This window comes from Brienomyrus brachyistius, unplaced genomic scaffold, assembly GCF_023856365.1.
Source record: "Brienomyrus brachyistius isolate T26 unplaced genomic scaffold, BBRACH_0.4 scaffold43, whole genome shotgun sequence".
Classification (NCBI taxonomy): Eukaryota; Metazoa; Chordata; class Actinopteri; order Osteoglossiformes; family Mormyridae; genus Brienomyrus; species Brienomyrus brachyistius.
The window spans coordinates 1,644,870-1,716,958 of record NW_026042318.1 but is presented as its reverse complement, the minus strand read 5'-3'; positions in this window follow the sequence as shown (position 1 = coordinate 1,716,958).

Here is a 72,089-nt window from a genome sequence, read left to right as displayed (position 1 = left end):
GACTGAATTCTGGATACTGCACAAGCGGACTTCTGATTTGGCGGGGAAGGAGAAAAAACCACGACAGTATATCCGAACAAGGGGGAATTAGGGCCCTAAAATTGAATTACACAGGTTTTATTTTATAAAACTAGAAATCTTTATTAAATACATTTAAAAGAAGGTCAGACAGGTTAGTCATTCGGCAAATCAAAGGCATTAAACAAAACAAACATACAAGGGACTTGCCAAGCTACCAGGTCCAAGCCAGTTCAACCGCTAAGATGAAACAATACCGCGCGTGAACAAATGCAGGCGCTCAGACCGCTACACGCACAAAAATAAATAAAAAACCAAACCCAATGCACTGTGACCTCAAACGATAATGATCACACTAGTGAATATTAAAAAGAAACTGGCCTCAAGCTTCACCGCACATCAAAGTCACCATTCAGGGAATTTAGCGTTGAAGACACCCTGCGGTTAAACAGGCTTAGCACAACCGCAACTAGCTAAGTGAGAGGGAGGGGAGAGAGACAAACAAAAAGGAAAACCCCCCAACCCGTCGCTCACAACAACCCTAGTGCTTATAACATACAGCCCACAGGCTGGAGGGCCAAACAAATGCAACGATACTATAAAATTTCAAACCGCAAACATCACGCAGACATATACTATAGAGAGCAGCTAGCGCACGACACAAAACACTAAAGAAACACGGGAAAAAAAGAAAAGACAATGTAAAGTCCTCACCTTCCCCCCGTTAACAATGGGCACATACCTCTAAACATAACATCACTTGCTCACTAGTTTTTGGTTGCGTCAGTACGGAATAGTTTAACCTACATAGGTAAACATACCTGTTGCGATTTCTGTAGCCAGCGTTCGGTGGACGCCGCTTCAGTAATCTACGCCCCCTCTCCGTCAGCAAACACACTACACCGCGGAACGCTGGTCAAGAATAAGGGTCAATCAAAACAGCCTTCGCTACTTTCAAACGCGAGTGTAGTACATACACACACACACACATATATATATATATATATATATATATATATATATATATATATATATATATATATATATATACACACACACACATCCGTGAGAGAAGAACAGGGAAACAGACAAATGCCTAACTAATTAACCAGCAGGAGAATGGAAGTGACAAAATAAACACCAAAATATCCCCCTGCTACACTCATTTTGAAGTAATTGTGCAACAATTTTTTTCCCAGTCGCCATGCTTCGTCTTGCTTGTGCAGGTTATGCTTGCATTGAACTTACTTTGTAGACAATAAGATCCTGTCGGCATGAACTCTCTACTGTGTGGTAATTTAGAGAAATTACGCACGTTCCTTATCCCATCTGAATCGGTGACACTAACGCCGTCGGAATGTGATTTAGCGCAGAGTTTAGAATATTTACGGTTTCCGGCCCATGAAGGCAGTTTGAAATAAAACAAAACAAATACGTTACATTTTCTGGATGCGCACATTCTTGCTCTTGGCAAAATGACACAGAGTATTGAGATAAAGGAGTGTTACTCGATGAGATTTCGAATCCATCGCTCGTTGAACCTGGAGAACATGGATCCAGAAGGTAATTAATGATTAAATAATAAAGTTGTAGTTACCGGTATGTGACAAACGAAATGAACGTCTGCATTGGCCTAATGTTTGTTAGTTGATAAGTAGCTGATAAGTAAAACCTTTGATTTTCGATGTAAAATCACCGACCGGTTGAATAGTTCAACTTTTATCTACAGAAACGAATGTATTTTGTACTGCAAAGGTATACACTGGAGTTTTAAAATGAGAAAATGTAACGATGCGATAGGAAATACCCTTCGGTGTACTCCCCTTCTGTCTCGATTTCTTGCTCACCGTGTTTAATAAGAAAATAAAAAGGAAGATGACTATTAGTGACAAAAGTGTAGGAATAAATGTTTCATAATGCATAATACAGACACATTTAATATTAATTCACTTGGATATTTGTGAGAGTAAGCGTATTCATGGATGTTGTCTTTTTAGCTTCATGGGTAATTCTCACAATTTCATTTATCCGACAATCTGAAGCCCGTAGACTCATTTTAAACTTATTTTGTAGTACAGTGTTTATTCCGTTATTGTCAGAGCCCATGTTCTTATATATATCTCTCTGTGTTCCATTTTGTTGCAGTTCATGAGTTTGTGGAGGATAAGTTCATCTCCATGCTGGTCGTGAACTTTGAGAGCAGCTCACTGACCATGGAGAACTTGCAGTCTCTGGCCCTCAGTGTCCCATCATTTTATTGGCGACTCACTGGGGAGCAGTTGGATCCCAGTCTATTGCGCATAACACCTGCACGGCTGCAAGTATTACATCATGGTGCAGAGACTGGTGTCCAGCATAGGAATGGAGAATCACCAGCTGAGGAGAATGCCCATTACGGACAGGGGCTGCCGTCACCCAGCTCTGCAAGGGAGGCTTCCCCTGCAGCTCCAGCATCCACGACTGAGGATGCTGATGGACTCCTCGAGGCTCTCCCCTTGCTCTGGGGTGAAGATGAGCCCTCATCTGTGGCTTCTGACACTCAGCCTGGAAATGAGGTTGAGTCAGAGCATGGTGAACCCTCCAGCTCCACCTTCTGGATCCCTGCGGGCCCTAACACCATGTGGCAGCAGGTTGAGATTGAAGGCCAGACCTTCCTGCGCAAGCTGGATGAGCTCAGCATTCCCGAGGGACTTTGGAGCATCACGGACTACGCTGATGATCACACCATGGTCATGTCCGTGCATGTCTCCGTGCGTGTGCACAGTTCTCTGCGAACATGGGTTGTGAGGCAGGAGGAGAGCCCTCCTCACATGCCCGTTGGCACCAGTCAGAGGAAGCGCAAGGCCAAGCCCGACGACACCAGCGGCTCCAGCTCACCACCGCCACGCAAGAGGCCCATGCGCTTATGATTGCATTCCACGTTTTTACGCTGTGAGTTACATTTACAATTTAATCAGTTACTTGATAAATGACAAAAAGTAGTTACTGCGGTATATATTCCATACATTTGCTGAACTGGAGTTTTGTGCGTCCTTAAGTAATAACTGTAAGCATTCTTTAAGTATGAAAGAGTTTCGGACATTGTCACCTGAAGGCCCAGTGTCCCCATAATTATAACTTTATACTATATTTCTGCATGACTGAGTATTCAATGAGTACCTGGTACTCACATCTCATATTTACCATTTATATCAGTCTCCAAAGTGCTTAGAGAGTTAAGGCTGGTCTTGGTTAGTTCTTAGTGATTGAGCTTTTATTCTTCTGTAATACTCCCCAAGTCCCTCACTCTACTCAATCTCAGTACTCTTTGGTAGTGAATGAGTCATTGTCACTAACTGCAACAGTTTATGGATAATCAATGGCAAACATAATGCAGACATATGACATACAGTGTGGTGTTTGCAGTAAGTTGGGCTTAGTGGAAAAAGCCCAATTACTAACCCTGACTTCTACTTCGCAGGCGGCACCAAGTCAAGTCCCGGCGGGCACGCTGCCAGAAGTCAAGTCCCGGCGGGCAGGCGGCCCCAGGTCGCGTCGCGGCGGGCAGGCGGCCCCAGGTCGCGTCCCGGCGGGCAGGCGGCCCCAGGTCGCGTCCCGGCGGGCAGGCGGCCCCAGGTCGCGTCCCGGCGGGCAGGCGGCCCGAGGTCGCGTCCCGGCGGGCAGGCGGCCCCAAGTCAAGTCCCGGCGTGCAGGCGGCCCCAAGTCAAGTCCCGGCGGGCAGGCGGCCCCAAGTCAAGTCCCGGCTGGCAGGCGGCCCCAAGTCAAGTCCCGGCGGGCAGGCGGCCCCAAGTCAAGTCCCGGCGGGCACGCTGCCAGAAGTCAAGTCCCGGCGGGCAGGCGGCCCCAAGTCAAGTCCCGGCGGGCAGGCGGCCCCAAGTCAAGTCCCGGCGGGCAGGCGGCCCCAAGTCAAGTCCCGGCGGGCAAGCGGCTCCACCCGGCGGGCACGCTGCCAGAAGTCAAGTCCCGGCGGGCAGGCGGCCCCAAGTCAAGTCCCGGCGGGCAGGCGGCTCCACCCGGCGGGCACGCTGCCAGAAGTCAAGTCCCGGCGGGCAGGCGGCCCCAGGTCGCGTCCCGGCGGGCAGGCGGCCCCAGGTCGCGTCCCGGCGGGCAGGCGGCCCCAGGTCGCGTCCCGGCGGGCAGGCGGCCCCAGGTCGCGTCCCGGCGGGCAGGCGGCCCCAAGTCAAGTCCCGGCGGGCAGGCGGCCAGAAGTCAAGTCCCGGCGGGCAGGCGGCCAGAAGTCAAGTCCCGGCGGGCACGCTGCCAGAAGTCAAGTCCCGGCGGGCACGCTGCCAGAAGTCAAGTCCCGGCGGGCACGCTGCCAGAAGTCAAGTCCCGGCGGGCAGGCGGCCCCAAGTCAAGTCCCGGCGGGAAGGCGGCCCCAAGTCAAGTCCCGGCGGGCAGGCGGCCCCAAGTCAAGTCCCGGCGGGCAAGCGGCTCCACCCAGCGGGCACACTGCCAGAAGTCAAGTCCCGGCGTGCAGGAGGCCCCAAGTCAAGTCCCGGCGGGCACGCTGCCAGAAGTCAAGTCCCGGCGGGCAGGCGGCCCCAAGTCAAGTCCCGGCGGGCAGGCGGCTCCACCCGGCGGGCACGCTGCCAGAAGTCAAGTCCCGGCGGGCAGGCGGCCCCAGGTCGCGTCCCGGCGGGCAGGCGGCCCCAGGTCGCGTCCCGGCGGGCAGGCGGCCCCAGGTCGCGTCCCGGCGGGCAGGCGGCCCGAGGTCGCGTCCCGGCGGGCAGGCGGCCCGAGGTCGCGTCCCGGCGGGCAGGCGGCCCCAAGTCAAGTCCCGGCGTGCAGGAGGCCCCAAGTCAAGTCCCGGCGGGCAGGCGGCCCCAAGTCAAGTCCCGGCGGGCAGGCGGCCCCAAGTCAAGTCCCGGCGGGCAGGCGGCCCCAAGTCAAGTCCCGGCGGACACGCTGCCAGAAGTCAAGTCCCGGCGGGCACGCTGCCAGAAGTCAAGTCCCGGCGGGCAGGCGGCCCCAAGTCAAGTCCCGGCGGGCAGGCGGCCCCAAGTCAAGTCCCGGCGGGCACGCTGCCAGAAGTCAAGTCCCTGCGGGCAGGCGGCCCCAAGTGAAGTCCCGGCGGGCAAGCGGCTCCACCCGGCGGGCACGCTGCCAGAAGTCAAGTCCCGGCGGGCAGGCGGCCCCAAGTCAAGTCCCGGCGGGCAGGCGGCTCCACCCGGCGGGCAGGCTGCCAGAAGTCAAGTCCCGGCGGGCAAGCGGCTCCACCCAGCGGGCACACTGCCAGAAGTCAAGTCCCGGTGGGCACGCTGCCAGAAGTCAAGTCCCTGCGGGCAAGCGGCTCCACCCGGCGGGCACGCTGCCAGAAGTCAAGTCCCGGCGGGCAGGCGGCCCCAAGTCAAGTCCTGGCGGGCACGCTGCCAGAAGTCAAGTCCCTGCGGGCAAGCGGCTCCACCCGGCGGGCACGCTGCCAGAAGTCAAGTCCCGGCGGGCAGGCGGCCCCAAGTCAAGTCCTGGCGGGCAGGCGGCCCCAAGTCAAGTCCCGGCGGGCAGGCGGCCCCAAGTCAAGTCCCGGCGGGCAGGCGGCTCCACCCGGCGGGCACGCTGCCAGAAGTCAAGTCCCGGCGGGCACGCTGCCAGAAGTCAAGTCCCGGCGGGCACGCTGCCACAAGTCAAGTCCCGGCGGGCAGGCGGCCCCAAGTCAAGTCCCGGCGGGCAGGCGGCCCCAAGTCAAGTCCCGGCGGGCAGGCGGCCAGAAGTCAAGTCCCGGCGGGCAGGCGGCCAGAAGTCAAGTCCCGGCGGGCACGCTGCCAGAAGTCAAGTCCCGGCGGGCACGCTGCCAGAAGTCAAGTCCCGGCGGGCACGCTGCCAGAAGTCAAGTCCCGGCGGGCAGGCGGCCCCAAGTCAAGTCCCGGCGGGCAGGCGGCCCCAAGTCAAGTCCCGGCGGGCAGGCGGCCCCAAGTCAAGTCCCGGCGGGCAAGCGGCTCCACCGAGCGGGCACACTGCCAGAAGTCAAGTCCCGGCGTGCAGGAGGCCCCAAGTCAAGTCCCGGCGGGCACGCTGCCAGAAGTCAAGTCCCGGCGTGCAGGCGGCCCCAAGTCAAGTCTCGGCGGGCAGGCGGCCCCAAGTCATGTCCCGGCGGGCAGGCGGCCCCAAGTCAAGTCCCGGCGGGCACGCTGCCAGAAGTCAAGTCCCGGCGGGCACGCTGCCAGAAGTCAAGTCCCGGCGTGCAGGCGGCCCCAAGTCAAGTCCCGGCGTGCAGGCGGCCCCAAGTCATGTCCCGGCGGGCAGGCGGCCCCAAGTCAAGTCCCGGCGGGCACGCTGCCAGAAGTCAAGTCCCGGCGGGCACGCTGCCAGAAGTCAAGTCCCGGGCGGGCACGCTGCCAGAAGTCAAGTCCCGGGCGGGCACGCTGCCAGAAGTCAAGTCCCGGGCGGGCAGGCTGCCAGAAGTCAAGTCCCGGGCGGGCAGGCTGCCAGAAGTCAAGTCCCGGGCGGGCAGGCTGCCAGAAGTCAAGTCCCGGGCGGGCAGGCTGCCAGAAGTCAAGTCCCGGGCGGGCAGGCTGCCAGAAGTCAAGTCCCGGGCGGGCAGGCTGCCAGAAGTCAAGTCCCGGGCGGGCAGGCTGCCAGAAGTCAAGTCCCGGCGGGTAGGCGGCTCCACCCGGCAGGCACGCTGCCAGAAGTCAAGTCCCGGCGTGCAGGGGGCCCCAAGTCCAGTCCCGGCAGGCAGGCGGCCCCAAGTCAAATCCCGGCGGGCACGCTGCCAGAAGTCAAGTCCCGGCGGGCACGCTGCCAGAAGTCAAGTCCCGGCGGGCACGCTGCCTGAAGTCAAGTCCCGGCGTGCAGGCGGCCCCAAGTCAAGTCCCGGCGTGCAGGCGGCCCCAAGTCATGTCCCGGCGGGCAGGCGGCCCCAAGTCAAGTCCCGGCGGGCACGCTGCCAGAAGTCAAGTCCCGGCGGGCACGCTGCCAGAAGTCAAGTCCCGGGCGGGCACGCTGCCAGAAGTCAAGTCCCGGGCGGGCAGGCTGCCAGAAGTCAAGTCCCGGGCGGGCAGGCTGCCAGAAGTCAAGTCCCGGGCGGGCAGGCTGCCAGAAGTCAAGTCCCGGGCGGGCAGGCTGCCAGAAGTCAAGTCCCGGGCGGGCAGGCTGCCAGAAGTCAAGTCCCGGGCGGGCAGGCTGCCAGAAGTCAAGTCCCGGGCGGGCAGGCTGCCCCAAGTCAAGTCCCGGGCGGGCAGGCTGCCCCAAGTCAAGTCCCGGCGGGCAGACGGCCCCAAGTCAAGTCCCGGCGGGCACGCTGGCAGAAGTCAAGTCCCGGCGGGCAGGCGGCCCCAAGTCAAGTCCCGGCGGGCAGGCGGCCCCAAGTCAAATCCCGGCGGGCACGCTGGCAGAAGTCAAGTCCCGGCGGGCATGCTGCCAGAAGTCAAGTCCCGGCGGGCACGCTGGCAGAAGTCAAGTCCCGGCGGGCACGCTGGCAGAAGTCAAGTCCCGGCTGGCACGCTGGCAGAAGTCAAGTCCCGGCGGGCACGCTGCCAGAAGTCAAGTCCCGGCGGGCACGCTGGCAGAAGTCAAGTCCCGGCGGGCACGCTGGCAGAAGTCAAGTCCCGGCGGGCAGGCGGCCCCAAGTCAAGTCCCGGCGGGCACGCTGCCAGAAGTCAAGTCCCGGCGGGCACGCTGCCAGAAGTCAAGTCCCGGCGGGCACGCTGCCAGAAGTCAAGTCCCGGCGGGCACGCTGCCAGAAGTCAAGTCCCGGCGGGCACGCTGCCAGATGTCAAGTCCCTGCGGGCAGGCGGCCCCAAGTCAAGTCCCGGCGGGCAGGCGGCCCCAAGTCAAGTCCCGGCGGGCAGGCGGCCCCAAGTCAAGTCCCGGCTGGCAGGCGGCCCCAAGTCAAGTCCCGGCTGGCAGGCGGCCCCAAGTCAAGTCCCGGCTGGCAGGCGGCCCCAAGTCAAGTCCCGGCTGGCAGGCGGCCCCAAGTCAAGTCCCGGCGGGCACGCTGCCAGAAGCCAAGTCCCGGCGGGCACGCTGCCAGACGTCAAGTCCCGGCGGGCAGGCGGCCCCAAGTCAAGTCCCGGCGGGCACGCTGCCAGAAGTCAAGTCCCGGCGGGCACGCTGCCAGAAGTCAAGCCCCGGGCGGGCAGGCTGCCAGAAGTCAAGTCCCGGCGGGCAGGCGGCCCCAAGTCAAGTCCCGGGCGGGCAGGCTGCCAGAAGTCAAGTCCCGGGCGGGCAGGCTGCCAGAAGTCAAGTCCCGGCGGGCACGCTGCCAGAAGTCAAGTCCCGGCGGGCACGCTGCCAGAAGTCAAGTCCCGGCGGGCAGGCGGCCCCAAGTCAAGTCCCGGCGGGCAGGCGGCCCCAAGTCAAGTCCCGGCGGGCAGGCGGCCCCAAGTCAAGTCCCGGCGGGCACGCTGGCAGAAGTCAAGTCCCGGCGGGCACGCTGGCAGAAGTCAAGTCCCGGCGGGCACGCTGGCAGAAGTCAAGTCCCGGCGGGCACGCTGCCTGAAGTCAAGCCCCGGCGGGCACGCTGCCAGAAGTCAAGCCCCGGGCGGGCAGGCTGCCAGAAGTCAAGTCCCGGCGGGCACGCTGCCAGAAGCATTTCCAGATTTAGACGGGTTTCCTCCCCGGGTTTCATTTATATATTATTATCACTGGTGGTTTATGTTCATACTGTTGACATTAGAGCTGCAACTACCGACAATTTTTCTATGAATTAATCCATCGACTATTTAACCAATTGGTTGATTCACTTAACGCAGTAATTCACTTGTAACAGGCGGGAGCTGATATGCAGGTGAGGGGAGCCAGAGATATTAAACACGGTTTTTTAAATTCGCTTATGGGAGCACCACATGCAGCTGTTTTGGTAGATAATGGAAGCAGGAAGTACTTTTTGTAAACTAAAAATTTATTGTGGGTAAACTTGGTATAAAGATGGTGGAGTGACAGTACTTTTATGTTGATTTAATGCCTGACGAGTTTATTAGCTATAGTTTCAACTTTTAGTCCAGTTTTTTTTCATTAGTTTCCATCTTTCAGTTTTATTTAGCAGTAATATCACTGGTCCCAAACAATCCCAATGCATACACACACACATACTGGTACTGTCAATCAATGTATAATAAGTCCAGCTGTTTTAGGTGAACCCCATAATGTCCTGTAATAAAGCTTGTAATGAGATATCCCTCTTGTTTCTCCTTTGCAATGTGGTTATGTATAAAAACATTCAGGAAGGAATCTTATCTGTATTCTTCACCTGATGTGGGTGTCACTATTTCAGTGATGGGTCTTTATGGTAAATATTTAGGTGTTTGTCACAAATACAGATGGATAGATAATAATTACATTAATTATTTAGGTAATACACAGAAGAAATGTGATTGAAAGGAGATTAATGTGATGTAACATAGACCGCCAGGCGTAATGTTCTCGCTGTCTGTATGGGACCATGTTGTTCTTACAAGTGACCCCATAGAAGCACATCTCCAGGTTTTTAATGTTTACAGTCTTCATATCTAGATCAGCATCATTGCTTAATTTCAAAATTGCACGTAGGAGCTGCACAGTGGTTAGACCTGTTGCCTGACATATGTGGGAGGAAGGTTCAAGTCATGTCTGTGGATCTTGCATGTTCTCCAGGTGTCATGGGATTTCTTCCGGTTTCCCCCCACAGTCTAAAAATATTCCAAGGTTAACTGGAGTTGCCAAATTACCCATGTCTGAGTGGTGTGTGTGCCCTGTAACAGGTTGGCACCCCATCCTGGGTTATTCCGTGCTTTGTGCTCATAGCTTCCATGATAGGCTCCAGACCCCTTGTTACCTTACACAGGAAGTTCACCATTCCTGTCCAAAGCTTTGAGGAAGTTACAGGATCCCCGCGGATCTTTGAAAAGTATCAAAGTCTGTTTTTCTCCCCTTTTTTTTTTTTTCCCACGCACGTCACTGCCTATAGCACAGGGGGCAGTGTGTACCCGATAGGCCTATATGCACGCCATAGAAAATGAAGATATAGTGCTGCATGTGCATAGCTGGTGTGTAGCAGGTTTCCCTTAAAATGGTAGAAATGGTAAATGCAAATGATAAGTACTGTGGCTTGTTGAAAAAGACGACTAATGTCTAAAAAGCACAATACAACCTTTGTAAAAAAGTTATCAAACTGGCAGCAATGGGCTCTAAAGCCATCGATGCACATATCAAGGGAGAGAAGCACAAATATTTTGTCAATAGTCGGACAACTGTCCCCATTCAGTTTTTTACCAGTATTGGCATTGCAAGCACAACCTCTACAGATAGGCCTACACCCGTTTTGGCAGTGTCTCCGGATCCCACAACAAGTAATGCCTTCAGTACATTCTCCACAACCGACACTGAAAGCAGAAGTGCTATGGGCTTTGCCAAAACATTCACTTGTGGTAGGGATATAACCGCTTTTCTTGCATGATTCGGACTCGCTCCATATATTAAAAGGGAGCTTCGTTGTCATGTTTGACGTAAGTATGAACAGGACCATCAAAAGAAAACAACTGGATGTGCATGTCAGGTATTGGGTAAATTATGAGAATGGCTCTCGAGTGCAGTCCTGGTATCTGGGATCACAGTACATGAGCCACTCCACCGCTGAAGACTTACTGGAGAAGTTTAAGGTAAGCCATTCAATAACATTTAAACTCATTAACGAACCCACTCTGAGACGACGAGCGAAGGAGAAGAAAGAGCAGTTGGTGGTCTTAAATGCAGATACTGCATAGACAAACAGGCGCACACATACACAAGCATACGTTCCCACCCTCATGCACACATAAACAAATATTTACACATTCACCCAACATAGAGAGATGTACACATACTCTCACTCCCCATATATACTCTATGTGGACCCCTATTTTTTCCTCTGGCGAGGAGACCAGAAGACCACCCCGGACCCTGCAGCAGCCGAGAAGCCCACCAGCCCAGACCCCGACCGGACGGCCAGCTCTTCCTCTCAGCCCCCAGCTCCAAATGTCGAACAGAGAACGGGGGTGTGAAAAGACCCTATGCCCCCCCTTCGCCCACTCAGATGTGGTGTTGGTGCATGTTCTAAAGTGCTTTTAAAACGGGAAGGGCATGGCGCTAACTACCCCCTGCCAACCAACAGCTGGTGTTAGCTCAGCCCCCCCGGCCCAGCCGGAACCCCAGCCCGGAGGCAGAGCGCCCCCAGAACCCCAAGCCCGCCCCGGATTCACCAAGGAGCAGCGCTGCTGCCAGGCCGGTAACCTACGTCCGCCGGCACAGGCTCCCCCAGCAGCTCCGCCTGCAGCCACCAGAAGGACCCCACCCAAGAGCCACCAAAGCCCCACCCAGGCCAGGATCGCAGTCGCAGTGCCGAACCCCCCAGCAACCCACCCCCAGGGAACCCCCAGACGGCCCGAGACAATATGCCCCCCACGTACAACGACAATGACCAAAGCGGGACAGAACCGTGACCCCCCACCCCCACTAGGTGATGGAACTGATCAAAGGAGCACAGAGAGATTGATCTAGTGTGGCAGCAGAAGCTGTATCAAGACTAATATGGTTCAACAAACTGTCTCTATATTGGTCGATATTAAAATTATTTTTATTTTTCCAGTTCATAAGGACAGTCTTCTAGGCAGTGCATAAGGCGGTGAAAGCCATGTGGATTGTGTTAAAATCTGTACTGACGCCATCTAGGTCACCCAACAAGCAGACTGAAGGAGAGGCTGGAATGGTACATTTCAGACATTTTAAGTCTTCACAGATCCTGCGCCAGAACATCTGAGTAGGTGGACAGAACCAAAAAGCATGGATGTAACTGTCAGGTGTATCGCCTTGACAGTGTGAGCAGATGTTAGAAGACGTAAAACCCATCCTGAACATCCGATGCCCTGTATAGTGCACTCTATGCAGGATTTTGTATTGTATTAACTGTAAACTGGAATTTCTAATCAGTTTAAAGGTTTTTAAACATATCTTAGACCAGAAATTGTGGTCCCAGCTGACTGATAGATCTGCCTCCCATTTTGCAATGATTCATCCATTTTAGAAAGTGTCCTGTATATTTTAGACAGTAATTTGGGGGGTTTTAGATTAAGGAATTCTGCCACACTTTGTGGTATTTGTAATTTGATTTGATTAGACCTTAATTTTTTTTTACTATAGATTTAACTTGTTGATATTCTAAAAATCTATTCTTGCTAATCCCATATCGTTTAACTAATATGTCAAAGGGAATAAAGTCTATTCCTTCAAATATATGTTCCAAGTATTTAATACCTTTACAACTCCAATCTGGGAAGTTTATCAATTATTGTTTAGTAGTACGTCAGGGTTGTTCCAGATGGGAGTACGCTTGCATGGGATTAATGAAGACTGAGTCATTTTTAGAAACTCCCAGCACGCTGTCAGAAAAGAGCTGATACTGATGCTTTTGAAGCATTCCTGTCGTTTTGATGTTTGAGCTAATGAATGGTAGATCCGAAATCTCTATCTTATTGCATAGTGCCTGTTCTACGTCTGGCCAAGGCTCATCTAAGAGGGTATGTTTTAACCACCCTGAGATGTTTTGGAGCCTGTTGGCTAAGAAATAGTGGTGAAAATTAGGCCGATCTATTCCTCCTTTGTCCTTAGTCCTTTGCAGTGTTTCTAAGCTAATACGTGGGGGTTTATCTTTCCAGAGGAATTTAGAGATGGCGGAGTCCAGAGATCTAAACCAGTCAGGTGATGGTTTACTCGGGATCGTTGCAAATAAATTATTAGTTCTTGGCAAAGCCATCATTTTTATTGAGGTGACCCTTCCCATAAGTTATATGGGTACGGACTTCCACCTGACCAGATCATCCGCTACTTTATTTAAAAGTGGGAAATGGTTTAGTTTAGTTAAATCTGCCAGCCTAGGTGTAACATTAATACCTAAATATTTTATATCTCCAGATGGCAGTGGAGTGGGAGAATTATTCTGGAAGGAGCAATTAATTGGAAGAACTGTAGATTTTAACCAATTTATCGAATAATCTGAGACTCTTGAGAAAGAGTTTATTAATGCAATCACCTCAGAAAGAGTGGTTTGTGAATGCTGGAGAAAAAGTAACACGTCATCCACATAAAGACTTACCTTATGTTCTACATTCCTGCGTTTAATGCCTTTAATCACTGTAGCCTGTCTAATTGCTGCTGCTAGTGGTTCAATAAAAATCGCAGACACTGAGGGGGATAGAGGACATCCCTGCCTGGTGCCCCTCTTCAGACTGACCAAACATCCTCCAGTTTCTTTCGTCCTGACACATGCCGTTGGGGAACGATGTAATATTTTTAACCAGTTTATGAAAGAGTTTCCGAAACCAAATTTGCATAAAGCTGCAAATAAAAAATTCCAGTTACTGTAACTCTATCGAATGCTTTTTCTGCATCTAGAGACAATATTGTAATTTGAAGGTTTTTATTGCATGAATAGTCTATGTCTAGATTAAGTAATCTACGTGTATTTGTTGATGAGTGCCTCCTTTTATGAAACCAGTTTGGTCAGGATGAATTATGAGAGGGGTTAACTTCTCTATTCTTTTTGAGAGAGCTTTGCAGATTATTTTAAGGTCAACGTTTATAAGGGATATTGGACGATAGCTGGTAGATACTGTAGGATCTTTGCCTGGTTTTAGCAAGAGACTAATGTTGGCAGAATTCATATTTGGTGGTAGCCGACCATTTTCCCTGGTTTCTTGCAACATTCTGCAGAATGTTGATGCCAGAATTGTCCAGAATTCTTTATAGAATTCTGCTGGAAATCCATCTGGACCTGGAGCCGTTTTATTGGGCATACCGTTCAGGGCTTCCTGGAGTTCACCTGGTGTCAGCGGAGAATCCAGTGCCATCGCTTGATTGTCTGATAATTTCAGAAGGGTTATACTATCAAGAAACTGATCAATTTCATCTTTAGATGCGTTTATCTGTGGTGAATATAAAGATTTGTAAAAGTCCCTGAAAGTGCTGTTTTTTTCTGTCAGAGTCATATACTGTATCCCCATTTCAGTCTTTAACAGCACATATAGTTGTTTTTTCCATATTTATTTTTAACTGATTAGCTAAAAATGACCTGATTTGTTACCATGTTCATAATTTTGCCAGCGAAGTTTTTCTATTAATAATTTCATTTAAATCTAGTTTTGCTTTGCGTATTTTATTCAGCATTTCCTGTTCCTGGGATGATATGTAGGCTTCTTCTAAGGATTTGATGGTTTCTTCTAATTCCTGGATACACTTGTTTTCTCTTTTCTTTTTATGTGATGAGAATGAGATTATTTTACCTCTCATCACAGGTTTGCCTGCTTCCCAGACAACAGATGCTGATGTTCCAGGCAGGTCATTATAGTCTAAATATAAAGCCCACTCTTTTTTAAAATAGTTAATAAAATTTCCATCTTTAAGCAATGATGTATTAAATCTCCAGTTTCTGCTTGGTGGAATGGCCTTCTTATTTATTAGGGTTAAAGATACAGGAGCATGATCGCTGACAGCTATAGGGTGTATCTCTGTGTCTGAAATGTCACTCAGCAGAGAGCTACTGACTAGGAAATAATCCAGATGAGAGTAAGAGTGATGGACATGTGAGAAGAAAGTATATTCCCTACGGGTGGGGTGAAGAGAACGCCATGCATCGCAAAGTCCGTAGTCGCTCATGTGCTGATTAACTATATTTGTGGATTCCCAATTGCGCTGAGCAGCTGTACTGAGCCTGTCCATTTCTTTATTTAGTCCAAAGTTGAGGTCGCCCCCAAGAACAAGTGCGCAATCCAGGTGTTCAGAGAGTGTGGTAAAGAAAACGTGGAAGAATGAGGGGTTATCAACATTTGGACCATATATACTAACAATACATAACTTTTTGTTAAGTATAGATAATTTAATGATTATAAATCTACCCTGTGGATCTATAATTGTGTTGAGTACTGTGAAATTGACATTTTTATGTATTAGAATGGGGAGGCATGGTGGTGCAGTGGTTAGCACTGTTGCTTCGCACCTCTGGGACCCGGGTTCGAGTCTCCGCCTGGGTCACATGTGTGTGGAGTGAGCATGTTCTCCCCATGTCGTCGTGGGGTTTCCTCCAGGTACTCCGGTTTCCCTCCACAGTCCAAAAACATGCTGAGGCTATTTGGAGTTGCTAAATTGCCCTTAGGGTGAGAGTGAATAGTGTGTGAGTGTGCCCTGCGATGGGCTGGCCCCCCATCCTGGGTTGTTCTCTGCCTCGAGCCCATTGCTTCCGGGACCGGCTACGGACCCCCCACGACCCAGTAGGATAAGCGCTTTGGAAAATGGATGGATGGATGTATTAGAATTGCTACCCGTCTTTGCCTAAAGTTATAGCAGGCTGAGAACACATTAGGAAACTCAGGTGTTTTAAGTTCATCATTTGGCAGGTCTATGAGTCTTTTGTAATAAAACAACGTCTGCCTGTAGTTTTTTTATATTTTTAACCTCTTCTCTCTGGAGCCAGCTCCATGCCCATTCCTTGAGACAATCCTTAGTGTGTCCTTAGACATGTGTGTGTAGCTAATGTAGCACATGCAAATGAATGAGGTTTGAGCGAGCTTGTACGGGCTTGTGTGTGCCCTATGTGTCTGTGTGCGCTATGAGGTCGGAGTGGTTGTGTTGACGCTGACTGCATATGTACGTGGTTGTGCTGTGCAGATGCGTGATGATTGAGGGTTTTGTGTGTGACAGAGTAGAAAAGCAGGTGATCGGTGCAGTGAAAGAAGGGGGAAGTGAGAGAGACATACAAAGGGGCAAGTTGGTGAGGGTATACGTGAGGACAAGAGAGAAGCGGAAACATTGTTAGCACTGTAGCGCTGCGGAGACTGACGGTAATGTATTTGATATGACATCATGTTCAATTAGCAGATTAACATGTATAAGCTAGAGAGATGTTAATGGAAGACGATTAGAGGAAATAAGAAAAATATATAACGGGTTCTTATCTGGACTGGTGTTAATATAACCAGGGAGTGGTACTGGGGTCGCGGTACAGCTGCCCATCCACGTACAGCTGGTCTACGGCGATGACAACTCGGGAGCCCTTCTAAATAAAGTTGCGTCGGATTGGGAGCAGAACTTTGCGTCGCTCCAGGATTTCTGGGGAACTGGTCGTTTACGCCAAAGTCCGTTCCTTTCAGCTCCCTGCCGTGGCTCTTCACCTGCTCCTGCTTAAAATATCCAAATTTAGCCACAATAGGACGCGGTCTCAGTGCACCAGGCCTCTTGGCTCCCAGCCGATGGACTCTCTCAAAGCAGATGTTTTTCACAGTGTCCTCCGAAAGTTTCAGGTGGTTCTTGATAAAGGTTTTGACGGTAATTCTGGGATGCCTGAAAACACCAGGCCTGTAGATCGATGAGTCTCTTATTTTTTTATTTTCTTCATTTAGATGGGTCACATTTTCAGTTAGACACTTAACCGAGTCCCGTAGTGAGGCGTTTTCAGCAGCGAGTGTTTCCACCTGCTGCTGGTTGAATTCCAAAGATTCCCTCAGGGATTTGAATTCCTGATGTAGAATCTCGAGCAGAGCCAACCTCGCGTCGAAACTGGACAATCGTTTGTCGATTGAATCCAAGATGTCGGCAAAGTCTTTACCAGTCGGCGATGCTGTGCCAGGGGAGTCTGCCGGGCAACTTCTTTTGGAGGACGGCGTCTCGCTTTTGGCTGGAGAAGATGCGTTTGCGTTCTTCTTCATGACTATAATGTTGAAGTACCAGTCGATATATTCCACAAGAGATTCCAAATTCCCCTCGCTGTTCATTCAGATTTTCCACCAAGTCTCCGGCATCTGACGTCACCTACAGCATTTCCGCCTCTGACGTGCCCTCCAATGTACTCATACTTGTACTTGCAAGATCTCAATTCTGCATTACAGTAGCGTACATTGTCCTGGAGGATATGGGTGTGAGGCAAGGAACAACCCAGCATGGGCCACCAACATATCGCAGGGCACAGATACCAGTCACACCTACAGGCAATTTGGTAACTCCAATTAGCCTCAGTATGTTTTTGGACTCGGGGGGGAACCCCACAACAACACAGGAAAAACATGCAAACTTCACACGCATGGTGTTATGGCCGCAACTCAAACCCAGCTCCCAGAAGTGTGAGGCAATAATGCTAACCATTGCACCACCATGCTGGAAATAAGTGGAAATCCAACAAGTGAAACTGATTTATTAGGGTTAAGCTAACAGACACCCAGAAAAATTAAAATGTAAATCACTGCAGTGCCGTGCAAACCTGTGTGAACAGCCAATCAGATCAGCCTGCTCTGTAGCATGTACCTCCCTGTTTCCGGTCCCTTTGTCAGTTTCTCACTGGCTGATTCAAAACAAGTGGAACCACTATGATGTTCAAACCCTTTGCTCTTCTCATTTTCATTAGTAAGCTCCTGATCACCGTAACCAGTCTGCATTTGAGACATTTTTCCCACACCCCACTCTCACAATAAGCTGATAATAATACTAATAATACTACTGTAATAATAGTATTACAGTTGACTTACTCTTTAAAGCCAGATGGCAGTGCTCTCATACTGATGAATGGTTGCGTAGCCAAGTGCTAGAAAGCAAACAAACTGATTCACCACTTACTCTCATGTACATCAATTAAAACTGTTTGCTCCAAGATAAAAGATAAAAATACAAAAGTAATTTTTGCTGTCTAACCTCTGTTTACTGCATGACATTTCTGATTAACTGATAAGTAGAAGATACGTTTAATCTGTTGCTTGGTGGTAAGATGTTTCCAAAAGGAGAACCACAAAGAGCACAGTCATTTTCAAGGTTATTTCTCACTGGTCAGTGTGAAAGGCTGCATCATTAATATAACGCCGGGCTCAACACAGTGACTGTGTGGAATTAAAATTGGACATCGGTAGGCCCGGGAGGTTGGCATATTGGAACTGTGTGTGTCTTTAGGCCTTAGGCAAGAAGAGATTGTTTTGAATACTGTGTTACCTCGCTTCGAGATAGCTGCCTGCAGTAAGTTCCGCAGACCCTGAGGAAAGCTCGGGCCTTGGAGAGGCAGACAGCGGAACAAAGGGGGGGGAGAAACCACCTGCAGGGAGAGATTCAAAGCTACCCCAACTGGTGCACAGCGAGTTATAGCTTTATAGAATAGTTGTGGCAAACAATATATAGCAAGCTATGCGGTAGTGCAAATGTATAAGTAATTGTTAATCATACTAATCATATGTTAACCATGTATTGGCAGTGATTCAATGACAATACGTCAATACGTTAATCATTAATCAAAGGACAACTGAGTATTTACAGTGATTCAATGTCATGTAATCAATATCTATATTCATATCTCCAGTAGGAGCCTAGCAGTCGAGACATGTTCTGGTAGACTGAGTAGAATGGGTGGACTTTACCTTGCCACCAAGGTGAACCAATAGAATTCGAGAATTGTGTTTGTTATACGTTTAAGCTTGGTTCATTGGTGTGTTGTGACCAATCAGGATTTAGACACTTACTGTGAAGTGGGAGTTATGGTATATCAACTGGTTGCTCGGAGAGCTAAAACAGATCTTGGTACCGAATGCCACAGTGTGATGAGAGCGCTTTGCTGAGTTGCTGAAATAAAAGAGGTTTTCCTTTACCTCATCAAACTGAGAGGTCCGACTTTTATAATAAGTATATATAAGTGTTATATTCTAAATTTTTCTACCACAACTGCGCCTGCGCTGCACTGTAGATCGCAAGCCAGGCTGCAGACCATCAGCCCTGAAAGTTAAAACAGGACTCGTATGTGTGTCGTGTGTTGTTTACAGTTTTTCTCAATTGCTTTGGCACATTTTTCGAAACAGTCTTAACATTCTCTAAACTGTGAGTGCAAATGTCACAACTGTTTGCAGGAACTTCAAAACTTTATAGCATGTCTGCAAAATGTAGTTACTCACCCAAAACATTTAATTCATGCTTCAAAACCTAGTTTTTGTGTCAATAATTTGGCCAAGGCCACCAAAATCTAAAGTATTTTTGTCATTGTGTGAGCCACACTGGTCAAAATGTTTAGTTGTTTTTTCACCACAACAGTGAACCATGAAAATTAAGGGTTTAAACAAAAATCTCATATTTGTTGAGAAAAGTCAATAGTATGTAGAAAAGAAAAGAAAAAATCTATGAACATTTGTATTTGTACAGTGTTTATTTTTGTACTTCACGTGTATATACACAATACAAGTGTATTACTGTACATGTAAAGTAACTGACAAGAGTAACAAGATTTCACTTTACATTTCATATTTGTGTATTACCACAAATACACAAAAACAACAAATAACATTCTTGGGGAAAAAAAAAAATATATATATATTCTTGGTGGACATCTTGTCGCTCACGTTGGTCAGGCCAAAGATTTTCATCAACATCACATCTGATGTTTTCCATTGCCACACACCGTGGAAAAAATCTCCTTGAATGCCGCACCCATCCCCTGCAATGGTCAGCTGTGATGTCCTCACATGCAGCATTCATGGCATCCAACAAAGACATCTGATTTTGTGGTCTATGATCATACACTTTCCACCTCCATGCTGAAAAAAACTCTTCTATTGGATTTAGGAACGGAGAGTATGGTGGAAGGAATTCCACTGTTATCCTTTCATGTGCAGCAAACCAGTCACTAACACTGTTGGTTCAGTGGAAGCTGACATTATCCCAGACAACAACATAATTAGGCAAATGTGGTCTAACCAAACCTCTTTCTTGTTCTGGAATCAGGTCTCTGTAAAGTGCATTTAGGAAGGCCAGGAGAAGTTGGGTATTATAGGGCCCAATGTGTGGAATATGTGTGCACACACCGTTCTCTGAAATGGCAGCACACATTGTAATATTGGCCCCACGTTGGCCTGGTGTGTCAATTGTGGCTCGGTGTCCAATGAGATTGCGACCACGTCTCCGGCCTTTGGACAGATTAAACCCAGCCTCGTCCACAAAAACAAGAATGTGGGTCGTTTCATGTAGTTCTAACTCCATGATTCTCTATGAAGGAACACAGGAAAAAATGTAACAGTAAACGTATTTTCTTATGGGTTTCTGAAACTTACAGTAAAGTAATACAGGCATCTTAGAAATACAGGAAAACTCACTAAGTGCACACCAGTGGTTTACCTGGACATACTGGTACCGCGATGCCTTGACTCTTTCACTGTTCCTCTCAAATGGCACCTTATAGAGCTGTTTCATAGTCATCTGATGTCTTTCTAAAACTCTGTCTATGGTGGAAATGCTGACAGAATTAATATTTGCAAAGACCTCATTGTCATTTATGATTGCACTTTGGATCTCTCTTAGCCTGATGGAATTGTTGGCTATGACCATGTTGCAAATTTCTTGTTCTTGCAGTTGGTTAAATACTGCTGCTCTGCCACCAGCGCGAGGTTGTCGTGCAGTTCTATAGAATGAACAAATAGACTTGCATTTACCTTTACAATATTGTTGTTTATACTGTTAAAATACTTTACATACTGTAAAACAAAAAAATACATATGTACCTGTTTTCCCTACGAAAGGTTTGCACAATTGATGACACTGTGGACCTGTTTACATTAGGCTGTACTCTTCGACCAGCCTCTTCCATTGTAAAACCATGATTTATGACATGATCCACAAGTGTGGCTCTGATTTCATCAGAGACTCTGACTCTTCTATTTCCACCTCTTCCTCGATTATTTCTTCCTCTACCACCACCACGTATTCTTACACGCCTTCCAATTGCTCTTCCACGAGCATGTTGCTGCAGTTCAGCGTTGTGAACGTCCTCCATTCTCAAAACATTCTACAGCAGTGATTGTGCTGTGGGCAATCTACATATATATACTCCCAAAGTTGATTGGTTAAGTGGTTAAATGGTTGAGTCATATTAGAGGTACTTTGCAATTAGATTGCGATTGCAATTACAGGGCATGTGCCAATGTAGCAGACATTACAAACAATGTCAATGTTAGATATATTTTAGAATATACATTCATGTATACTAATTATGATAATTGAATAGATCGTTTTGAATGTGATGGCTTACACAATAAAAAATGTCTGAGAAGTTCTGAAGTGTTTGACAGTGTAAGTGAGAATCGAGTCATCAGTTTTGATCAACAAGCCATTTGCAATTATTTGTTGTCCAAACTGCAGACAGTTGTATGTACTCTTTGCACACATGTGCCAAAACATTTGCAATTTGCTCAAATCAATAAGAAATTCCAATCTGATGTGAAAAAGATGCGAATTGTTCAGAGATCTGAACTTAATGTTTTGGGAAATAAAAAAATCATTTGAGAACTGAGCCAAAGCAATTGAGAAAAACTGTAATAAAAATTTACAGGACAGAACATACAGTAGTGGATTCAGTTTCCTTTGCTCTTACACTCAGATAAGGTCAGTTGTCAAGTCAAGCTTTTTACAATTGAAGCAGTTGGCCAAAATAAAGCCAATTCTTTCTAGGCAGCACTTTGAGACAGTAATCCACTCTTTTGTCACTACTAGTCTGGACCACTGTAACGCCCTCTATGTTGGGGTTAGAGGCTCCACTATTGTTCACCTCCAGAAGGTTCAAAATGCTGCCGCACATGGAAATATGAGCATGTCTCCCCCATTTTAGCCTCACTCCACTGGCTGCCCGTACATTTTAGGATTCATTTTAAAATTCTGTTATTTGCTTTTAAAGCCCTCAGTGGTCTTGCTCCACCTGACCTCTGTGAGCTGCTTCACCCTTACACCCCCACCCGCTCTCTCAGGTCAGCTGATCAGCTGTTCCTGACAGTTCCTAAGACTCAGCATGAGCTTAGAGGGGATCGAGCTTTTGCAGTCGCAGCTCCTAAAATGTGGAATGACTTGCCTTTTCACATTAGGGAGGCCTCTTCTCTGTCCGTTTTTAAATCTCTTCTTAAAACTCATCCTTTCTCTTTGGCCTTTGGCATGTTGTGAGATGTTGACTTTAATAGTAAATTTTATTTTAATCTTAGCCTTTTCTTTATTAATTAATGTAATTTTTTGTTTTTATTTTATTAATGGCCTTTTACTCTCATTTAATTTGTGTTCTGGTTTTTATTAAATTTATTTTACTTCGTTTTTAAGTATGTGAATGTTTTTATTTATTCCTCTGTGCAGCACTTTGGTCCATATGATTGTTTAAAGTGCTTTTCAAATAAAGCTGGATTGCACTGGATTAGAAGATGGCTCAACAAATCTCTTTCACAGTATGTAAAATTCGACAGAGGGGCGCAAGGTGACCTTCTGTCAGGGGCCCAGAATTTTTAGCTACACCTCTGTGTTACTGTGTTGATTTTGTTCTGTTGGGTGTTGGGTTTTTTCCCCTAAATATACGCTGAAAACCAACCAATCTCTGAACACAGAACAACACAGACAGCTGTGATGACTTTTTACTTGCTGCAAGGGAAGTCCGGTCCTGACTTCGAGGTGTCAGCCTCTCAGTCGAACTCAGCCAACTTCGAAAGAGTAACTCCCCTCGCAGTATCTTTTATTGAGGTACACAAACAGGATATCTAAATAACATTTTGCATTGTTTATCACCATGTATGGGGTGGAAATATTCAAGCGACAGTTCTTAAGAAGGGTGATTGCTAAATTAAGATCAAGCTGCTGCAGGGTGTTATGTCTAAGAAATGGCATCTAGCAAAATGACAATAGTAAAAGTACATATTTCTCGAACAGTGGGTGTCAGCAAGAGCCGGCCCACTTATTCATTACATCATAGTGGGGGATCTCATTACAGTCAAGGTCCCACCCAGAACCCAGCAGGGGCCAGCCAAGGATCAGCCAAGGACCAGCCAAGGTCCCATCATGGAAACTGGGGAAAATTCAAGCGGCTACATCTGTATATATTTATAGAGATGACTAATTGGCTCTGTTGTAGAAATTTCCAGCCAGAGACTTGGTTCCTATATGACAAGGATATTTTATTTTTACTCGGACTGAGAGGCTACAGAAAATCATCTCTACATGTGATCTCCCCTTTACTGCTCGAGCAGAGCACATGTACATCAACAAGTGTCAAGGCAGTAAGTGCATACAAACAACTTCTCAGGACAGTTATAGGGCCTTCAGGAGGAACCAAACTGCTGCCTCATTCAGAGATACCATTGTCTAAGACTTGCACTAAAACATTCTGAGCACTTGGGCATATTTAAACAAAGTAGTATGGCACCTGTGTCAGAATCCATCCCTGCCTTGTCCTGTTCACATGTCACTGGCCATCCTATTCTCTCCTCTGTCTTGTACCCCTTAGCCCATAGTGTGTTTGCCTGCTCATAGGGCCACCATGTGGCTTAACGGGTCAAGTGGTTCCTGACTCCCCTTTTAGTTGTGGGTTTTGAGGATATCACAGGGTCTGTGTTTTCATGATTGTCCCCCAGGCCACCATGCAGCTCAGCCCAGGATTCTCCACCCATTCTACCTTTACTCCTTCAGCCGCATACACGAGTCAGGCCTAGGTTATTCAAATTTCTTCCTGCCAAATTTACTGGACAGGAAGTGGACACTGCAAATGAATCTGTGAATACTCCAATACCTACATCTTTACAAGTTACATTAAGGGGTTTGGTACAGTAAATGGTTGTGAGGTGGGATTTCTTCTTGATGTCTGTTTGTAGCCCGTCCACCAGCAGCTGCTGCTGTATTTATCACACCAAGCAGGGAACGTATATTGCTAAGTTTTTCTTAGTTCAATTACACTTGACTAAGCTAATTAAGCTGGCTATGTTATTTACATTCAGAAGGATGCCGCCATATTGGGTTATACACAGATGCCACAATAGCTCACACTCACATTCCCTCTTCATTATTTTTCTAAATACACTCTATCCTGCCTTGTCACCTGCAACAAGATCTCACTCCCTGTATCGAGTAAAGTCTTTCTAATGGTTGAGCAGATTTCTGCTTCTCTCCTAACCATGGACATCCAAAGTAAGATGAAGCAAAATGTTAGGGAATTTGACAACACATGGTTACTCTTTTGGTAACAGTGACTTTGGTTTTATTTTGATAGATGTAAACCACATAATATGGTCTTAACCTTGTTTTCTGTCCTAAAAGCAAACTTTTGTGTTACAGGAGAAAAGTGCACAGCTGCTCAGATCAACCCCAGCTAATCAGCGCATATGGGAATCTTTTCAAAATACCATGTGAGTCTAAATACCATCTAAAGTAATATAAGCTCTTTAGATGACGCTCAAATAATCAATTCCCATCAACTTGGTGTCAGAACACAAACTCGGTGGCAAAACAGTGAAGCACAACAGACTAAGTTGTGAAAATGAAATCTGCATGTGATGAAAGGGCATGTGACAGTATCTCGATGATTATAATATCAGATCAAACGGAGTTGGCGGTATGGCCACACTGCTGGTCCCATGTCAGTAGGGTATAGCACACCCCTGGGCCCGGATACCACTAGGATGTCACTGGTGTACCACTGTGCTGTCAGAGTGTGGTGTGTCACTCCACAGCGTTGGCAGGATTGCTCTTCTCCCTGCGGCGCCACCATACGCACACGACGGTCATCTGTGGTACTGCAGAACTGAGATGTATCGCTGAACATGGTAGGACGCCAGTCGTCATCAGTCCATGCCTCCCAGTGACTACACCACTCCAATCGCAACAGTTTCTGTGCTATTGTGAACGGCAGCCTATGCATGGGACGGTGAACCTATAGTCCAGCTGATGCCAGTCATCGCGACACGATGATATAGGGTGTTGTAGAGAGTCCAGTAGCTGTGTCCATATATCAGGCGCAGGTGTCATGGGGATCTGTGATGCTTGGAGCACAATCCGACGATCCTTCCTTGGCGTGGTCTGTCTTGGATGACCAGAAACTTCACGACGTGTGTGGATGCCTCACGTGCCCATTGGTTTCAATATCAGGCGACTGTGATATCCGCATGGCCCACATGCAGTTGCACCATATGACCACCTGGCTTCATGCAAACCCGCAATGCAACCCTATCAAACTCCGTCAAGTGCTGTTAACACTGTCTAATGTGACTACGAGGCATCCTGTGTCTGGTAATTAAACATGCCAACTCCTTGCAATTCTAATCATTTACATATCCATCACTGGTCTGCACGTGTACCAAATTACATCTAAATTGGATAGTTCTGGGTTTTCAACTTTTTTTTCCCTGAGTGTATATGCCCTTCACTGATGAGAAATTCATCAACATCTAAGTCCTACATTCATGTACAATGCATATTAAATGAATATTTTGTCACTATTAGTCTTGATGTATCATTCTTTGAATGCACTCAATTGAATCCTGGACAGTGGTTCCACATGGTAAAAAAATGAATATTCTGAAAAGGAAACATCCTTCTTCGGTTGATACATTCATTTTGTATTCTGAGAAGGTTTTTCCCTTGATTGCCTTGTACAGTATGTCTAGTGTGTTTTTTGGTATGAATGTGGCATTAATCATACAATGAAAAAAACACTGACTTGTAGTGAACATGTAAAACAACAACATGCAGTGTCATCTATCCATTTTTCAAACCGCTTATCCTATTGGGTCACGGGGGGTCCGGAGGCAGGGAACAACCCAGGATGGGGGGCCAGCCCATCGCAGGGCTCACTCACACATGCACACCTATGGTTAATTTAGCGACTCCAATTAGTCTCAGCATGTTTTTGGACTGTGGGGGGAAACCGGAGTACCTGGAGGAAACCCCACGACGACATGGGGAGAACATGCAAACTCCGCACACATGTGATCCAGGCGGAGACACGAACCCGGGTCCCAGAGGTGTGAGGCAACAGTGCTAACCACTGCACCACCACGCCGCCCCCATGCAGTGTCATATATAACTGAAATAAGAAATGCTGGATTGCCTGAGTTGCATGCGTGTGTGTTTTTTAATATGGGCAACATGGTTCCCTGAGATGCCTCAGTGTTGCTCACCTCCATCTCTAACACACAGCCTCAGAAATGATTTTAAAACTACTGAAAGAAATAATTGGCTACACTGCAGCTCCACTGTTTTGTTCGGCACCCCTGCATGTCCTGCATTGTGTGGGGAAAAAAGTTGAAGGCTGTGTTACATACTGTAACACAGCTAGAATGCAAAAACACTTTATACTTCACATAAGATGGTGGACCTTATTGACAAAGGCAAATTTGTGTTGACCCCAGCAAGGCAGCTAGCGTACTTTGCATTTCTCACTTACCCGGATGTGACAATAAAGCGCTCCACTACAGTAAACCCTGCAGACAGCATTCCCCTGGAGGATGAGGGGCAGCCACATGAGTGTGTGGCAGAGTCTTTGGTTTACACTAAACTGAGAGCAGACTTGTGAGAGCTCTCCCACTGAAAATAGCGAGATGGTTTTGTTTGTGGATGGCTCATGTTGGAGAGATGGGGATGCCTTGAAGGCTGGGTTTGCTGTAGTCCAGGCACAGGGTGATGATTTTCACACTCTCGTTTCAGAGCACAACCCTGTTCCGCTCAATTAGCGGAGATAAAGGCTTTGACTACAGCGTGCCGGCGAGGACAACATAAGACAGTTACTATCTACACAGACTCTGCATACGCACACGATGTATGCCATCTGTTTGGAGCAGTCTGGAAGCAAAGGGGCTTTCGCAAAAGTGACGGCTCCCCCATTCAGCATTATAATCAGATTTTGGAGTTGCTACACACAATGATGCGTCCCAAGCGTTTGGCTATTGTTAAGTGTCAGGCCCACCGCAAAGGTCGTGATTTTGTTATTCAAGGAAATGCAGCCTCTGATGCGGCAGCCAGGGCAGCTGCGCAGGTGAGTACTGCTGATCTTTTACCTATGGTGAGTACAGAGCAGGTTTCTGATCTGGTGGCCCTGCAGGAGCGGGCGGGCCCCTATGAGGCCTCAGTGTGGCTAAAAAGGGGGGCCTCTAAGGATGCTAATGGTCTGTATCGCAACCATGAGGGACTTTTGGCTGCACCTCTGTCTCTGGTGAACATTTTGATAACGGATGCGCATGGTCTTGACCATTGCGCAAGGGGGGAGGAGTTAAGGAAAATAACACAACAAGCTGCAAGCAATGATGGATGCAAGGTTGTCAGAATGTGAATATGAGGTGTGCATTAAGAACAATGTACGCAAAGCAATCACGACCCCAGTAGGGCACATTCCAGTGCCTGAGGGACCGTTCAGACACTTGTGGTGGACTATGTGGACATGGGAAAAACAGCATATGGAAAGCGATATATGCTTGTGATTGTGGACAGGTTCAGCAGATGGGTGGAGACAATACCGTCCAAGGACATGGGGGCGATGACAGTGGTGAAATTCCTGATCAGAGAGTCCGAGGTTTAGGATACCAACTGAAATAAGCTCTGATAATGGAGCTGCCTTTGTTGGGAAAGTTAAAAGTTAGTGGTTTAACAGCTGAGAATAAAACAAAAGTTGGCATGTGTGTGTGGAATTAAAATTGGACATCGGTAGGCCCGGGAGGTTGGCATATTGGGACTGTGTGTGTCTTTAGGCCTTAGGCAAGAAGAGATTGTTTTGAATACTGTGTGACCTCGCTTCGAGATAGCTGCCTGCAGTAAGTTCCGCAGACCCTGAGGAAAGCTCGGGCCTTGGAGAGGCAGACAGCGGAACAAAGGGGGGGGAGAAACCACCTGCAGGGAGAGATTCGAAGCTGCCCCAACTGGTGCACAGCGAGTTATAGCTTTATAGAATAGTTGTGGCAAACAATATATAGCAAGCTATGCGGTAGTGCAAATGTATAAGTAATTGTTAATCATACAAATCATATGTTAACCATGTATTGGCAGTGATTCAATGACAATACGTCAATACGTTAATCATTAATCAAAGGACAACTGAGTATTTACAGTGATTCAATGTCATGTAATCAATATCTATATTCATATCTCCAGTAGGAGCCTAGCAGTCGAGACATGTTCTGGTAGACTGAGTAGAATGGGTGGACTTTACCTTGCCACCAAGGTGAACCAATAGAATTCGAAAATTGTGTTTGTTATACGTTTAAGCTTGGTTCATTGGTGTGTTGTGACCAATCAGGATTTAGACACCCTTACTGTGAAGTGGGAGTTATGGTATATCAACTGGTTGCTCGGAGAGCTAAAAAAGATCTTGGTACCGAATGCCAGAGTGTGATGAGAGCGCTTTGCTGAGTTGCTGAAATAAAAGAGATTTTCCTTTACCTCATCAAACTGAGAGGTCCGACTTTTATTCTAAGTATTATATTCTAAATTTTTCTACCACATGTGTATCACCCTCAGTTGCAGGGTATGGTGGAGAGAGTGAATGGCACACTTAAGCAGAAGCTGAATAAGATTTGCGCCACCATGAAAATGAACTGGGTGGATGCCCTGTCAACAGCCTTGATGGCATATCGGATGGAAACGCACAGGTGATGCATTTGTCTCCGCATGAAATGCTGACTGGGAGACCTATGCCTGGATCGACTTGAGGGGGCGTATAAGGGACCCAGCCTAGATCAGCTGGGGGATGAATTAAAGTTGTACATGAGGACTTTAACCAAAATACACAAAACTATTTCCAAACAGGAAAAGGAGAAAGCACAGAAAGAAGACACAGACCAGGAGGAGCCAGTCATCTTTCACGGAGATAAAGTCTACCTGCGAGTGTTCTGGTGAAAGTGGCACGAGCCCCGACGAAAGGGACCCTTCAAGGTGACACGAGCCACAGCAACAGCGGTGCAGGTAGAAGGGAGTAATACGTGGTACCATTTGAACCACTGCACTAGAGTACCGCACGAAAGACAGAGTCACTGAAAACTACACAGAGGATGCAGTTGCCCTTGACTCAGATGGCCCTGATGGAGCTCCCAGAGGAGCTCCACAGCTTGGGGTGGAGTCAGTTTCAGGATCAGAGCAGAGTGAGGGCCAAGAGGGAGCATCGCAAGCAGACCAGCCACTCCAGACAGGACACGAAGCTGTGGGTTCTGGTACGGCTGACAGCAACGATGTTAGTGATGCTAATGATTTATCAGGCCCTTCAGGTCTGGGTGCACAGCAGGACCACAGGTCAGGTGAGCACAGGACAACTGACTTCACTGACTCAGCCTGGTCCTTTGATGCTGAATAACCTCTCAGATTACAGTGAGCGAAAGCGGAGAGAAATGGGGGGAGATATGGGAGTGAGGAGAGTGAGCAAATTTTAGAAGGATGCCCAGGATGAAGTAGACCTGTATGGGTTAGCAAAACGTACACTTGGAAATTGGTGGTATAAATGGGCTAAGTATACCGCCACTTCATTAGGGCAGGAGGGGTGTGTGTTGTGTGCAAGTCCTGACCCTTCAGTTAGGGTTGTCCCGTTCCCATACACTAATAAACAGTGTGAAGAATGGGAAATGGAGAGGAGTATGAGATTCTGGAAGAGTCTGTGTCAGGAGGGGCAGGCCCCTAAGAAAGTGCAGGCCCACATCTAACCAGACGGAGCGCATACCGTACTGCCCATATCAGCGTCTGATATATCAGGGAAATACTAAATATGCATAGAGGGTGGAAAAGCATTGTGGGCAGTTTAAGCCCTGGGAAGGAGGTCAGCAAGATATTATGGCGAACAAATTGAGTTTTTTTACAGCAAATTTTCCTCTCTTCATGTTGTCCCTACTGCGCAGATTAATCGTCCCATGTGCCTGCCAGCAAATATTGCTCCTTTACCTGCCGAATGCTGCCTAATTTTAATGCTGCAATTGAAAGGCTTCAAACATGATATGGGTGTGTGGGTTCTTACTAAAAAGTTATAATTCAAGTAGCCTCAATAACAGTCCATTTTGATGGCAGGTACCTGAAAGTACAACTCTGGAGGACCTTGAGAAGTGAAAGACACCTCTGCTTGACTTCATGGCCAATGCAGGTTGTCTGAGGCCTATCCGGTCAATAAGAGACGGGAATCTGCTGGAACATGACATTGTCACGTTTCAGGTCATCCACAGGGGTCAGGGTCCATTTCAGAGGTATTCTGTGTTCTGTTTACATGTACGTTAGTTAGGATCAGAATTTTATCCTTTGACCAACATGGATCAAGTTGCTATTATTTCTTTGAATATAAACTAATAAAGTAACCAGTAACACATTGATAATTAATAAGTGAGTTATAAACACTGTCTACATTCTGCGCCACCTGTTCTGCTTTGAGCCAATCACAATTACTGCTGACCAGATGGAAGATCTTTTCAGCATTCATCTGTCTCCAGAAGGTAGCAACAAGAGAGTTGCTGAGGAAATAGACTCTCCAGAAGGTAATGACCATCTCCAGGATGCAGAAGGTACTTTAATTGACCGTATAGTGTAGAAGTAAATGTTGTTTTTGTAAAACAAAATATACCTGTATAACAAAAAACACTGTAGCTAAAGTTAAATCCTCTTACTGGACAATCACCTATTTTAAATCGCTCTTCAGTTTTATCCGTTTTCCAAACCTCTTATCCTTCTGGGTCACGGGGGTCGGGAGCCCATCCCAGAAGCAATGGGCACGAGGCAGGGAACAACCCTGAATGGGGTCAAGCCCATTGCAGGGCACACTCACACACCATTCACTCACACATGCACACTTACGGGCAATTTAGCAACTCCAATTAGTCTCAGCATGTTTTTAGACTGTGGGGGAGAACCGGAAAACCCAGAGGAAACCGCACGACGACATGGGGAGAACATGCAAACTCCACACACATCTGACCCAGGCGGAGACTTGAACCCGGGTCGCAGAGGTGTGAGGCAACAGTGCTAACCACTGCACCAGCATGTCGCCCCATCCTATTAAGCTTATTGTTCAGAATTAAAAATGGGGTTATTAAGAAAGAGTAGCCTCCTATAAAATAGCCCAGCACTCCTCCCTCCAGGCCAAGAATATTTTCTTTATGGTCCAGTTCAAAATAATGTCATCTGCAGAAATACGGAGCACATGTAATTTATCTGTATTTTAGATGGTAGACGAGTGGCTGGGTGACGTCGTGGCTGGATGACTTGCAGTGTAGCTTGTTATCTGTGCGTTCTGGGCAGGCTGCTGACTTCTGATTACTTTTGGCATTTGGTTCAATGTTACGTCATTTCCAGGTGTGTCGGTGCCCAGTATGAAGCTAATCGCCGCATTATAGTTATGAAAAGAAGACAGAATAGCAAAGAAATTGAGGCAGAATTAATTCAACAAAGTATTAAAAATATTACTCAAGTAGATGAATCGCTTCTTGAGACTGAAGGCGACTGTATTTGCACGAACGAGCGTCGAAAAGAAATGCATTATTGTCGCGTTTAAATGAAATAGTAGTAAGTGTCACATTTGCGACGTATTACAGGAGGATGTTAATCTTAACTTTGACTGTAAAATATCATAATAAACAAGAAATGTGAGTTTTTAGTCTGCTTAAACAAGACTACCGATGTTACAGCGAGCGGACGCTGCTGCCGCGCAGGAGAAGCGAAGCGACATTGCCTTTAAAATGAGAGATTACATTCCGTGGCAGGGGGACAGTTTACAGCACGACACCGGCATTAGGCAGCAGGATGGGTGGGTTAGGTGATCTCCCAGACTGAAAGGGATTCTGGGGACTCAGGGGACAGTGTCGCCCTGAGGGACTGAGGGCCACGTCAGAGGGGGCCTGCTGTAGAGGGGCCCAGACAAGGGATGGCTGATGTAGAGGAGCCAGGTGTGGAGGTGCCACATATTGAGGAACCCTGGTGATCACACTACAGGGGGCCAAATGTTGGTGGGCCAAGAGGAAGTGGCTGGGGAGTAGAAAGCATAGATGTCTTGGAGGTGGGTAGACTACAGAGATTTATGCACCCCGGGATTCCCTCAAGTGCCTCTCAGATCTAGGATGGCCAATACTCGGTCCTCCCCAGGAGTGAGAGGATGCAGACTGGCTCCCCCCAGCTCTCCTCACCGGCTCCCTCCAAAGAGCTGTAGCCCTCCTTTTGGTGATGCCGACATCGTCCCTGCACTTCCCCCTCACACTCTCTGCCATGCGGCAGCAGACATGGCCCACAGAATGTATCAATTTTCTTTGATCTCTTGCTATATAGTTTCCTGACATATATTTGTCTTTTGCCAATGTGCATTATGATATAGGAAACGTACCCCAGAGCAGGACTTTAGACTAAACCATTTTCAGTAAGGATAGGTGTGCTTGGGGTGAAAACACTTTAAATGAACTGTTGAGATTGATTCATTTTATCTGTACTTTTTTGAATATGAAGAATTATTTTAGTGGATATCTCCCTATTTTAATGCTAGAGGGAGCCCCCCCCCCCAAATTTATGCCTGACCCACAAACCCACACACTGTCCACAGATGAGAACAGCGCAGACCCTGCACAGTCAGGTTTGGCAACTCCTTCCAATTTTATAGCCCAAACCAGGAGTAAAAGATGCAGAAAATCAGACCCTTCATAGAAAAATTTATGTTCAACGACACTCCATAATGCTGCTTAAAATGAAGCAATGCATGCACAAGTTAAAGCTCTTTTCGTTTTAATGAATGAGGAAAGAAATAGTTTTGGATAAAGAAATGAATTAGTCTTATTTTTTTCATGTGAGCATCCTCCTGCAGCATTGAAATCCGGTAAAGTGGCTGATGGATGGACTTGTATTAAATTTGGGAGGGTCTGAATGAAGCTCATTACCCCAAATTTTCTTAAATTGGCTTATATATTTACAACATGGTGACTGCAACAATAATACACTCACGACTGTGGTGTTCTACCTAGAGCACCACTAGAGGGAGCTCACACATTCTGTCGTACTTGCCACAGTAACAACAGTGATGTATAGGAACAGAGTTAGAAGCCGGTAATTTATATATAAAAAATGTCATTTCATTAATCTGACTGGGTAGGTCCAGCTGTCAATCCCACCCAGGCCTATCCACAGCTCCGCCTCTGCGTCAGTCCATCTCTTTGCAGTCCAAGTTGTACATCTACCAAACTTGGCAACAAATTGAGAACCGTTCTGTTTCGGTGGTTGTATTTAAGGAATGTCACATTAGTAAACATCTGGACATCTGAAATGGGCAGAGACAAAATCGGCAGTACAGGCAGTCCAATGTCTTTGAAACTCCTTTTTCCTTCAGCACCCTCTTACTGCAAAACCTCAATCCAAAGTTCTCCATGTTGTTCATCTCTGTGAAACTGCAACAGGAGAGCTCTCTCCACTGGTGTTCTAATTCACCAAGGGAACAGGAAAGGCCCTCTTTTGGTAGACTGCCTACTGCAGGCTCTCTTTCCCGGGGATGAATCATCTCCAGCTTACTCAAGTGACTCTGGAAGTCGCATTAGATACTGTGTCCGGAAGCAGTCCATGCTGCGCTTAGGAATGATGTCTCTTCTAGTGTAGAACTGACTGTGGAATTTACTGTAAATTCCTAGCAAAAAAAAAAGCTGCCAGAAAAGTATTGCAAAATTGCTGTTAATCACTGTAAAACCCCCAGCTCCATGGGTGTCCCTACAGGTGGCTGCCCTTTGCTGCCAGGTTTGCTGTTACCTTTGTCTGTGCCCGTGTGTCAAGTAGAGCAAGATGGGGTAGGTGAAAAGAGAATTTCCCCAAGGGGAGTAACAAAGCATCTTCATTTCATTTAGAAAATAATTACAAAATGTCTTTTACAGGTTTTGTCCTATGTAAATTACAGCAATTGTCTTTTTTAAACAGAAAAATAACAATTAACTGTAATCTAGTTTAAAATATTATATTGTATTCTATTCAAAATATAGAAGTTACCTAGCAACTGGAATTGGCAATAAATGCTATTAATACTCCACAATACTGAATGTTGTTGTAGAATGCTTTCCAAGTTAATTTTTGTATTTTACATTTGCAGCTATGCAATCTATGCATATTGTTAAGTGGTTTAAATGAGACTAAGACGAAAATGACAGCCTGAGACAGAGACCCACACAGAACAAACTCACATTAACTGGAATGACATTAACTTGAAAATTTCAGGATAATCTTCACACCCGTTAACCACTTGATGGAATTCAACTTAGTCAGAGTTGCAACAAAGTCAAGTATTTTTAAAACTGACCATATTCTAGGCTTAAAGGCCCAATTTGAAATCAGGACTGGACATAGAAATCTATTCAGAACAACATTACATTAATGTTAGAATAATGTTATATTTTTTGCTGGTCTGTGTTAATGTAATGCAACAACTCTGGTCTAATACCTCCCTGTCACTTTAATGCTGGATGTGTGTGCAATTTATAACAAGTTAGGCAAGCCACGGATTCAACCATTAAACTGCATTTTCATTCCACATTTTTTGACAGTTCTGTCCAAAATCATATTCCACCAAATCAGCCGTTACAAATTCCAATAACTTCAACCTTCAAATGTATTAAAGTTGATCTTTTTCAGTGTGTTCCTAAATCTTACGGTATAAGCAAAAGGTATAAATAAAAGATTAAGAACAATTTCCATTTGAATAGTGGAGAAGAGTCCTCATCTTTTGTACATGTCTCATGCTCAGAGTCCATCAATCGCCTGAGGAGAGAGGAGACGTGAGGATTGACTGAGTTGTTCTTCTCAGGCATCGTCCCACTTCTTTGGCTTGCAGTCTTCATGCTGCTGGTTGGATTGATTCCAATGAAACAGTTTAAACCGCAAAATCACATGAATAAAACTTACGCTGACCCTCACTGAAGCGGCCTGGTATCTGTTTCATACCTCACTTTACAACACACAGGACTTTTTTTTTAATTTAAAGGCACAAGTTATTTTACGTCATGGCCAACCCACGTTTGCTAGTTTAATGGCAGAAAAATAGTCAAAGCCAGGCGCCTGGTCCACAAGGGTTGTACTCAGTCACTGCTGTTTTTATGGTGTAAACATGCTATAAACTAATTTTTTCAAACATTTTCTTTAAGAGCTAGGGGCGCTAGGTGGATTGCTATTATAATGATGGATTTGCCAGGCAGAAGAAAAGAATGCTTCTCTGCAGAGATACAAAAAATCTGCTTGTGCACAATGTGAAAGCGTGCGAGCAGACCATCTACAACAGCAGCAGGATTACACCAAAGTAGAGGTCTGCATTCCTGTGGAACCCACGGCAATAAAGTGCAGTGCAGGACAAACTTTCATTTTTGAATGCAGGAGCAGGAGGGAAGTGACTGATATGTTCGCAGGGAAAAAGAATGAAACAAGTGTTTTTTGTTATCAAACAATTTTTTATTTGCGTGAGTAAATACAAAATTACACAACAAAGTATAGCACGTTATCACAACATTACATTGTCTGAAAGCACTTTACAGCATCCCCACCCAAAGCCCCCAGTGAGTAAGCCATAGGCGACAGTGGCAAGGAAAAACTCCCTAGAAGGAAGAAACCTTGGGAGGCACCAGACTCAAAGGGGAAGCCCAAACCTCCAGGGGCCGGCAGGGAGAGTCAAAAACACACACACCAGATAACTGCAACAGGTTCTTCTACATATCCTATACAGGGGCATGGTACAGTGATGCAGTGGTTAAAACTGTTAACTCACACCTCTGGGGACATTCATCCATTTTCTGAAACCGCTTCTCCTGTTCAGCGTTGCTCCAGCTGACAGCTTAAGCAATTCATCTGTATCTGAATGAGGAAAAACAACATACAGGCAATACAATGGAGCTGTCAGTCACTCCTGGCACATGGAATACAGTTCTGCACTGACACCTCCGCAATGAACAATTGCATTATAGCATAGGAAACTAGTTAACTTTCACATAAAATTTAGATATAATCAAAACAGAAGCCTGGAACAATTTTAAATTTTACTAAATGGCAATATACTGATTTTAGTCACCAAACAAACTTTACAGGACTTGCTTCACTACTTTTATTCGTGTTTCTTACAATACATCTGCCCTCTCCTGGTCTGGTGGAATATCATTGCTGTAGGCAGCACCGAGCGAAACCACCCGCATCCGCAGTAGAATGCAACATGAAAGCGCACGCGGAAAAGTGAAATATCACCTAGACTTTGCGGCACAGGAAACTAGCCGACTTGCACATGAAATTTAAATTTAACCAACACAGCACCCCACAACAATGTTCACTTTATTTAAAAGAAATGAACTAATTTACTCACTAGCAAGCGCAATAATGTACTTAAACGCGGAAAAGTTAAATGTCAACTACACTTTGCGCATAAAATTTAAATATAATTAACATAGTAGCCCGGAACAAAATCACTTTATTTAAAAGCAATATACTGACTTTACTCATCAAACATATTTTAATATACATGCAAATTTGACAAATACTAAATAATAAGATAAATTATCCGATAAAATGGGAGCAGAATGGCAACCCACCTTGGTGCAGAAAACAAGTGAAGCCGCGTCTTTCAAACCGGCAGCGTCCCACGTGCCGAGGAGTCAAATGTAATCAAGCAACACGGCCCACACAATTAAATAATAACATCATAATAATTATAGCTCTTTTATAATTATTCTATACATTATTCTATAATTAGATGAACAGACTTTTATAAGTTAAGTTGTACACCGAGAACAGTATACAACAGCATAAGCATATAACCCTTAAAGGTTTATTAATTAAAAATCACACATTCATCCTGCTTAACATAAAACAATGACTTAAAGAGACTTAATTGTGAAATGAACGCTACTGTCCGAGGGTATTTATCTCCACAAATTGCTATGGAACATAATGTCTTAAATACTCAGATTTTCAGAATGACAGAATCTTAACATTTTAAATTTTGTTTTGCGATACCGATACGTAGTGATATTGGTATGTGGAACAACGTTAAACTGTAGTTAGATTAAGTGCGTATTCACAATTTACCCGTTTGCCTTTTATCGTGACTGAGCACGATCCCCCACCCCAGCTGGTCTGCACTCCCCACATTGCAATTAACGATCCAGACCTCAGCGCTTTTGTTACCGTGGGACTTTGTTGCGTTGAAGAAAACATTAAAATGAAGTCTGAGGAATGTTACATGACACAGCTAAAATGCAAAAACTCTCTCTGGTGTAATTCACTGCATAAAACCAATAGTCTTAAGTGTGGTGCCTTCTTCATAACACTCCCTGACTTTTGTATTCGTGACCATGAGATACGGTGGCCTTTTCTTCCTTCATTTGACTAGTGTTCCTCCCTTTCCTCCCAGCCTTGGTTGGTGGTTCAGGCAGCATCACCTTCTTTTAATAGACCCAGGTGTATCCATCCATCCATTTTCCAAACCACTAATCATACTGGGTCGTGGGGGGTCCGGAGCCTATCCCAGAAGCAATGGGCACGAGGCAGGGAACAACCCAGGATGGGGGGCCGGCCCATTGCAGGGCACACTCACACACCATTCACTCACACATGCACACCTAGGGGCAATTTAGCAACTCCAATTAGCCTCAGCATGTTTTTGGACTGTGGGGGGGAAACCGGAGTACCCGGAGAAAACCCCACGACGATATGGAGAGAACATGCAAACTCTGCACACATGTGACCCAGGCGGAGACTCGAACCCGGGTCCCAGAGGTGTGAGGCGACAGTGCTAACCACTGCACCACCATGCCGCCCCATTTATAATGATGTAAATTTAAAAAAATTATATATATATATATATATATATATATATATATATATATATATATATATATATATATATATATATATATATATATATATATCATTCAAAACAAAATATAATCCTGATTTAATGTATCCCTTCTGCTCTTAAAAAAAAGCACAATATGTCTGAAAGACAAATATGTCTATTACTCTACATGTTTTAATAATTTTGTTAATATTACCTAATTTGCTTATCTTTTTTTCTGTAATCACTCTGCATTAAAGCAATTTTTAAAACTAGCTGTGATACTGATGATTCTGTTGTTATTCTGACTGTTGTTGCCCTGGTGCCTTAGGATACGTCTGTCTAAACATAATTGAGAGGATGGATGCATTATTCTATGGAGGCCTCTGAAGAGAATAAATGATCCCAATATTATATTGAGAGAGATGGTTAAATCAGAGCTGGATAAGATTTTAACAACTCTGAGCTATTAGTTAAGTTCTTCCCAAACGAGCTTGATGGGCCGAATGGGCTCCTCTAATTTGTAAATTTCTTATGTTCTAAGATATACAGTACTGTGCAAAAGTCTTAGGCAGTCCAAAGAAATGTTTAAAGCTGTTTATCTGGGTAGCAAGTGTACTTTGGCTTAGAACAAATAACACAATTTAACATTAGAACGTGTAAATTAAGAGGAACACAATAAAAACTATTAATAATTTCTTCTCTTTTCTAAAAAGATACTGATATCTAGTCGGATGGCTAGATGAACACCGCTTCAGTTCCCAAACTTCTCCTCAGGGGCACCTCAGCCGTTCCATGATTTTGACAGATTGACTAGCTGTATGAGGTGTGCTAGTGGCCAAGTCAAAAAATACATGGCTGCACTGGACGGTCGCTACAAATACTAGGATGATGTTAGCAGAGGTTCTGAAATGGCTAAGCTGAGACACTTTGACAGGCATAATATCATAGTTTTACACCAACACGAGGACAATCTAAACATCGTTTTCTTTGCCTGCCTAAGATTTTTGCACAGTGCTGTACATGGAAGTCTCAATTCAACCCTATCCTTTCCTAAGTGCCATACTTCTGTTGAAAAAAGAAAATTACAGATTGGAAACCTTTTAATAAAGAAACTGTGATAGAAAATTCTTGATTATGCTAATCAGTAATCAATAATGGAATATAGATGATTATGCAAAATGCATTACCTAATCAGTAATTAACAATTGAGTTTACAATGTGTTGTTGATTTACACATAGTGGTTGAAACAATGTAATTTACTTGTCATTAATTGAATGTATCAAACAAGAATGCAAATCTGCTTAAGTAAGAAATTTCTATTTTCTATAGAGGAACTAACATGTTTGCCATATATTGCTTGTTCAGCAAGAGGCCCAGGTCAAAGCAAAGGCATGACCTGAGAAGTAAGCTGTTGCAGAAGATATTATAAAATGAATGCATGGTATTGGATAATATAAAATGTAGAAAAAGAGAACAACGAGTCCTAGAATAATATAGCAAAAGGAAAAGTCCCAAATAGATAGACTTGTTCTAAGCTGATAGGTGGACCTTGAAAACGTAGAAGAAACTGGTATCTCCAAATGGCCAAACTTTCTTTGAACTGCCTGGACCTTGAAAGGCAGAAGTAACTGGAACGTCCAAAAATCCGATTTGTCCTTGATTTGTCAGATGACTGTCGCATTTTAGGCCATAAAAGATGTATGCATTTGTTGCTCGGGGAGCAGAACACAAGACGCATGCTTGCTGAGTGTCTGTTCCCTGTGAGCTCATCAAATAATAAAGTTCTGTCAAACACTTAAACATCGGACTTCGAGAAATTTCTTCCACAAAACACTCTGTTCTCGTTAACAATTTTTCAGTTATAAATTCCATATTATACACTTTCTTTCCTCTTTCTTTCCATTGTACTGTCGTGGGTGGCTGGGGTTTTAGCCAGGAGATCGTTATCATCCTCCTGGCAATTACAAGAAGAACTCTCTGTAATACAACCTTATTTTCATGCACTATATTCTGTGGCATAATTCTTAGTATGAAACGAGCTGGTTCAAGTGGTAATTTTATGTTCAAACATTTTTTTTATCTCTTCCTGTATATTTTGCCAGTACTCTGACAGTTTTGGACAATCCCAAAAAATGTGGGTGTGGTCTCCTACCAGGTCACAACCCCTCCAATAAACCCCTGATTAGAGGTGTTGCCAAACGTAGAGGTGAGAAGGGGAGTCTTAAAGTATCTCATCTTAACTTTCCAATCAAATTCCCTCCATGTAGGACTGTTTGTTATTCTGTGTCCTTCTTTACATGAATGAGTCCAATCTTCATCGTTAATGATAGTATTCATCTCTAGTTCCCATTTCTCTTTATTAACACTGTTGACTCTTTTTGTAATATTTTATAAATATATGATATAATGTTCTTTTAACCAATCCTTTAATTGTTAATATAAACAATATATTTGTTGACTGTAGGTATCTAAAACAGTTGGGCACTGGGAGGCCACATTTGTTTCTAAGATGTTCGAAGGACATTAGATCTCCTCCATTACACAACTGATCCAACTGGTTAAACCCTTTTCTCCCCATGTCTTAAACCCTGTATCTAATTTAGATGGTAGAAAATCAACATCATGTGCAATTTTTATTTTTGATGAAGGGCGTCCCAGCCTCTCTCTCACTTTTCAGAGTGTTTCCTATCCAAATGTTATTGATTTTATTTACTTTCCATGTATCTTGATTAAAAATAATTGCTATGTGTCACGCTGGCTCTCCGGGGTTAAAGCGGGCGAGCAGGCGAGCGGGCAGGAAACAAGCGAGGTAGCCAGAACTCAGGGAAAATGGGGGATTTATTTAAGGGAACTGGGGAAGGAGACATCAGACACTGACTAACATCAATGACAGACAAGGGGTTAATGCAAAACAGGGACTTAAATACACGGAACAAGGCAGCAGGAAACAAGACACGACTGGGCACAATCAGGGAATCACACGTGGGTAATTAGGGGGCGTGGCACACACGAGGAGCGGACGGAGCGGGCGTCACACTATGTCAAGCGGCAAATTTGGGCAGATTGTTCTGTTCCCACCCACTGACCCTCCCTGTCCTGGGTTATCCATACCACTACTGACATAAGTTGGGCTGCCAAGTAATAATTTTTTAAATTAGGTAAGTCCAGACCCTCATTCTCTTTTGGGTTTAATAGTCTTTTCAGTTCAATCCTGGGTCTTTTGTTTTGCCAGGTAAATTTGGATAACCATTTATTGAGCGTTTTGAATGTGGATATAGGGACCCCTATGGGCAGGGACTGGAACATAAAGAGAAGCCTAGGTAGTATGTGTCATGATCCGGCTCGTCGGCTCCTCGTGTGCCCCCTGATTACCCGCGTGTGCTTCCCTGATTGTTTCCAGCCTTGTCTGATTACTTTGCTTAGTCTTGTCCTGTTTTAAGTCCTGGTCTTGCCAGTTACCCTTGTCTGTCATTGTGGATTGTTGTTAGTCCCTGTCAAATTTTCCCGAAACCTCGTCCACTTAATAAATCCCCTTTATTCCCCGTACCTTGCCTGCCTTGCCAGTTTCCGGCACGATCGCCGCTACAGATATTTCCTGATCGTGACAGTATGTTCATTCTAATGCTCTCCACTCTACCCAATAAGGATAGAGGGAGGATTTCCCATCTTTGGAGATAATTCTTTATTTCACATAGTAATTTACCATAATTAGTCTTGTATAAGTATGATATACCAGGATCCCTAGGTATCTAAAGCCATAACTGTGGAATCGAAACTTAATATTTGAGAGCTTTAATGCAAAAACATTCTCTGTAGTATAAGTGTGGGTAGGTTACTGTAAAATTTGGACGAATCTTAAACTTAAAGCAACAGTAAGGTGTAGCGATCAGGGAGTTCAGTATAGGACTAAACATGCAAGGGAAGAAGTAGATAATTAGTGAAACTTTTGACTGGACTGGAGATCTGAGGAGTCATCTAAAGATATATGACACAGCAGATATTTTTGTCTGCTTTTCAGATGGTTGACGTGACATATTTTCCGACGTGCGCTCTCTGTCCGCTGGTGGGAGTGTGCTCACCTGTCTGCATCGGGGCGGAAGTCCGCCATGCGCAATACAGAGAGCAGAGGAGAATAGTAAATGAGCGACCGTGTAGAGACAAAAATGACAAGCTTTTGTGTAAATAAGATAAATAGCATAAGGCTATTTAGTTTCTTTAAGAAAAGGACAACGTATAGACTTATTCTATAGGAAAAGTAACCTTAAGAACATAAGAAATTTACAAACGAGAGGAAGCCATCCGGCCCATCAAGCACTTTTGGGGAAAACGTACCTAACAGCTCAGAGTTGGTAAAATCTTATCTAGCTCTGATTTAAAGAAACCCAGGGTTTTAGCTTGCGCTACACTAGTAGGAAGACTATCCCATACTCTAACTACACGCTGTGTAAAGAAGTGCTTCCTCAAATTCGCTTTAAAATGTTCTCCCGCTAAATTCCACTTGTGGCCACGAGTTGTAGTATGTCATGTCACCGCCATCCAGACCTGTTAGAATCTTATATACCTGGATCATGCCCCAACTTAGTCTCCTTTGCTCGAGGCTGAACAGATTCAGCTCAACTAACCTGTCCTCATAAGACATTCCTCTAAGACCAGGAATCATTCTCGTAGCCCTACGTTGCAACTTTTCCAAGGCAGCAATGTCCTTCTTAAGGTATGGTGACCAAACATGCACAAAATATTCTAGGTGGGGTCTTACCAGGGAATTATATAATCGTAGCATCACTTCCTTTGACTTAAACTCCACACACCTAGAGTTGTAACCCAACATTCTATTTAACTTTTTTATTGCTTCCCCACACTGGCGAGAGTGGGACATGGAAGCATCAACATACACACTGAGATCTTTCTCATAATCAGCTACCTTTATTTCAGTGGAACCCGTAAAATATCTGTACTGTATATTTCTGCTATATTTCTGGATGTGGCAGTGTGTGAGGAGATGGAGACTCTGATAAAGTATCATAAGGCTAATAAGAACACAGCAAGGCGTAACAAGAAAAGGAGTGAGCAACTGGAGGTTCTGAGGTTATAGCAAAGGGAGAGGCCTGGAGAAAAGAGCAGAAAGTGATGAGAGAGTGATGAGTGAGAATCAGGCAGGAGTCAAAGGTAAAACAGAGCAGGAGGAATTACGACTTCCTCAGTATCAGGGACTGTATCTGTTAGTAGAAGGGCCACCTCTGATATTTAAGGGCCACTTTCCAGTAATAGAGGGCAAGATAAAGTTCAGAGGGGAAGAAACAGAAGGATGAAGAAAGTTGTTTATATGGGTACAGGGAAGTGAGCGACCTGCGGCGGCAGACCGTGAAGGAAGGACTGCGAGGGAGTGATATAATAATAGAAGGCCAGGCATGTGGGTTTAAGAAAAAGGGGAGTGATATAAAGGTGGGGTACGGAGCAAGTGGTAGGGCTGCAGAAGGGCTGATGCATCTGATGGACAGCCCTAACTCCCCATGTAGAGGATGGAGTCAGTTTCAGGAGAAGGAGATAGAAACGGATAGTGAGGAAGGAGTAGAGGAGGATAATGCAGATCATAGAACAGTGGGAAGCAGGAGGGCTGTGAGACCCCCGATAGGGACACTCTGATGCTCCCCCTGGTGGTGAAAGGAGCACAGACACAGTATGTGCCATGGGCAGAACAGTCCTGGCATACGGAGCTTGAAAATGGATGAAAGTATTTGAGGAGGAAACTATGGGACGGCTCTTGGTGATGGGGGATATAAAAGCGGTTCAGGCTTGTGTCCTGGGGGTAGACGGAATGGAGAGAATGCTGGCAGTGGTGACAGGGACTCCGTGATTGAGTGTGGCTGAAATTAAGGTGGAGCCCGTAAAGGAGGGGGAGAGCCCAGCTGCCTATCTGCAAGCCCAAGAAAAGCGGTGGAGCAGTGAGGCAGAGCAGGACCTACAGGATTTGGTGTTCAGCGGTCTGTACCGGAGGGCTCTGCAGGACACGCTCCCGAAGCCAGTGAGAAGCAGGCTAAGGCAAGTGGTGGGACTTATTACTATTCCTGAGGAGCAGCTGATCCACGCTATTGACTTGTACAGAGAGGAGGAGGACTCTGCTGAAGAGCATGAGAGGGAGCTGACGAAGAAATTGAGTCAGTCACTGCCAAAAAAACAAGGCCACTAATTGGCCTCCGGTCCCTAATTAGAACAGAGTGAGTAGATACAATGGATGGGGGTTTCCTCAGAGGGCACCCATTTACTCACAAATTTGATGATCCTAGACCCCTGGGAGACTGGGAAACAGGCTGATTCAGCTGGTGTGCTGGAGCTGTGATCAGCATAGACACACCTGTCCAACCTGCATGTTCCAGAATCTTCTTTAGTAGATGTTCAGATAGGGGCCAAAAATGTAAATATGTCTAAACTAACATCAGAGCATATCCCAGTGAATTTGTTAGGCAGAGATGCTGTGTGTCAGCTGCAGATAGACATAAAATGTACGAAGGGGGAGTAGAGGTACTCAGTGGACAGTTCACCCTTCTGCAACAAAGGTTGTTGTCCAGCAGGGATAGTATAGCTTATACGGATTAGAAGAAGTTATTGGAAAGGTTTGGGAAATCCTAGAATAGTGGGGACCATTTATACAGGAACAATATAGCAATGTGCTAAATTGGAAATAGGATAAATACAGTTGTTAGTTGTGATGGGAGATTTCAGTGATCCTGGAGTGAGGGATGAGTGGGATCGGCTGATAGATCCGCTGCCTGACCGAGAGAAAGACGGGATGCACATGACGGCAGACTGGATAATATTAGGCCCTGAGGGAGTAGCCATTCAGATACGGAGGATGGGAGTAGTGGGAGAATGGTACAACACACCAGAGGCGGAGCCCCCCTTAGCAGTGGCTTTTAATCAGCCCACGCTGGATCTGGGAGAAATGATGGGGCGAGCAAAGCAGGTGGTTTGGGTGCCGACAGAACATGGAGGAGTGCAGGCAGCAGCAGGAGAGAAGCTGGTAAGGAGTCAGTCGAGTGCAGAGAGTGTAGGAGATTTCAGAGGTTTGTGGTTGTGGAGCATGATAGGAGTGCAGTGTGAAGGGAAATAAAGGACAGAGGAATGTTGGCAGGAGATGGAAGTGCCTGAGGAGGTGTGGTTCCGCTTTGGAACCCCGCCCCTCCCATCTGTGGTCAACCTTCCCCTTCTCAGTCTCTTATTTCTGGCCAGATGCGAGATCTTCATGGTTTATGCAGCGTGCAAGCGTTTTTCCCCTCCTTGTGTTCCTGTCTTCCTGTGTCCCGATCTCTGCTTCGCCTCCTTGGCTCCGAGTCATGCCTGGCGCGCTTACTGCCATCTACGATCAGCCGACCTGGATTACCGACAGCGTCTGCCGTTTCAGCCCTCTGACAGCCGACGCCGGACCCCCGGTTACATAGGATGGATGGATGGATTCGAGCTTGTATTTGAAATAGAAACATCGCAGCGGTTCTCAGGCAACAGCTGGACATATTTATTTTTCAGCTTGGAGTTGTCTGGCTTTAAACGATTACATTGAAGCAGAGGTACTTGTTTTTGGTAAAAGCAAGAAATATAAGTTTTGTGTGTCTGTACTCTGGTCTTTACTCCCTGCACACATTGATGGCACGGAAGGACAGTCACTGCAGTCACCTATTCTCACAGACTGACTTTCTCCTTTAAGTGCTGATAATGCAGAAGAAGATGGATCATTGGCTTGCTTGCTTAATAACCACAAGCACCCATATTACAGAATGAATGAGACTGAAGTGGATGGAAGGCCACATCATTCTGTCTGCAGTGAAAGAAATAATAGGAGTTGGAATTGATTATGATTATGGAGAAAATGGCTGGCTATGGTGAGAAAGCTGTGGAAATTTGTGCCAATTCACATCGGTGAGGGCATAAAGGGTAATTTCTTTCAGTATGGGACGAATTCGCATATTTGTGCGAGGAAGGTAACAAAAGTTCACTAAAGTACACAATATTAAATTTGAATGTCTTTAATTAAAATGTTATGTACAGTATAACACTGCACCTTTTAACACTTTGCATGTCTGGCAGTGAAGGTCACATTCAGTTTGCTGAATGTATTCTCTGTCTTAAATGGTCGGTCTATTTTTCCTTCTGCTGGATGATGTACCCAATTTTCTAATAAACAAAGAGTATAATGAACAAGTTGATGTTCTGTGTGTCTGATACCTGTACGTGTTTGGCAAAGCAGTATATAGTTACTGCCTACATTTTTGGCTGTGCATGTGTGATTTTGATGGGAATATTATATTTTTATATCTGTGTGTAGATTTTTTCAGCAATAATTGAGTTTATCCTTCTGTACAGTATTTAAGGTTTTGGTAATTCATGATTTATTTGTATTTGTGCAGTGTGCAGTTACCAGGTTATAAATAAACAAATAAATAAATGTGACATCAGAAGAGATGTACAATCACAGTAAAATGTGTGAAAGTAATGGAATGTGAAAATTGTTTGTGCGTATAAGTCTCCACATGTATAAAACGGTTGTATACCATAAGGAAAAGGAGCAATGGATGAATTACATAAAGTGCTTACTGTCCAAAACGAAAATGAGTCATGTTTGGCGTAACATAAATATTCAGAATTCAAGAATCATATGTCTTTGGAATCAAGAGAACTATCAGCTAACTTCACCAAGTCACCATATGGATGCAAAATCAAAGATTTCTGCCTGGCACTAAGCATGTATTCCTCTGTCACGTCACCGGTGGGAAGTAGGACCCAAATGCAAGCTGTAGGGCAGAATCCCCTTCGTGGGGTTTTATTGACAGGCAGGTTTGGGCACAGAGACGCAAACAGACAAGGACACAACTGGAGAAGATAGGACTGGGCACTTTACCAGACTAAGGAATGGGAAAACACAAGGAAGCTGATAGTGACTGACAGAAGGGGAGGAACATGGGGTGAGACTAATAGACACCAAGCGTGGCTCATCAGGGAGGAGAACTGGAGGGTAAGGTTGACTAAATGGGCAAGACATGACAGTAAACGCCCCCCTCCCAATCCTGTGCCCTCCGGGTACAAGGGCATCATTGAGGGGACACACAGACCAGGGCAAAACCAAGGACAACAGGGGAGACTAACCCCCAGGACACAACTCATGACAGGCCAGGTAATCCAACAGGGATGCTGACTATGGACCAAAAGACAGACAGTGGGTGTCAGTGGGTAAGTGGGAACAAAGGACACAGTAGAAGGAGACAAAAGGGAGGGATTGGGCATCAAAAGGACCAAAGACGACACAGGGACAGACAAGGCAGGACACAACCAGACAAGAGAGGCAAGCAACGGAACCAGTGCAACAATAATATGGCCAGGAGAGGGGAACCTAAAGCGGGAAGCAAGAGTGACTGGAGTGGGGGCTGGAACAGTGAAATCAGGCTAAGAGGTGAAACCAGGGAGAGCCACGGGGAAGCAAGACTACAGACCAAAGACTGAGGTATTAGGAGGGGCAAGACACTAGGTAGCATGGGAGGTAAAGTGAACAGTTCAGGGCCTCTGATGGGCTCCGGGGTGCCGCAGAAGGGTCACGGCCAGGGGGGCCTTTGGAATCCTGTCTGGGTCTGTAGAAGCTCTACTCGTCTGTGGCAGCCGAGGGAAGAACAGCATCGGTAGACGGCGAGGGGTTGGCAGAGTCGGAGGGTGTCGAGGGGCAGGCAGGACAGGAACTGGACCAAACCAGGGACCCTGCAAAACAAAAACACAGGCCAGTACCAGCGCCATGAGGAGACCGGAGGTGGTTCCTTTTGGGAACCATTGGATGGGATAACCTGAAAGACCATCTTGGACCAAGCCTGGATCAGGAGGCAGGTCTGGGTAGCATAACCTCGTTTTTTCCTCCTGGACCTCAGCCCACGACTGGATTTCCGTTGACCCTGCCGTTGTCGCGGCGATAGCCTCCTCGGCTGGGGAAACTTTGGCCACGGGGCTGACACCACGGAGTGGGACTCAGGGCAAGACCTGGAGGCTCCCACTCCATGTCCTCCGGGGGAATGTCCTCCAGGTCAGCCCCCTCTGGGCTGGCATTGTCCGGAGAGTCTGATGACAGGCTGGTGATGCCTTAATCCAGGCTGGCTGTGCCTTAATCCATACTAAATGTAATTAAACATAATGAAATTTAAAAGAATAAAATGGTAATTAGAGGAAAATTTAACGTGTAAGTTTTAAAAAATGGGCTTTTCCTTTTATCCAGATGTCTGCAAGCGCTGTGACTCTGTGATGAATGGTGACGTATGAGATCCTGAGACTGGGCGACGCTTCCAAGGATGGGTGGCAGGTGGCATTTCCCAGGAATTACAGGCTGGAGATGCCTGAGGAGCTCTCCTGGAGGGAAGACAGAAAGAGAAGAAGGGAACAAGCAGAGGCTGTGGGGAGAAAAAGACTGCAGAACCAGTTAAAGTTGTACAGCTGGATGGTACAAATGCCCTCAAGTCTTGGTCCACGAGGGTTCCTGTTTTTAATTTACAAAAAAACAATAAATTAATTTAAAATAAATCTTAAGGCTTATCATTTACATCTGTCTAGTAGTTAAAACACATACAATCGATTAACTTACCTGGTGATTTTGGAACTTCCGACTCCAAAGCAAAATAATACAGATTACAAGTAAATGCATCATTCTACTTGGGGAAAAGGGATAAATTAAATAAAGGGTTAACTTTGGAATCTAAATCAAAAACAGCAATATCATATCAAGGGTCTTCAATACCTTTTTCCTGTGTCTGCTCCCTTTACATGTAGATACTGATATAAACACGTACCTATAAAATATATTATGTTTAGTTTATAAGCTTATTTCATTATAACAAACAAGCACAATCCATAAGTGCACTAGGCCTAACACATGGTTCAGAAGCCTCCTACCCCACCTTACACCAGCCACATGGACACCATCTGTCCAACTGGGCAACCTCAGCGTCTTGTGCCTCCTGAAACGCCACCTCAGTTTCTTCTTCTTCCTCACATCCTTCTTCCTGAATGGTTTCCAGCCATGATCTGCCTCCTTGTGACACAATAGATCCCAAAGCATTCCCTCTACTTTTCTCTCCTTCTCCCTTAACCTCCTCCACATTCACTCCTACCTCACATCCATTCTCCTCACCTCCATTTACCATATGCATTCCATTCATACCAGCCTCCGCCCCCTCCATCTCACCATTGGACGCCCCTTTCTGATACCTCCACATTTTCCCAAGTAGCCCTTCCCAATCCCTCCTTATCCCCCCCAACCTGGACAGTGGGGGTGTCGCTCGTGAGCACTCCTCCACACCGTCTCCCCAGTCGATCACCTCGTCACACAGGTTCCAGGCATCCCAGTACTGGGTGTTGATCCAGGCAACCGCTGTCTGAATTTGCTTTCTGAGGAGTAAATGATAGATAGTTAACCAACTATTTACAGTGATAATTAAATGAATAAAGACCAGACAGATCTTCAACCATAAAAAAACAGTTGCTATAATTATTATAATCATGGGAGTAAATTTCATTTAACAGTAGGGGGGGACAATAAATATAACATTTCTCATAAGCAATTTTTGAAGGGGACACAAATAATACAGTCAAATTGTACTTATGAAGATTTGTCCTCACAGTGAAAAACATTACTTCTGTCATTACTATTGTAGCAGGGAGACTGTGTCATTATGCTTATTTTCAAAGTTTTTCTCAGGTTAAATGACAAAGCAGATTTTTCTTCAAAACTATTTATTGCATTTTTTGTTATGTTGTTTACGGTCAAGCCATCAACATACAATAAAATTTAAACATGACTATTATTGTGAAAAAGATATCACATAAGTAATGTTTTGCATCAAAATCAACAATTAAATAACCAATTTACAGTAACTGTTCTATGCAAAAAAAAAAAAACATCTGCAATTTAAAGCAAACTTACATTAATGAATGGACACTAAACAAAAGTACCAAATGTGTTTTTCCTGGTATCACGGGGCCCCACAAACTCCTGGCATATGTTGTTTATGTTAAAGTTGTCCAGCTCATCTTTCTGCATATTCAGACTAACAGACTGTTAAGTCCATCGTGGCCCATAGTAGCCCTTAGCCACGTCTTTAGTCTGCGCAATGCACTGAAGCTCCTCTCAGCTTCACATGAGGACACTGGAACCACCAACAAAATTCTGACAAGGACCTCAATCTGGTTAAACAAGCCTGAAGGGCCAGTGCTTTGGACAGGATCTTAGTCCGTATTCAATAAGCCTTTAGGTGAAAGGAGGTGTAAGAATGAGGATCTTTCCCCTTTTTAAGCATGAGAAATATTAGCTTGGGCAAGAGGTTCAGGTTGTTGAACATGTCCAATAGGAGAGAGGACAACTGGGGCCATAACTTTTTATAGAACTCTGAAGGAAAGCCATCGGGTCTGGGACATTAACCACTTTGCGAAGCAGCCGCCATGGTGGTCAGTTCAGTTACAGTGAGAGTGATAGTGACATCTAAATCATTCACAGCCACACATTCCTATGAAGGAATGGCTAAATCCCTAAAGAAACTATTGAACTCTAGACAACAAGTGAGAGGAGAAAAGCTTGAATGCATTATTCATTTCTAGAGGATTTGCTCGTAATAATGAGACCTTGTTTGCATCAGTAGTTCAGCAGTATGTTGAGACACTAGAAATTCATATTCTGCTTGTATCGTTAGATGCTCCTTATAAACATCAGCAGATGGGGAGAAACATATCAATTGTCAAGATCTGCTTCACGCTGTGTTAAATATGCCATCTTCTCCTTCCACAGCTCTCTATCATTGCTTACATATCAGATAATCTGCCCACTAGTATCGGTCTGCAAGGTTTCCAGCGATATGGAAACAAATACATCTGGAGATTTATTTAAAGAAAGAAAATTGGCAATTTGTTGTGAAATAAAATCAACAACGAAAGCAACTGAGTGTTGAACCGTCAAGGACACCATGTTCTAACAAAATTTTCGAGGAGACTGGAGCATGATCTGAGAAAGCTATTTTATCATAGCTACTCAGATATTGAGCAAGAAGTCTCTTATCAACTGCTCTTATCGACAATAGATAAACTATAGTGAGATGTTGGATATTTAAGTTATTTAATTTGTATGTTGATATTTTTTGCAGTCTGATTGAAAGATAATTCATTGCAGCTCTGAAGATAATTCTAAAGGTTCTAAACAAAAATAAATAAAAGACATTCCTTCCTTTGTTAAAAGGTTCTAAACAAACTGAAAACAACCCATTTGTTGTTACAATCGTCCTTAGTAATTGCTCATCCTGAATATAATTGTTAAAATAAAAGCAATACAAGTCTTTATTCCACTTTGTCATTTTTAAAATTGAAATACTGTCAAACAGAGATTCTAACTATGAACAAAAAACATATAATTTTAAATTTGAATTAAGCATATTTGCAAAAAAAATGTACTGTATATGAAGAATCGTTTTGGAATCGGATCGTGGATCCCAGAATCGTAATTGGATCGGATCGCAAAGTACCTAAAGATTCCCACCCCTAAGTGACAGTCACATAATGTTGGTGGGCTTGAGAGGTCTGGTGTGCTGTACATTTTTCAGTGGCTTTCTTCCAATTTCTAAAGCCTGTACTAACGAAAGCGGCATCAGGTCTATGACCTAAAGAGGACTGGTTTGAAACACCTTTGCTGAAGTAAAAACATAACACCCCTTACACTGATGGACTGTAATTTAGCCATGGAAAGTCTTGATACGATTTCTCTTGAAATGTCAATGACTTCTTTGAAAACATTTGTTTTTCGATACACTAGGGAGGTAGTTGTGCAGGCACTGAGATCTAAACTAAAAACTGTGCTCCCTGTGCTGCTGCTGGCAATATCATCTCTTTGTTCTGCTGTCTCCGGCTCCCTCCCTGGTTCTGAATCTGCCCCTTCCTCTACTCTCACTGTCTCAGAACAGACTGACTCCTAAAGCAGAAATAATGCAGGAAAAGATGTTTTCCATACTCATAATACTCAACTTGTTTACATTACACTTGTTAAATTGACAGATCATACTGTAAATTGGTGAGCCTGTGATGTTCATCTACTGAACAGCCACAACTCAGAAAACATTAAAGAAATTGTTCATCCAAAAAAAAATTCTGTCCTTATCCCTTCAATAAAAGCACAACACACTTACCTGACACTGTACATCTGAATGACCCTGCTCTACCTGTCCCTCAATAATTTCTGTCTCCTTTGCCTGCGATTGATATTGTGACATTAGTAGTCATAAGTACCCATTCTTAAAGCCAAATTGCCATAATATGTGAACTTTTCGTTTCGTTACTTGGCGTTTAGGTGCACTGAAAAATGTTCCTATGTCCATTTTCCTTTTCTCTGTCATTTTACCTAGTCTATGACACTGCAAGGCAAGGCGAGTTTATGCTGTAGCACATTTCATACACAATGGTAATTCAAAGTGCTTTACACAAAGAAAGTAAAACTAACATAAAATAATCACAACAATAAAAACAAGGAATTAAAAAAAGTTTCAATTTGTATTTAAAATGAATTAAGACACTTAAGAACAGAATAGAAACTGATTATACAAAAAAATACAGTGGGGTCAGTTTGGACGTAGCACAGTGCTCATTTAGTAAATGCACAGCTAAACAATATGCTAACTGTGGCCGTTAATGTTAAGTTAATATTATGCCAGGTCGTCACAAATAAAACAATGCATTGGAAACTGCTTTGGCGCGTTAGTTGCAGTGCACTATGGAACAAGTTATTGTAAACAAGCGAACGTTAACTACACAAGTAATATTTTAGTCGCTAATATATCAAATTCATGGGAAATTACATCGGTAATCAGCTTTTTTGCCGAAACTAATTTATGAATGAGTATGCATTAACTACATTAAAGATAATCTCTTTATTTAAAGTGAATAAAATACCCTACTTACTGGAATTCAACGTTAATAGATCCGCAGCCACACACCTGACTCGTGTGTGTAGAGTAGGTGAGATGAACTGAGAAAGCAGGCAGCGGGCCAAACCACTGTGAGGAATGGGGGGGGACGCAACTGTTTCTAAATGCATTATTTGGGTTTGTTTTATTTTCTACTTACACAATTATTTTAGGTATACGTATATATATTTTTCATAATAGAGAGTGCGTTTTTTTAAATAATTTATTGGGGGGGGGACAACTCTCGGATGGGGGTGGGGGGGCATGTTCCCTCCGTCCCCTCCGCGATTTACGCCCATGATTATAATGAGTAATTGTGGGGTTTATTGCTTCCGTAGGATAAGCGGTTTGGAAAGTGGATGGATGGATGGATTATAATGAATAATTGTGGGGTTTATTGCTTTCAGGATAGGCTCCGGACACCCCGAGACCCAGTAAGATAAGCGGTTTGGAAAATGGAAATTGTGGGGTTTACAGAAAAAAAAACTGTGCTGGCGATTATAACTAACATGGAATAGGAAACAACAGCGCTCCACAAGTGAAAACCCAGATGAATGCTACTGAGAACTGTGTTAACACTGATGAAACTAAGAGTATTTTTTAAATTCTGTGCAACATTGTTTTTTTAAAAATGCAATAGTCAGCTTGAAGCATTTACCTTATTACGAAAGCAATGCCCCAAATTACTTAAACATTTTAGGTAAACATTTTACCATCCATTACCGTAAGGGTTCCCAGCCCCCGGTCAGTGTACCGGTACAGTCCGCGCTCAGTGCTCAGGGGGGGGGCGGGCTGTGCCTACCGTCCTGTTTATTACGGGTTCGCGCCGTATTAAAAAGAAAACTGTCTGTATTGTTTAGTGCCGGATTTCCGTTCGCATAGCCAATCTCCCACCATTCCGCATATTTTATCGTGGACACCCCGGCAAATTACACCGCCGTTTTAGGGATCAGTGACATTTTTTGAAGTTTGGGAAGATTTTACTAACCAAATAGCTGTCTATCATCATCACTTCGATATAAGAGCACCCCCAATAAAAATAAAGACCACAAGTTTTAATGACATTAAAAACATGCAATAATTTTATCGACATGTACTACATTAGTATAGTATAAAAGAGTAAATAATCAAAGTAGCATAATATAATTTGAAGAATAAAAGGAAATTTTGGAGAGCTAACAAACTGCTCAATTGAGCGCCATTTTCATTCGTAGAGTTTGCTGTGCTGCAAACGGTAAAGAATATTTACGTTGTTTCTATGGAAACTACTCCCACTGTCCGCTTAACATTAATGTAATAGTACGTACGTTGAAATTGGCTAATGAGTTGTATTACGCTACGTGCGTATTACGTCATAACTCTTGCGTAACGTCCATTTAACCGGGGAATGTCGAAGACGTGCTATGTAGTTCAGATGTAGAAAGTTCTACGTTTCTTTTAAATGTTAAAGAAAGTTTCATAAAAACAAATTGTATAGCGAATGTTCAGTACAATAGGAAGCGTTATTTTATTTAAGCAAATGGAGCTGAGGCATAATATTTAAAGGAATGTTATTCAAAGGTAATAAGCTTCCACCACACTGCAGCTTAAATACACGCTTTCTTAAATTAATTACATGATACGTGAATGTCCTGCTTTGTCTTCCAATAAGATAAGCTCGGTGGCTATAAAAACTCATACATTTAGCTGATACAAATTAATTTTGTCCTTTGGAAAAAAAAGTAGCTGATTTTTGGCTTGTTGAGGCTTCTACATATGACAAACCACAAGATGGCACTGCCTGAGCAGGCTTTTAGAAATGTACTGGAGTGCCACTAGCAGGCAAGCAAGTTACTTTGCAAGTTCTAGAGCACAGCAATGGTGTTTGACATTCTGTTAGCTATATACGCAGGGATGGATATAACTGGTAAGCAAGTACGCATTCACCTTTAAAAGCGATATGTGCAGCAATCGGTTGTTGTAACAGTGTGAATTCGTACGTACTTTATGTGCATTTGCGGCGATATGACAAGAAATTACCGTGCATTTTAACCTTTAATTTTCCTTACTTCTTTATATTACGTTTTCTCTGCTTTATTTCAGTCAGTCTAACATATTGCGCCACAGCCTTCAACCCAAATTTTCATAGCAGACTTCAGTTAGGAGTACGCCTTAGTAATGATTAACCTGGGACTCACCAGGGAGGTGTAGGGGGATACTATTGTAAATTGCTTAGTTTTAACTATAACAGCCTTAATAATCCTATCAAACACTGTGAAATACTGCAATACCTTTATCACTGAAGGGCTCGTATGATGCTCTTTCAAGAAACTCATTTTAAACCATCAGACGACAGGTGTGGATGGGCAGATCACATCTATCATTCTACAGTCTTTCTGCTGTAGAGCAAGGGACGTAGCAATATTGTTGCATACATCTATTCCCTTTGTTCTTTGCATATCTGATGTGGATTCCCGATCCAAATGGGAGATCTGTCATAATTACTAGTTTATTGTTCATTACACCTGTACTATTGGTTAACGCATGTGCTCCTAATTGCGATGATATTTTCTTTAAGCGTCTGTTCTCACTGGTACCTGATACCTCTAAATATCACCTTATCTTGGGGAGTGATTTAAATTGTCGCTTTAATCCAAAATTAGATCATCCATCCCCCAAGATAGCTCTGCCTTCAAAATCTGTCGAAATGATAAATTCTTTTACCAAAGAATTTAATGTGTCAGGTGTTTTCACAATTCTTTAATCCCACTCGAAAAGAGTATAGTTTTTTTCTCTCAGATTCATCACACGTTTACCCAAATTGACTATTTCTTAGTTGATAAGACTTCTTGCTCAATATCTAAGTAGCTATGATAAAATAGCTTTCTCAGATCATGCTCCAGTCTCCTCGAAAATTTTGTTAGAACATGGTGTCCTTGACGGTTCAACACTCAGTTGCTTTCTTTGTTGATTTTATTTCACAACAAATTGCCAATTTTCTTTCTTTAAATAAATCTCCAGATGTATTTGTTTCCATATCGCTGGAAACCTTGCAGACTGATACCAGTGGGCAGATTATCTGATATGTAAGCAATAATAGAGAGCTGTGGAAGGAGAAGATGGCATATTTAACACAGCGTGAAGCAGATCTTGACAATTGATATGTTTCTCCCCATCTGCTGATGTTTATAAGGAGCACCTAACGATACAAGCAGAGTATGAATTTCTAGTGTCTCAACATACTGCTGAACTACTGATGCAAACAAGGTCTCATTATTACGAGCAAATCCTCTAGAAATGAATAATGCATTCAAGCTTTTCTCCTCTCACTTGTTGTCTAGAGTTCAATAGTTTCTTTAGGGATTTAGCCATTCCTTCATAGGAATGTGTGGCTGTGAATGATTTTAGATGTCACTATCACTGTAACTGAACTGACCACCATGGCGGCTGCTTCGCAAAGTGGTTAATGTCCCAGACCCGATGGCTTTCCTTCAGAGTTCTATAAAAAGTTATGGCCCCAGTTGTCCTCTCTCCTATTGGACATGTTCAACAACCTGAACCTCTTGCCCAAGCTAATATTTCTCATGCTAAAAAAGGGGAAAGATCCTCATTCTTACACCTCCTTTCACCTAAAGGCTTATTGAATACGGACTAAGATCCTGTCCAAAGCACTGGCCCTTCAGGCTTGTTTGACCAGATTGAGGTCCTTGTCAGAATTTTGTTGGTGGTTCCAGTGTCCTCATGTGAAGCTGAGAGGAGCTTCAGTGCATTGCGCAGACTAAAAACATGGCTAAGGGCTACTATGGGTCAAGACAGACTTCACAGTCTATTAGTCTGCAATATGCAGAAAGACGAGCTGGACAACTTTAACATAAACAACATATGGTAAGAGTGTGGGGCCCAGTGATACCAGGAAAAACACATTTGGTACTTTTGTTTAGTGTCTATTCATTAATGTAAGTTTGCTTTAAATTGCAGATGTTTTTTTTGTTGCATAGAACAGTTACTGTAAATTGATTATTTAATTGTTGATTTTGATACAAAACATTACTTTTTTTATATCTTTTTCACAATAATAGTCATGTTTAAATTTTATTGAATGTTGATGGCTTGACCGTAAACAACATAACAAAAAATGCAATAAATAGTTTTGAAGAAAAATCTGCTTTGTCACTGAACCTGAGAAAAACTTTGAAAATAAGCATAATGACACAGTCTCCATGCTACAATAATAATGACAGAAGTAAAGTTTACGCCCATGATTATAATAATTATAGCAACTGTATTTTCTGTATGGTTGAAGATCTGTCTGGTCTTTATTCATTTAATTATCACTGTAAATAGTTGGTTAACTATCTATCATTTACTCCTCAGAAAGCAAATTCAGACAGCGGTTGCCTGGATCAACACCCAGTACTGGGATGCCTGGAACCTGTGTGACGAGGTGATCGACTGGGGAGACGGTGTGGAGGAGTGCTCACGAGCGACACCCCCACTGTCCAGGTTGGGGGGGATAAGGAGGGATTGGGAAGGGCTACTTGGGAAAATGTGGAGGTATCAGAAAGGGGCGTCCAATGGTGAGATGGAGGGGGCGGAGGCTGGTATGAATGGAATGCATATGGTAAATGGAGGTGAGGAGAATGGATGTGAGGTAGGAGTGAATGTGGAGGAGGTTAAGGGAGAAGGAGAGAAAAGTAGAGGGAATGCTTTGGGATCTATTGTGTCACAAGGAGGCAGATCATGGCTGGAAACCATTCAGGAAGAAGGATGTGAGGAAGAAGAAGAAACTGAGGTGGCGTTTCAGGAGGCACAAGACGCTGAGGTTGGACAGATGGTGTCCATGTGGCTGGTGTAAGGTGGGGTAGGAGGCTTCTGAACCATGTGTTAGGCCTAGTGCACTTATGGATTGTGCTTGTTTGTTGTAATGAAATAAGCTTATAAACTAAACATAATATATTTTATAGGTACGTGTTTATATCAGTGTAAAAAGGGAAGGGGTTTCTCTATGACTTGGGTTGGTAGTAGCATTTGGGGGGTCAAGGAGTCAGATGTTAGTGGTTTATGGTAGTGTATTGTGTGTTGAAGTTTATTGAATTGGCGGACTACACATCCCATCATCCCCTGCGCACCACAAAATAATAGTCCATGCTTAGTGTGCTGTTTGGTTTATTTCTTTCTTTATTCAAGGCAATAACTTAGAGCTGTGAGGTACCCACTGTTCTAGTTTTATCCATCGGCCATGGTAAAGGGAGAACTTGGGTAAATCAGCAGAAGTCTCTCACCAACTTCCACCCCGGTTGCTGTTTCCTCTGGTCCCTCGGCATATGGGTTCCCTGCGGAAGCGCGCGCCGTCTGGGGAAGGTTCCCTTATAGCCCAGGGTGGAACAGGGGAAGGTGAAGGTTTGGCACAAAAGGGGGGGGGAAATAGGTGAGAAAGGTTGTTTGTTCTTGCTTTTGTTGTGTGAGGTGGGATGTTCTGTGTGAAAGAGCAGGGGACGGTAATGCTTAAGGGCCAGCTATTATGATGTGTTCCATGTTAAATGTATGTGTTGTAATGTATGTTGTTAGTACATGAAACTCCAACTGGTTTCCCCTTGTCGTTGGGCTGTCCCAATTAGTTTAATGGGAAGCCGTATATAAGGGCAGGGGATTAGAGTAAAAAGGGTGGTTGGTGGTCTTTCTTTTGGTCTAATTGTTGTTTGTTTTTTATTTATTTATTTATTTTTGTTGTTTTTGTCATGCTGTGGCCTGTGTGGATTATAGGCATGTCAAGGCCAAGAGAGAGGGGTAACAGCTTGAGGTGAGGCTGGAAAGGCCCCATGAAATAAAGCTACCTTTGTTCTGAGGCCTACTGCGTTTGTGCCTGGTTTCTCCCCACTCGCATGCGGGGTTGTTTGCATTCCCTCAACTCAATAAGGCAGGGCCTGTCCAGCTCTTGCCTTTTTCACATTCAGTATCTACATGTAAAGGGAGCAGACACAGGAAAAAGGTATTGAAGACCCTTGATATGATATTGCTGTTTTTGTTTTAGATTCCAAAGTTAACCCTTTAATTTATCCCTTTTCCCCAAGTAGAACGCTGCATTTACTTTACATTTTGCTTTGGAGTCGGAAGTTCCAAAATCACCAGGTAAGTTAATCGATTGTATGTGTTTTAACTACTAGAAAGATGTTAATGATAAGCCTTAAGATTTATTAAAAATGTATTGTTTTTTTGTAAATTAAAAACGGGTACCCTCGTGGACCAAGACTTGAGGGCATTTGTACAATCCACCTGTACAACTTTAACTGGTTCTGCAGCCTTTTTCTCCCCACAGCCTCTGCTTGTTCCCTTCTTCTCTTTCTGTCTTCCCTCCAGGAGAGCTCCTCAGGCATCTCCTGCCTGTAATTCCTGGGAAATGCCACCTGCCACCCATCCTTGGAAGCGTCGCCCATTCTCAGGATCTCATGCGTCACCATTCATCACAGTCACAGCGCTTGCAGACATCTGGATAAAAGGAAAAGCCCATTTTTTTAAAACTTACACGTTAAATTTTCCTGTAATTACCATTTTATTCTTTTAAATTTCATTATGTTTAATTACATTTAGTATGGATTAAGGCACAGCCAGCCTGGATTAAGGCATCACCAGCCTGGCATCAGACTCTCCGGACAATGCCAGCCCAGAGGGGGCTGACCTGGAGGACATTCCCCCGGAGGACATGGAGTGGGAGCCTCCAGGTCTTGACCTGAGTCCCACTCCGTGGTGTCAGCCCCGTGGCCAAAGTTTCCCCAGCCGAGGAGGCTATCGCCGCGACAACGGCAGGGTCAACAGAAATCCAGTCGTGGGCTCAGCTCCGGGAGGAAAAAACGAGGGTATGCTACCCAGACCTGCCTCCTGATCCAGGCTTGGTCCATGATGGTCTTTCAGGGTATCCCATCCAATGGTTCCCAAAAGGAACCACCTCCGGTCTCCTTATGGCTCTGATACTGGCCTGTGCTTTTGTTTTGCAAGGTCCCTGGTTTGGTCCAGTTCCTGTCCTGCCTGCCCCTCGACACCCTCTGACTCTGCCAACCCCTCGCCGTCTACCGATGCTGTTCTTCCCTCGGCTGCCGCAGACGAGTAGAGCTTCTACAGACCCAGACAGGATTCCAAAGGCCCCCCTGGCCGTGACCCTTCTGCGGCACCCCGGAGCCCATCAGAGGCCCTGAACTGTTCACTTTACCTCCCATGCTACCTAGTGTCTTGCCCCTCCTAATACCTCAGTCTTTGGTCTGTAGTCTTGCTTCCCCGTGGCTCTCCCTGGTTTCACCTCTTAGCCTGATTTCACTGTTCCAGCCCCCACTCCAGTCACTCTTGCTTCCCGCTTTAGGTTCCCCTCTCCTGGCCATATTATTGTTGCACTGGTTCCGTTGCTTGCCTGTCTTGTCTGGTTGTGTCCTGCCTTGTCTGTCCCTGTGTCGTCTTTGGTCCTTTTGATGCCCAATCCCTCCCTTTTGTCTCCTTCTACTGTGTCCTTTGTTCCCACTTACCCACTGACACCCACTGTCTGTCTTTTGGTCCATAGTCAGCATCCCTGTTGGATTACCTGGCCTGTCATGATTTGTGTCCTGGGGGTTAGTCTCCCCTGTTGTCCTTGGTTTTGCCCTGGTCTGTGTGTCCCCTCAATGATGCCCTTGTACCCGGAGGGCACAGGATTGGGAGGGGGGCGTTTACTGTCATATCTTGCCCATTTAATCAACCTTACCCTCCAGTTCTCCTCCCTGATGAGCCACGCTTGGTGTCTATTAGTCTCATCCCATGTTCCTCCCCTTCTGTCAGTCACTATCAGCTTCCTTGTGTTTTCCCATTCCTTAGTCTGGTAAAGTGCCCAGTCCTATCTTCTCCAGTTGTGTCCTTGTCTGTTTGCGTCTCTGTGCCCAAACCTGCCTGTCAATAAAACCCCACGAAGGGGATTCTGCCCTACAGCTTGCATTTGGGTCCTACTTCCCACCGGTGACGTGACAGAGGAATACATGCTTAGTGCCAGGCAGAAATCTTTGATTTTGCATCCATATGGTGACTTGGTGAAGTTAGCTGATAGTTCTCTTGATTCCAAAGACATGATTCTTGTCTGTGCATTATGCATATCCAAAGTTAAGAGCTTCAGATTAATAGGTGCGAAAAACGATTCTTGCGTTTGTCGAGTTCGAAGGGTTAACTCACTGAATATTTATGTTACGCCGAACATGACTCATTGTCGTTTTGGACAGTAAGCACTTTATGTAATTCATCCATTGCTCCTTTTCCTTATGGTATACAGCCGCTTTATACATGTGGAGACTCACACACATTTTTCACATTCCATTACTTTCACACATTTTACTGTCATTGTACATCTCTTCTGATGTCACATTTATTTATTTGTTTATTTATAACCTGGTAACTGCACACTGCACAAATACAAATAAATGATGAATTACCAAAACCTTAAATACTGTACAGAAGGATAAACTCAATTATTGCTGAAAAAATCTACACACAGATATAAAAATATAATATTCCCATCAAAATCACACATGCACAGCCAAAAATGTAGGCAGTAACTATATACTGCTTTGCCAAACAGGTACAGGTATCAGACACAGAGAACATCAACTTGTTCATTATACTCTTTGGTTATAAGATAACTGGGTACATCATCCAGCAGAAGGAAAAATAGGCCGACCATTTAAAACTGAGAATACATTCAGCAAACTGAATGTGACCTTCACTGCCAGACATGCAAAGTGTTAAAAGGTGCAGTGTTATACTGTACATAACATTTTAATTAAAGATATTCAAATTTAATATTGTGTACTTTAGTGAACTTTTGTTACCTTCCTCGCACAAATATGTGAATTCGTCCCATACTGAAAGAAATTACCCTTTATGCCCTCACCGATGTGAATTGGCACAAATTTCCACAGCTTTCTCACCATAGCCAGCCATTTTCTCCATAATCATAATCAATTCCAACTCCTATTATTTCTTTCACTGCAGACAGAATGACGTGGCCTTCCATCCACTTCAGTCTCATTCATTCTGCAATATGGGTGCTTGTGGTTATTAAGCAAGCAAGCAAATGATCCATCTTCTTCTGCAGTATCAGCACTTAAAGGAGAAAGTCAGTGTGAGAATAGGTGACTGCAGTGACTGTCCTTCCGTGCCATCAGTGTGTGCAGGGAGTAAGACCAGAGTACAGACGCACAAAGCTTATATTTCTTGCTTTTACCAAAAACAAGCTGAAAAATAAATATGTCCAGCTCTTGCCTGAGAACTGCTGCGATATTTCTATTTCAAATACAAGCTCGAATCCATCCATCCATCCTATGTAACCGGGGGTCCGGCGTCGGCTGTCAGAGGGCTGAAACGGCAGACGCTGTCGGTAATCCAGGTCGGCTGATCGTAGCTGGCAGTAAGCGCGCCAGGCATGATTCGGAGCCAAGGAGGTGAAGCAGAGATCGGTACACAGGAAGACAGGAACACAAGGAGGGGAAAAACGCTTGCACGCTGCATAAACCACGAAGATCTCACGTCTGGCCAGAAATAAGAGACTGAGAAGGGGAAGGTTGACCACAGATGGGAGGGGCGGGGTTCCAAAGCGGAACCACACCTCCTCAGGCACTTCCATCTCCTGCCAATATTCCTCTGTCCTTTATTTCCCTTCACACTGCACTCCAATCATGCTCCACAACCACAAACCTCTGAAATCTCCTACACTCTCTGCACTCGACTGACTCCTTACCAGCTTCTCTCCTGCCGCTGCCTGCACTCCTTCATGTTCTGTCGGCACCCAAACCACCTGCTTTGCTCGCCCCATCATTTCTCCCAGATTTAGCGTGGGCTGATTAAAAGCCACTGCTAAGGGGGGCTCCTCCTCTGGTGTGTTGTACCATTCCCACCAGTCCTCCGTATCTGAATGGCTACTCCCTCAGGGCCTAATATTATCCAGTCTGTTGTCATGCAAGATTCTGGAACATGCAGGTTGGACAGGTGTGTCTATGCTGATCACAGCTCCAGCACACCAGCTGAATCAGCCTGTTCCCCAGTCTCCCCAGGGTCTAGGATCATCAAATTTGTGAGTAAATGGGTACCCTCTGAGGAAACCCCCATCCATTGTATCTACTCACCTGTTCTAATTAGGAACCGGAGGCCAATTAGTGGCCTTGTTTTTTTGGCGGTGACTGACTCAATTTCTTCGTCAGCTCCCTCTCATGCTCTTCAGCAGAGTCCTCCTCCTCTCTGTACAAGTCAATAGCGTGGATCAGCTGCTTCTCAGGAATAGTAATAAGCGCCACCACTTGCCTTAGCCTGCTTCTCACTGGCTTCAGGAGCGTGTCCTGCAGAGCCCTCCGGTACAGACCTCTGAACACCGAATCCTGTAGGTCCTGCTCTGTCTCAGTGCTCCACCGCTTTTCTTGGGCTTGCAGATAGGCAGCTGGGCTCTCCCCCTCCTTTACGGGCTCCTCCTTCATTTCAGCCACACCTAGTCCCTGTCACCACTGCCAGCATTCTCTCCATTCCGTCTACCCCCAGGACACAAGCCTGAACCGCTTTTATGTCCCCCATCACCAAGAGCCGTCCCATAGTTTCCTCCTCAAATACTTTCATCCATTTTCAAGCTCCGTCTGCCAGGACTGTTCTGCCCATGGTACATACTGTGTCTGTGCTCCTTTCGCCACCAGGGGGAGCATCAGAGTGTCCCTATCGGGGGTCTCACAGCCCTCCTGCTTCCCACTGTTCTATGATCTGCATTATCCTCCTCTACTCCTTCCTCACTATCCGTTTCTATCTCCTTCTCCTGAAACTGACTCCATCCTCTACATGGAGGGTTAGGGCTGTCCATCAGATGCATCAGCCCTTCTGCAGCCCTACCACTTGCTCCGCACCCCACCTTTATATCACCCCCTTTTTTCTTAAACCCACATGCCTGGCCTTCTATTATTATATCACTCCTTCGCAGTCCTTCCTTCACGGTCTGCCGCCGCTGGTCGCTCACTTCCCTGTACCCATATAAACAACTTTCTTCATCCTTCTGTTTCTTCCCCTCTGAACTTTACCTTGCCCTCTATTACTGGAAAGTGGCCCTTAAATATCAGAGGTGGCCCTTCTACTAACAGATACAGTCCCTGATACAGAGGAAGTCGTAACTCCTCCTGCTCTGTTTCACCTTTGACTCCTGCCTGATTCTCACTCATCACTCTCTCATCACTTTCTGCTCTTTTCTCCAGGCCTCTCCCTTTGCCATAACCTCAGAACCTCCAGTTGCTCACTCCTTTTCTTGTTACACCTTTCTGTGTTCTTATTAGCCTTATGATACTTTATCAGAGTCTCCATCTCCTCACACACTGCCACATCCAGAAATATGGCAGAAATATAAAGTACAGATATTTTATGGGTTCCACTGAAATAAAGGTAGCTGATTATGAGAAAGACCTCGGTGTGTATGTTGATGCTTCCATGTCCCACTCTCGCCAGTGTGGGGAAGCAATAAAAAAGGCAAATAGAATGTTGGGTTACATCTCTAGGTGTGTGGAGTTTAAGTCAAAGGAAGTGATGCTATGATTGTATAATTCCTTGGTAAGACCCCACCTAGAATATTGTGTGCAGGTTTGGTCACCATACCTTAAGATGGACATTGCTGCCTTGGAAAAGGTGCAACGTAGGGCTACGAGAATGATTCCCAGTCTTAGCGGAATGTCTTATGAGGACAGGTTAGTTGAGCTGAATCTGTTCAGACTAAGTGGGGGCATGAGCCAGTTATATAAGATTCTAACAGGTCTGGATGGTGAGTGACATGACATACTAGAACTCGTGGCCACAAGTAGAATTTAGCGGGAGAACATTTTAAAACGAATTTGAGGAAGCACTTCTTTACACAGCGTGTAGTTAGAGTATGGAATAGTCTTCCTACTAGTGTAGCGCAAGCTAAAACCCTGGGTTTCTTTAAATCAGAGCTAGATAAGATTTTACCAACTCTGAGCTGTTAGGTAAGTTTTTCCCAAAAGTGCTTGATGGGCCGGATGGCTTCCTCTCGTTAGTAAATTTCTTATGTTCTTAAGGTTACTTTTCCTATAGAACAAGTCTATACATTGTACTTTTATTAAACAAATGAAATAGCCTTATGCTATTTATCTTATTTACACAAATGCTTGTCATTTTTGTCTCGTCTACACAGTCGCGTATTTACAATTCTCCTCTGCTCTCTGTATTGCGCATGGCGGACTTCCGCCCCGATGCAGACAGGTGAGCACACTCCCACCAGCGGACAGAGAGCGCGCGTCGGAAAATATGTCACGTCAACCATCTCAAAAGCAGACAAAAATATCTGCTGTGCCATTTATCTGTGTATGACTCCTCAGATCTCCAGTCCGGTCAAAAGTTTCACTAATTATCTACTTCTTCCCTTGCATGTTTAGTCCTATACTGAACTCCCTGTTCACTACACCTTACACATCTTAAGTTTAAGATTTGTCCAAATTTTACAGTAACCTACCCACACTTATATTACAGAGAATGTTTTTTGCATTAAAGCTCGCAAATACTAAATTTGATTCCACAGTTATGGCTTTAGATACCGAGGGATCCTGGTATATCATACTTATACAAAACTAATTATGGTAAATTACTATGTGAAATAAAGAATTATCTCAAAGATGGGAAATCCTCCCTCTATCCTTATTGGGGAGAGTGGAGAGCATTAGAATGAACATACCACCTAGGCTTCTCTTTATGTTCCAGTCCCTGCCCATAGGGGTCCCTATATCTACATTCAAAACGCTCAATAAATGGTTATCCAAATTTACCTGGCAAAACAAAAGACCCAGGATTGAACTGAAAAGACTATTAAACCCAAAAGAGAATGCGGGTCCTGACTTGCCTAATTAAAAAAAATATTACTTGGCAGCCCAACTTATATCAGTAGTGGTATGGATTACCCAGGACAGGGAGGGTCAGTGGGTGGTAATGGAACAGAGTATCTGCCCAAATTTGCCGCTGGACATAGCAATTATTTTTAATCAAGATACACGGAAAGTAAATAAAATCAATAACATTTGGATAGGAAACGCTCTGAAAAGTGAGAGAGAGGCTGGGACGCCCTTCATCAATATCAAGATCAATGAAAATTGCACAGAATGTTGATTTTTTTCTACCATCTAAATTAGATACAGGGTTTAAGACATGGGGAGAAAAGAGGTTTAACCAGTTGGATCAGTTGTGTGATGGAGGAGATCTAATGTCCTTCGAACATCTTAGAAATAAATGTGGCCTCCCAGTGCCCGATTGTTTTAGATACCTACAGTCAACAAATATATTGTTTATATGAACAATTAAAGGATTGGTTAAAAAGAACATTATATCATATATTTATAAAATATTGCAAAAGGAGTCAACAGTGTTAATAAAGAGAAATGAGAACTAGAGATGAATACTATCATTAACGATGAAGATTGGACTCATTCATGTAAAGAAGGACACAGAATAACAAACAGTCCTACATGGTGGGAATTTGATTGGAAAGTTAAGATGAGATACTTTAAGACTCCCCTTCTCACCTCTACGTTTGGTAACACCTCAAATCAGGGGTTTATTGGAGGGGTTGTGACCTGGTAGGAGACCACACCCACATTTTTTGGGATTATCCAGAATTGTCAGAGTACTGGCAAAATATACAGGAAGAGATAAAAAATAAATGTTTGAACATAAAATTACCACTTGAACCAGCTCGTTTCATACTAGGAATTATGCCACAGAATATAGTGCATGAAAATAAGGTTGTATTACAGAGAGTTCTTCTTGTAATTGCCAGGAGGATGATAACGATCTCCTGGCTAAAACCCCAGACACCCACGACAGTACAATGGAAAGAAAGAGGAAAGAAAGTGTATAATATGGAATTTATAACTGAAAAATTGTTAACGAGAACAGAGTGTTTTGTGGAAGAAATTTCTCGAAGTCCGATGTTTAAGTGTTTGACAGAACTTTATTATTTGATGAGCTCACAGGGAACAGACACTCAGCAAGCATGCGTCTTGTGTTCTGCTCCCCGAGCAACAAATGCATACATCTTTTATGGCCTAAAATGCGACAGTCATCTGACAAATCAAGGACAAATCGGATTTTTGGACGTTCCAGTTACTTCTGCCTTTCAAGGTCCAGGCAGTACAAAGAAAGTTTGGCCATTTGGAGATACCAGTTTCTTCTACGTTTTCAAGGTCCACCTATCAGCTTAGAACAAGTCTATCTATTTGGGACTTTTCCTTTTGCTATATTATTCTAGGACTCGTTGTTCTCTTTTTCTACATTTTATATTATCCAATACCATGCATTCATTTTATAATATCTTCTGCAACAGCTTACTTCTCAGGTCAAGCCTTTGCTTTGACCTGGGCCTCTTGCTGATCAAGCAATATATGGCAAACATGTTAGTTCCTCTATAGAAAATAGAAATTTCTTACTTAAGCAGATTTGCATTCTTGTTTGATACATTCAATTAATGACAAGTAAATTACATTGTTTCAACCACTATGTGTAAATCAACAACACATTGTAAACTCAATTGTTAATTACTGATTAGGTAATGCATTTTGCATAATCATCTACATTCCATTATTGATTACTGATTAGCATAATCAAGAATTTTCTATCACAGTTTCTTTATTAAAAGGTTTCCAATCTGTAATTTTCTTTTTTCAACAGAAGTATGGCACTTAGGAAAGGATAGGGTTGAATTGAGACTTCCATGTACAGCACTGTGCAAAAATCTTAGGCAGGCAAAGAAAACGATGTTTAGATTGTCCTCGTGTTGGTGTAAAACTATGATATTATGCCTGTCAAAGTGTCTCAGCTTAGCCATTTCAGAACCTCTGCTAACATCATCCTAGTATTTGTAGCGACCGTCCAGTGCAGCCATGTATTTTTTGACTTGGCCACTAGCACACCTCATACAGCTAGTCAATCTGTCAAAATCATGGAACGGCTGAGGTGCCCCTGAGGAGAAGTTTGGGAACTGAAGCGGTGTTCATCTAGCCATCCGACTAGATATCAGTATCTTTTTAGAAAAGAGAAGAAATTATTAATAGTTTTTATTGTGTTCCTCTTAATTTACACGTTCTAATGTTAAATTGTGTTATTTGTTCTAAGCCAAAGTACACTTGCTACCCAGATAAACAGCTTTAAACATTTCTTTGGACTGCCTAAGACTTTTGCACAGTACTGTATATCTTAGAACATAAGAAATTTACAAATTAGAGGAGCCCATTCGGCCCATCAAGCTCGTTTGGGAAGAACTTAACTAATAGCTCAGAGTTGTTAAAATCTTATCCAGCTCTGATTTAACCATCTCTCTCAATATAATATTGGGATCATTTATTCTCTTCAGAGGCCTCCATAGAATAATGCATCCATCCTCTCAATTATGTTTAGACAGACGTATCCTAAGGCACCAGGGCAACAACAGTCAGAATAACAACAGAATCATCAATTTCACAGCTAGTTTTAAAAATTGCTTTAATGCAGAGTGATTACAGAAAAAAAGATAAGCAAATTAGGTAATATTAACAAAATTATTAAAACATGTGGAGTAATAGACATATTTGTCTTTCAGACATATTGTGCTTTTTTAAGAGCAGAAGGGATACATTAAATCAGGATTATATTTTGTTTTTAATGATATATATATATATATATATATATATATATATAATTTTTTTAAATTTACATCATTATAAATGAGAACTATAAGTGATTGCTAATTACTGTTAACTAATTTCCTGTATGATCTTTCTCCCCTTCAGTCTTAAAAATAATTATATGTCAGGGGGCCAATCAGTGGAGGCACACAGACACGGTGGCCGGTTATCCTATTTGTTCAGCGCCAACCCAACAAGTAGAAAATTCAGCACCACGGACAGTGATCTGTGCTACTATGACGTCAGGTCCTTTCATTGGCTCCATATATTTTTCTAGAAATAACTAATTGGCTCTTTTCTAGAAATGTCCAGCCTATATGAAGAGAATATTTTATTTTTATTTAGACTAAGAAACTACAGAAAATCAGCTCTGCATGTGATCTCCCCTTTACTGCTCAAGGAGGGCACACGCACATCAACAAATATCAATGCAACAATTACAGAAGAACAATTTCTCACAGCTTCAGAAGAAGTCAGATTTCTGTGTAATTCAGAGATTGTCCAAGACTTCTGCTAGAACATTTTCTGCACTTGAACCGAATTTCAAAATAAATGACACCTGGGTGACCCAGGTTCGAGTCTCTGCCTGGATCACATGTGTGTGGAGTTTGCATGTTCTCTCCATGTCGTCGTGGGGTTTTCTCCGGGTACTCCGGTTTCCCCCCCACAGTCCAAAAACATGCTGAGGCTAATTGGAGTTGCTAAATTGCCCCTAGGTGTGCATGTGTGAGTGAATGGTGTGTGAGTGTGCCCTGCAATGGGCTGGCCCCCCATCCTGGGTTGTTCCCTGCCTCGTGCCCATTGCTTCTGGGATAGGCTCCGGACCCCCCACGACCAAGTATGATTAGTGGTTTGGAAAATGGATGGATGGATACACCTGGGTCTATTAAAAGAAGGTGATGCTGCCTGAACCACCAACCAAGGCTGGGAGGAAAGGGAGGAACACTAGTCAAATGAAGGAAGAAAAGGCCACCGTATCTCATGGTCACGAATACAAAAGTCAGGGAGTGTTATGAAGAAGGCACCACACTTAAGACTATTGGTTTTATGCAGTGAATTACACCAGAGAGAGTTTTTGCATTTTAGCTGTGTCATGTAACATTCCTCAGACTTCATTTTAATGTTTTCTTCAACGCAACAAAGTCCCACGGTAACAAAAGCGCTGAGGTCTGGATCGTTAATTGCAATGTGGGGAGTGCAGACCAGCTGGGGTGGGGGATCGTGCTCAGTCACGATAAAAGGCAAACGGGTAAATTGTGAATACGCACTTAATCTAACTACAGTTTAACGTTGTTCCACATACCAATATCACTACGTATCGGTATCGCAAAACAAAATTTAAAATGTTAAGATTCTGTCATTCTGAAAATCTGAGTATTTAAGACATTATGTTCCATAGCAATTTGTGGAGATAAATACCCTCGGACAGTAGCGTTCATTTCACAATTAAGTCTCTTTAAGTCATTGTTTTATGTTAAGCAGGATGAATGTGTGATTTTTAATTAATAAACCCTTAAGAGTTATATGCTTATGCTGTCTCATACTGTTCTCGGTATACAACTTAACTTATAAAAGTCTGTTTTAAAATCTTATTATAGAATAATATAGAGAATAATTATACAAGAACTATAATTATTATGATGTTATTATTTAATGTGTGTGGGCCGTGTTGCTTGATTACATTTGACTCCTCGGCACGTGGGACGCTGCCGGTTTGAAAGACGCGGCTTCACTTGTTTTCTGCACCAAGGTGGGTTGCCATTCTGCTCCCATTTTATCGGATAATTTATCTTATTATTTAGTATTTGTCAAATTTGCATGTATATTAAAATATGTTTGATGAGTAAAGTCAGTATATTGCTTTTAAATAAAGTGATTTTGTTCTGGGCTACTATGTTAATTATATTTAAATTTTATGCGCAAAGTGTAGTTGACATTTAACTTTTCCGCGTGCGCTTTCCTGCGTTTAAGTACATTATTGCGCTTGCTAGTGAGTAAATTAGTTCATTTCTTTTAAATAAAGTGAACATTGTTGTGGGGTGCTGTGTTGGTTAAATTTAAATTTCATGTGCAAGTCGGCTAGTTTCCTGTGCCGCAAAGTCTAGGTGATATTTCACTTTTCCGCGTGCGCTTTCATGTTGCATTCTACTGCGGATGCGGGTGGTTTCGCTCGGTGCTGCCTACAGCAATGATATTCCACCAGACCAGGAGAGGGCAGATGTATTGTAAGAAACACAAATAAAAGTAGTGAAGCAAGTCCTGTAAAGTTTGTTTGGTGACCAAAATCAGTATATTGCCATTTAGTAAAATTTAAAATTGTTCCAGGCTTCTGTTTTGATTATATCTAAATTTTATGTGAAAGTTAACTAGTTTCCTATGCTATAATGCAATTGTTCATTGCGGAGGTGTCAGTGCAGAACTGTTTTCCATGTGCCAGGAGTGACTGACAGCTCCATTGTATTGCCTGTATGTTGTTTTTCCTCATTCAGATACAGATGAATTGCTTAAGCTGTCAGCTGGAGCAACGCTGAACAGGAGAAGCGGTTTCAGAAAATGGATGAATGTCCCCAGAGGTGTGAGTTAACAGTTTTAACCACTGCATCACTGTACCATGCCCATGTATAGGATATGTAGAAGAACCTGTTGCAGTTATCTGGTGTGTGTGTTTTTGACTATCCCTGCCGGCCCCTGGAGGTTTGGGCTTCCCCTTTGAGTCTGGTGCCTCCCAAGGTTTCTTCCTTCTAGGGAGTTTTTCCTTGCCACTGTCGCCTATGGCTTACTCACTGGGGGCTTTGGGTGGGGATGCTGTAAAGCGCTTTCACACAATGTAATGTTGTGATAACGTGCTATACTTTGCTGTGTAATTTTGTATTTACTCACGCAAATAAAAAATTGTTTGATAACAAAAAACACTTGTTTCATTCTTTTTCCCTGCGAACATATCAGTCACTTCCCTCCTGCTCCTGCATTCAAAAATGAAAGTTTGTCCTGCACTGCACTTTATTGCCGTGGGTTCCACAGGAATGCAGACCTCTACTTTGGTGTAATCCTGCTGCTGTTGTAGATGGTCTGCTCGCACGCTTTCACATTGTGCACAAGCAGATTTTTTGTATCTCTGCAGAGAAGCATTCTTTTCTTCTGCCTGGCAAATCCATCATTATAATAGCAATCCACCTAGCGCCCCTAGCTCTTAAAGAAAATGTTTGAAAAAATTAGTTTATAGCATGTTTACACCATAAAAACAGCAGTGACTGAGTACAACCCTTGTGGACCAGGCGCCTGGCTTTGACTATTTTTCTGCCATTAAACTAGCAAACGTGGGTTGGCCATGACGTAAAATAACTTGTGCCTTTAAATTAAAAAAAAAGTCCTGTGTGTTGTAAAGTGAGGTATGAAACAGATACCAGGCCGCTTCAGTGAGGGTCAGCGTAAGTTTTATTCATGTGATTTTGCGGTTTAAACTGTTTCATTGGAATCAATCCAACCAGCAGCATGAAGACTGCAAGCCAAAGAAGTGGGACGATGCCTGAGAAGAACAACTCAGTCAATCCTCACGTCTCCTCTCTCCTCAGGCGATTGATGGACTCTGAGCATGAGACATGTACAAAAGATGAGGACTCTTCTCCACTATTCAAATGGAAATTGTTCTTAATCTTTTATTTATACCTTTTGCTTATACCGTAAGATTTAGGAACACACTGAAAAAGATCAACTTTAATACATTTGAAGGTTGAAGTTATTGGAATTTGTAACGGCTGATTTGGTGGAATATGATTTTGGACAGAACTGTCAAAAAATGTGGAATGAAAATGCAGTTTAATGGTTGAATCCGTGGCTTGCCTAACTTGTTATAAATTGCACACACATCCAGCATTAAAGTGACAGGGAGGTATTAGACCAGAGTTGTTGCATTACATTAACACAGACCAGCAAAAAATATAACATTATTCTAACATTAA